This window comes from Monodon monoceros, unplaced genomic scaffold (assembly GCF_005190385.1).
Source record: "Monodon monoceros isolate NGI ecotype Baffin Bay Population unplaced genomic scaffold, NGI_Narwhal_1 Super_Scaffold_16, whole genome shotgun sequence".
Lineage (NCBI taxonomy): Eukaryota > Metazoa > Chordata > Mammalia > Artiodactyla > Monodontidae > Monodon > Monodon monoceros.
Genome location: NW_021703772.1, coordinates 61,314,193 through 61,386,281, shown reverse-complemented (window position 1 = coordinate 61,386,281; position 72,089 = coordinate 61,314,193). Strand labels below are relative to the sequence as shown.

Below are 72,089 nucleotides of genomic sequence, written 5' to 3'. Positions count from 1 at the left end.
CACCGTGGGGGCAAGGACACTGGCAGCAGAAGTTCTGGGAAGTACTCCCTGGCGTGAGCCTTCCCAGAGTCCGCCATTAGCCCCACCAAAGAGCTGGGTAGGATCCAGTGCTCTGTCGCCTCAGGCGAAACAATCAACAGGGAGGGAACCCAGCCCCACCCATCAGCAGACAAGCGGATTAAAGTCTTACTGAGCTCTGCCCATCAGAGCAACACCCAGCTCTACCCACCACCAGTCCCTCCCATCAGGAAGCTTACACAAGCCTCTTAGATAGCCTCATCCAGAGGGTAGACAACAGAAGCAAGAAGAACTACAATCCGGCAACCTGTGGAACAAAAATCACATTCACGGAAAGACAAGGTGAAAAGGCAGAGGGCAATGTACCAGATGAAGGAACAAGATAAAATGAAGTGGAGATAGGCAACCTTCCAGAAAAAGAATTCAGAATAATGATAGTGAAGATGATCCAGGACCTCGGAAAAGGAATGGAGGCAAAGATGGAGAAGATGCAAGAAATGTTATCAACAACCTAGAAGAATTAAAGAATGAACAACTAGAAGAATTAAAGAACAAACAAACAGATGAACAATACAATAACTGAAATGAAAAATACAGTAGAAGGAATCAATAGCAGAATAACTGAGGCAGAAGACCGGATAAGTGACCTGGAAGACAGAATGGTGGAATTCACCACCACAGAACAGAATAAAGAAAAAAGAATGAAAAGAAATGAAGACAGCCTAAGAGACCTCTGGGGCAACATTAAACGCAACAGCATTTGTATTATAGGGCTCCCAGAAGGAGAAGAGGGAGAGAAAGGACCCAAGAAAATATTTGAAGAGATTATAGTTGAAAACTTCCCTAACATGGGAAAGGAAATAGCCACCCAAGTCCAGGAAACGCAGAGAGTCCCAGGCAGGATAAACCCAAGGAGAAACACGCTGAGACACATAGTAATCAAATTGACAAAGTTAAAGACAAAGAAAAATTACTGAAAGCAACAAGGGAAAAATAACAAATAACATACAAGGGAACTCCCATAACATTAACAGCTGATTTCTCAGCAGAAACTCTACAAGCCAGAAGGGAGTGGCATGATATATTTAAAGTGATGAAAGGGAAGAACCTGCAACCAAGATGACTGTGGCTGGTAGGGATCTCATTCATATTCGATGGAGAAATCAAAAGCTTTACAGACAAGCAAAAGCTAAGAGAATTCAGCACCACCAAACCAGCTCTACAACAAATGCTAAAGGAACTTCTCTAAGTGGGAAACACAAGAAAAGAAAAGGACCTACAAAAACAAACCCAAAACAATTAAGAAAATGGTAATAGGAACATACATATCGATAATTACCTAAATGTCAATGGATTAAATGCTCCAACCAAAAGATACAGGATCACTGAATGGAAACAAAAACAAGACCCATATATATGCTGTCTACAAGAAACCCCTTCAGACCTAGGGACACATACAGACTGAAAGGGAGGGGGTGGAAAGAGATATTCCATGCAAATGGAAATCAAAAGAAAGCTGGAGTAGCAATACTCATATCAGATAAAATCGACTTTAAAATAAAGAATGTTACAAGAGACAAGGAAGGACACTACATAATGATCAAGGGATCAATCCAAGAAGAAGGTATAACAATTATAAATATATATGCACCCAACATAGGAGCACCTGAATACATAAGGCAACTGCTAACAGCTGTAAAAGAGGAAATCGACAGTAACACAATAATAGTGGGGGACTTTAACACCTCACTTACACCAATGGACAGATCATCCAGACAGAAAATTAATAGGGAGACAAAAGCTCTAAATGACACAATAGGCCAGATAGGTTTAGTTGATACTTATAGGACATTCTATCCGAAAACAGCAGATTATACTTTCTTCTCAAGTGCACACGGAACATTCTGCAGGACAGATCACATCTTGGGTCACAAATCAAGCCTCAGTAAATTTAAGAAAATTGAAATCATATCAAGCATCTTTTCCGACCACAGTGCTATGAGATTAGAAATCAATTACAGGGAAAAAACCGTAAAAAACACAAACACATGGAGGCTAAACAGTACGTTACTAAATAACCAAGAGATCACTGAAGAAATCAAAGAGGAAATCAAAAAATACCTAGAGACAAATGACAACGAAAACACAATGATCCAAAACCTATGGGATGTAGCAAAAGCAGTTCTAAGAGGGAAGTTTATAGCAATCCAGTCCTACCTCAAGAAACAAGAAAAATCTCAAATAAACAATCTAACCTTACACTTAAAGAAACTAGAGAAAGAACAAACAAAACCCAAAGTTAGTAGAAGAAAAGAAATCGTAAGATCAGAACAGAAATAAGTGAAAAAGAAATGAAGGAAACAATAGCAAAGATCAATAAAACTAAAAGCTAGTTCTTTGAGAACATAAAATTGATAAATCTTTAGCCAGACTCATCAAGAAAAAGAGGGAGAGGAATCAAATCAATAAAATTAGAAATGAAAAAGGAGAAGTTACAATGGACACCACAGAAATACAAAGCATCCTAAGAGACTACTACAAGCAACTCCATGCCAATAAAATGGACAGCCTGGAAGAAATGGACAAATTCTTAGAAAGGTATAACCTTCCAAGACTGAACCAGGAAGAAACAGAAAATATGAACAGACCAATCACAAGTAATGAAATAGAAACTGTGATTAAAAATCTTCCAACAGGGCTTCCCTGGTGGCGCAGTGGTTGAGAGTCCGCCTGCCGATGCAGGGGACACGGGTTTGTGCCCCGGTCCGGGAAGATCCCACATGCCACGGAGCGACTAGGCCCGTGAGACATGGCCACTGAGCCTGTGCGTCTGGAGCCTGTGCTCCGCGACGCGAGAGGCCACAGCAGTGAGAGGCCCGTGTACCGCAAACCATAATTCAAAAAGACACATGCACCCCAATGTTCATTGCAGCACTGTTTACAATAGCCAGGTCACGGGAGCAACCTAAATGCCCATCAACAGATGAATGGATAAAGAAGATGTGGTATATATATACAATGGAATATTACTCAGCCATAAATAGGAATGAAATTGGGTCATTTGTAGAGACGTGGATGGATCTAGAGACTGTCATACAGAGTGAAGTAAGTCAGAAAGAGAAAAACAAATATCGTATATTAACACATATGTGTGGAACCTAGAAAACTGGTACAGATGAACCAGTTTGCAGGGTAGAAATTGAGACACAGATGTAGAGAACAAACGTATGGACACCAAAGGGGGAAAGTGGCGGGGGGTGTGGTGGTGTGATGAACTGGGAGATTGGGATTGACATATACACACTAATATGTATAAAATAGGTAACTAATAAGAAGCTGCTGTATAAAAAATAAATAAAATAAAATTCTAAAATTCAAAAAGAAATAGATATAGGCAATTCCAAGATACAAGTAAACATGGAGAAATTTGGGACTGTCACTGCATTTCTCCCTTTCTTTCTGGATTAGAAAATATTCTTGTTTAGATTTAAAATCTAAATCTAGGTTTTAAGAAGGGCATCACTTGGAAAAAGGGAGGCTTTCAGCTAGGAAATATCTCCAGTTTATACTCTAGTCATGACATAGCTGACTGAGAGTTTCCCAGTGGGCCATGCCCCGTGAATGCATAAATTCCAGATTTGTTGACCGTAAGCAACCAAGCAGACCAAGTCCCTCCTGCTAATAACATTCTATAGGTGAAGACTCTCCATTATCTGCCATCAGGAGGTGTGCTTAGCACATTTACAAGGAATAGTTTCTGTCTTTGAATCCCCCCTACTACCTGTTGGTATCCCCAGGAGAAAGAGAATGGGTTGCAGGCCAGCTGCTAATCTTTTCCTTTCTGGTGATGAATCATGCTTTGACTCTTAAAAAGGTTTCCATCTGGATATTAAGCATATCAGTTCTGTTCACATTTCATTGACCAAAGCAGGTCACATGGCCAAGCCTGGAATCAAGAGGGTGGGAAGTATAATCCTTCCTTAGGGAAGGAAACCAGGTATTGCTAAACAGTGATATAGTCTACCACAGGCAGCCAATCCATAGTCAGGAAGGGGGACCCTGATGTACAGATTTGCACTGTGGTAGGGTAACGCTAACTGCTGTAACAGATAAACCTCTCAATTTCACTTGCTTAACCCAAAGAATGCTTATTTCTCTTCCTTTTTCTTTTTAAATTTTATTGTTGATTACAATTTTGTGTTAATTATTTCTCTTACATATTACAATTCTATGTGATATTTGGCAGGCAGCTTTCTACATGGTAACTCAGGATACCAGTCTCCTCCCATTTAATTACCCTCTCCGGTGGCCTGAGTTCTCTTCTGTCTGGTTCACAGGGGAAGAAAGGATGCAGAAGTGAGAACAGGTGCTTCCTAAGAGCTTTGGTTCATAAGTGACACACACAGCTTCACTTACATGCAAGGTAGACTAGGAAACGTAGTCCAGACTGTACAGCTCCTTCCCAACCACAACTCTACACAGTGGAAAGGGAACAAAATCTCTGGTGGAAGCCAGTCACCTCTGCTGCAAGCATTAAAAGAGGGGACTAGACAGATCTATCTTTCTCTAAGAAATTCCAACTGGCGAACACTAAATAATTTCCTAATTTGTGATAGAGCTGTAGCTAAAGGAATGTATCAGTTGGGATTGGGTTGAGTTGTGAATGGCGGGGAGGGGGGTGGGTAAATAGCAACTTAAAAAAAAAAGTTTATTTCTCATATGTAAAAGTCCCCAAATGAGCAGTCCAGGCTCTGCTCCATAAAGTCCTCGGGGATCCAGGCTCCTTCGATCTTGTTTTAGAAGGCATGGCCTCCATTCCCAAGGAATGGTTTCCTCCTGGTCCTCAATGACAATTTCCATGTCCAGCCAAAGTCTATAATCTAACTAATAAGAAGGAAGACAGGACAAAGAAGAGGGGAGAGGGCTCATACCTCCTGTCATTTTCCTTGCAAAGTTCCTGGAAGCTACCAGAGGACACTTCTGTTTATATTCCACTGGGCAGAGCATAGTTATATGGCCAAATCTAGGTGCAAAGAGAAGTCTTTATTCTGGTAGGCCAGAAGTTGACTGGTAGGAAGAGAACTACTCTTTTGTTTTACAAAAACAGCCTGATGGATGGAATTAGTTATGAACAAGTAGGCTCCTTGCAGATTAACCTAGATGGGAAAGAGTTAGTTAAAGAGAATTCAGTTGCTTTTCACAGTAAAATCAGAGAAAATTAGAATCTTCCTCTGTTGTGCAAAACAGCAAGATCGCAGGAATATGGGAGAGAAAGAGAACAGTCTTGGTAGAGGGTGGATCTGGGTACCATGGTGTATTGGTTTCCTAGGGCTGCCTTAACAAAGTACCATAAACTGAGTGGCTTAAACAACAGAAATTTATTGTCTCACAGCTCTAGAGGCTTGAAGTCCAAAATCAAGGCACTGGCAGTGTTGGTCCCTCCTGAGGGCTCTGAGGGAAGGATCCATTCAAGGCTTATCTCCTTAGCTTGTAGATGGTCATCTTCTGCCTGTGTCTCTTCTTATCATCTTCTCTCTATGTGCATCTGTCTCTGTGTCCAAATGTCCCCTTCTTATAAGCACCCAGACATATTGGATTAGGACCCAACCCAATGACCTCAACTTGATTTATTCTGTAAAGACATTATCTCCAAGTAAGGTTACATTCTGAGGTACTGGGGATTAGGACACCAACATGTCTTTTTTTTGGGGGGGACACAATTCAACATATAACAAATGGTAAGGAAAAGGATGGCTGGTGAGAAATTCTCTGGGGACGGATGACAAGGACCTTTAAGAATAGCAGTATTTAATATTCACTGTAATGTTCTGTGTATTTAGAATAAATATGTTCATTTAGATATAAATCCCCTCTGTTACCCCAAAATGTTAGTAAAAAGTCTGCTGCCTATGAACAGCATTCAGTTTAGGGGTGCTTTGGAGAATGGGATCCTCTGTCTGAGGAAGCGATCTCGCCAGCTTGTCCTCTTCTACACAAGGCAAGCCTGGAGAGTTAATGCCCTGGAAGCACCCCTTAGACACTTCCAGATAAGGTGTTAGTGAATAAATACCCCAACTTCCTTGCCCCCTGTTTAGGACAACTTTGAGGTTCCTTCCTTGTCATCTCCAGATGCCTCGGCGGCACCAACCCCCAATTGCCCACTTCCTTGCCCTCCTGACCTCATGCCCCTCACTGGTGTTTCCTGGAGTTGCCTCACAAGAAAACTACTTGTGATCGAACCTCAGTCTCGAGTTTGCTCAGATGATTCTAAAGCTAAACAATGACCGAAAATCTGAAAACTTAAACTGGAATTCAAGAGCTTTCTTACTTAGTAAGCTTAGGAAAAAATCCTGATATTCTTTTTTTTCTAATTTTTTTTATTGAAGTATAGTTGAGTTATAATATTGTGTTAATTTCTGCTGTACAGCAAAGTGATTCAGTTATACATATATATATTCTTTTTTATATTATTGATATTTTCCATTATGGTTTATCATTGGATACTGAATATACTTCTCTGTGCTATACAGTAGGACCTTGTTGTTTATCCATTCCATGTATAATCATTTGCATCTGCTAACCCCAACTTCTCACTCCACACCTTCCCCGACCCCCTCCCCGACCCCCTCCCCCTTGGCAACCACCAGTGTGTTCTCTATGTCTGTAAGGCTGTTTCTGTTTCAGAGATAAGTTCATTTGTGTCATATTTTAGATTCCACATGTAAGTGATATCATATGGTATTTGTCTTTCTCCTTCTGACTTCACTTAGTATGATAATCTCTAGTTGCATCCACGTTGCTGCAAATGGCATTATTTTGTTCTTTTTATGGTTGAGTAGTATTCCATTGCATACAGGTACCACATCTTCTTTATGCATTCATCTGTCGATGAGCATTTAGGTTTTTTCCATGTCTTGGCTATTGTGAATAGTGCTGCTGTGAACATAGGGGTGCATGTATCTTTTTGAATTATGTTTTGTCTGGGTATATGCCCAGGAGTAGAATTGCTGGATCATATGGTAATTCTATTTTTAGTTTTCTGAGGAACCTCCACACTGTTTTCCATAGTGGCTGCACCAGCTTACATTCCCACCAACAGTGTAGGAGGGTTGCCTTTTCTCCACACCCTCTCCAGCATTTGTTCTTTGTTGACTTTTTAATGATGGCCATTCTGACCAGTGTGAGGTGGTATCTCATCATAGTTTTGATTTTCATTTCTCTAATAATTAGTGATGTTGAGCATCTTTTCATGTGCCTACTGGCCATCTATATGTCTTCTTTGGAGAAATGTCTATTAAGGCCTTCTGCCCATTTTTCGATTGGGTTGTTTGCTTTTTTGTTGTCCTAATATTCTTAATGAATGCCTGTTGATGTCTTTGATAACCCCCTGCCCTGGAAAGTGATGCTGGATCAACATCTCTTGTTTCATTCATGAGCTTTCAGCATTAGATTTGAGAAGGTGGGAAACAACAAATAATTGTATTTTTGAAGTTCATTTTTATTTTGCTCTGTGCTAGTACCTTGAAACAGATGGTATCCATTCAAATGAAAATGAAGTTTAAAAGTGATTTTTATTAAAATTAACATTCAGTTTAAGCTTTGCTTTATTCATACCACAAATAACTATGTGAGTTCCCTGTAAATAGGTTGTATATATCACATAATTCATAATCATTTGCGCTCTACCAGTTACATTGAAATTATGACTGAAGTTACCACAGAACCGCAATAGTCATTACTATGTAATTTGCAGTTTTCCAGATTTGGGAGCTTTTTGGAAGCTGCAAGTAGCTAGCCAATTGTTTTTAGAGAGCACAGTAGTGAGTGTTATTACTGAGGAGTTGAATGAAGCTCCTTTTTATGCCCTGAAGATTACTTGATAATTATACTTGATACTATCATTTTTTAGAAAAAGTAACCAACACATAAATAGACAGCAAACTAACTATAATAATAGTCCACTAATGTGGGCCAATATTGTTGGCTGTGAAAATTAACACACTCTTCCATTGTTTTTTATTTCTCTAATGGCAACACCTGCCTATACAAGTACATTTACCTTTAGATGGATTGCCTTGACTCGTGAATGGCATTAGATGAACAATCAGTGGAATTAAAGGGAAGAGTTCTGAGATTGTGTTTATCGTGTGAAAGCACAAGAGGCCACAAAGATGACTCAAACTAAGTCAGCTCCCCTTACCTTACCCAAAACAAACCTGGCCCTGTCCTCCCTTCAAAGTTCCTTGACTATGGTGCCCACACCTACCACCACCGTTTTGTTTCAGCTATCTGACCCCAGACTAGAATGTATTACTACGGCCCATATCTCAGAAAATATTTTCTATAGATGAGGCCCATTAAAAGAGTTCTAACTTTTAAGTACTCAAAAACAATATTTCTTCTCTACTTTTTTCCCTTTTAAACTAGGCCGTAGTAGACTCTCCCCAGATATTTTTTATTTGCATATGTTTTTATTATGTATATATTTTCCATTTTTTATTGAAGTATAGTTGATTTACAATGTTTCAGGTATACAGCAAAGTGATTCAGTTATACATATACACATATATATTCTTTTTCAGATTCTTTTCCATTATAGGTTATTACAAGATATTGAATATAGTTCCCTGTGCTATACAGTAGGTTCCTGTTGTTTACCTGTTTTATCCCCAGACATTTTTTTATGCAAGGAAACACACTTCTCATTCAAAACTGACCCCAGGCCAAAGCGTTAGGAATTTAAAGTTTGCTTTCAGTCCCATTAAACTCCTTTTCTGCCTTCTCCTCCTCTCAACTTTATACGTTCAATGCACATCTGAGCAAGTCTTGCTTTTATGATAGTCTCTGGTGCCAGGCCCCGTGCTACCTTTATTCGTGGTAATTGCTCTGTACATTTACCTCTAGGGAGTGAATAAAAGATTCTTTCCCCATCTAAAAGTACTTCAACCAGGGGGAGGTCACATGAAATTCTGAAATCTGATGTCAAGTTACCTTCCTGCAACTATTAATATGTGTGTAGCCTGTGAAACTGCCCACCATCCTAACTTCCCTGCTGAAAGAATAGAAGTCCCTGCCTGAAAACAGCCCAGTGACGACGTTGAGATTGAGTCTTTGGTGCCCTCATTTTCTGCAGCAGCTATTCCAAAATAAAAGCTCTTGCCTTTCACTGGTAGGTTGCCCTGGGAACCACTTTAATATGTCTATTAAGATCTTTGTTCATGTGCTGTCTGGCTGCTGGTATTGGCTCCCATTTCTAATTTTAATAAGACTTACACTAGCTAACTCACTGAAACAGTCCTCTTATATTTTTATTCAACTGATTAACTCCAACTGTTTTATGACTAAACCATTTTATTTAACAGTCTCCAAAAGTACCCCATAAAATGCTCATGAGTCCTTTCTAGGGGCCTTTTAAACGAGCAGGACCTACTACACTTTCAAAATTCTTGTGATCAAACTCATCTACTTCTAGAAGGCTCCAACTGATGGAACTACCGCCTGTAGAAAATCCGCTGGCTGTGTGGGATGAAATGACAGACTGACAAGATGGATAGAAAGGCTGCGGTTAGACACTGCTGGGATGCCACCCAGCTCTCCCTCTCTCAGGAATCCCCTTCCACAGAGCTGGGCACTGGCAGCCATGTTTATACTACAAGTCCCCACTGCCTGGTCACAGCTGCTTGGACCTGAGGGAAACTTTTAACCAAAGTCGGGCTAATCCAGTTCTCTGGCCCAGGAATTTGGAATTCAGACTGAGAACTTAGTTGGTCTGTGTATGTTTTGCAATCTCAGGAGCAGGGGCTGGGGGTGGGAGGTGCATGTTACATGCCACCCTGTGGACAGGGGAAGCAAGAAAGCCAATCTGAAGAGAAAGGAGAATGAAGTGAACAGGAGAGAACTAGAGATAAAGGTGCAGTGTTTTGAGAGCGTTCCAGCCCCTGGGCTCAGCCCTGGCTGATGCTCAGCTTCATTTCTGCCTTCCCTAGGGTTCCATGAGCTCCCCCTGCAGCCTTATAGCAAAGCCCTAAGTTCTGCTTCAACTGGTCTCTTATCATGGCCTAGGTGATGCTTTTAAAATACATCCACAAATTCTTTGACATTCGTCCGTTCCCATGGTGAAGGATAAACTCCCTCCCCTGAAATGTGGGCTGCATTTAGTGACTCACTTCCAACAAAGAGAATGGGGTAGAATGGACAGTGTGTGACCTTCAAAACCAGGTTGTAAAGGGCATTGCCACCCACCTTGCTCTCTTGCGTCTTGCCCACTCTGGAAGACTCCAGTAGCTGTGTCTTGAGGGCACTCAAGCAGCCTATGGAGAGACTCAAGTTGAAAGGCACTGAGGCCCCCCAGCCATCAACCAGCTCTTCTTGCCCGCGATGTAAGTGAGCCACTTTGGAAGCAGATCTTCTAGCCCCAGTCAAGCCTTGGCCAACACTTTGACTAAAAACTCATTAAATTCCTAGCCAGAGCCATCCAGCTAAGCTTCTCCCAAATCCTTCACCCATAGAAACCATAAGGGTAACAAGTGTTTATTGTTTTAAGCCACTAAGTTTGGGTAACTTGTATGCGGCAGACTTCAAGGTCCCACACTGTCTGGGCTCCCTTTCAAACCTCATTTCTGACCCCTGCTCTCCTTGCTTTTTATGCTGTAACTACATATTTTCCTCCTTGCAGCCTTCACCCTAATATTTCCATTACCTGAAGTTCTCTTCCCACAAATAGCACTTTCTCATCTTTTAGGTCTTAGCTTAAAAGACAGTGCTTCCCAGAGACCTTACCAAGACTTTACCCAAACTATCCTTCTACCCCATTCTCTCACAGTATTCTGTTTTTTGTCTCCATAGATTTTTACTGTAACTTATATATTTATTTGATTTGGGGTTTTCTTATTGATATTTGTCTTCCCACTGTAAGTCCAGGGCCAAGCACACAGTAGACTGTCAGTAGTATTTGCGGAATAAATATTGTAAATGAAGTGGGTCCCATTAGCTATGACTAAGGAGTCCTCACTAATAGCCCAACAGATGAACACTGGGCCAGGGGACCCAGATTCTATTTCCTTGTTTTCAATAAACCAAATGCCCTTTTCAGGGTGTTTTTAGCTCTTCCAAGGTATCTGTAGGACAGGTCGATACTCACCTAATGAAGAGGGCCCCCAAGCCTAGGGGGTTAGCTGTAAGAGGCCAAACCGTTAAAAAGCCTTGGATGAGCTGGCTGGCCACTGACTGAGAATCAGCGCCAGCTCTGACAGCCCTCTGTCCTCCCACTGCTTCAGCGTACCTGGCTTTCCAGCCATTTTCAGAGCAGCAGGTCTGACCCTAATCCCAGAGTGCTGGAAAGATTTCATTGTCACTGCACCTGGTGTGGGGTTCCTGATGTCCTTTCTCTCTCCTCCCCCCTGGCCCTCAGCACTAGAAGCTTTTCCCTCTCCTGCTGTCCTCCCTGGGTCCACAGGAGTGCGCTCTTCCCTCGTCCCTCTCATTCCAGCCTCCCCCTGCCGGGTCACACAGTGCCTCCCCAAAGGGCCTCACCCTCCACCGTGCTCTCAGACTCAGTGGTGCCAGTAGAACTGCCCCAGTAACTCCCATCTCAAGTCTCTAATTTACCTCTTAGAATATTTATAGCTTCAGTGACCCCCATCCCGAGGATCACCCACAGGTAAGGTGATTTTTCCTCACAACGAGCCAGGATACAAAGCAGGGCCTAAACCTGAGGAGGACACAGGTGACCTCCTGAAGAGTAGCCATTTCTTGGGCAAAACCCATGGCTTATGTGGCTGAATAGGTAGCCACAGCTATCCCTCATCTTCTCTCTGTCTGTACCCCTGCTCCCCTTTCCCAAGACCCCTGGTCTCATCCTCCCTCTCTCACTCTTTCTCTCTGTGCATCTACTCTTCCTTTCTTTTTAGTCTCAACCAACTTCCTCTGTTGATTTATACAAAGCCCACCCTGTACTTCGTTCCTACTTCATCCCACAGGTCACTGTAGAGGAAGTGTACAACTGTATCCTCTGTATCCCTCTGTATCCTTCAGCTCTAATTTTCAAGACAGCTTGTGAGAATTCATATCATCTTTTCAGGCCAAGCTATGCCTATCCGAGGGCAGTGGCTAACCTCTGCACGGAGGCGTCAGAGGCCATCAGGGGCTGGCAGAAGGGTCCTCGGCAGACTGTGGGCAGGTACTCTCCCAGAAGGGTGCAGTGTGGGCAGACCTCCTTAAATGCCACTGCTCCACCAAGACCTGCCTCTTAGGAGGGAAAGTGTGATTTGAGGGTCACCCAACAGCCTAAATACCTACTCTATCAACCTTTGGAATTCAAGGAATTTTCTCCAGAAAAAATATACTGGAGGATGTTACACAAGCACAGCTTACGGTCTTACAAAATGGGACTTTAGAGACCAGGAATAGCAAACTTACCTCGTGCCAACTCAGCAGCATTGTATTACAAAGAATTGTGCCCTCATCATTCTGTGATGTTTAGGTGTGAGGATTTGCTGATATCTGCCTGAATGTATTGAGTCACTCAGCATCATTTCTTCGAGGAAACCACCCCTTTCCCAGTGTGCTGGACTGGAATGTCCCTTATGGTGTCCTGTCCCTTCCATCCTCAGTGGTGAGCACATGATCCAGGCTGAATCTGTTCTAACCTGGCCTCAGTGATTGGTACAGAGGTGGATATGGGACCCCCATAGGACCATTTAGTCTTTTCTCTGATAGATGTGTTTTGTTAAACTAACAAGCCCTGAGGCTGCCAGGTGCCCTCTTCCCCATGACGTGAGAAAGCCTGCAGGCAGGCTGAAGACAAGGAAAGTCCTGTAGAACACAGAGATGGAGAGAGAGAGAGGGAGGGAGAACCTTAATAATACAATTTGACCTACTGGATCCAACTGTGCCCAAAGAAGCCAATTCATTCCTTTTTTTCCCCCTTAAACTACAGTAGTCCCCCCTTATCTGCGGTTTTGCTTTCTGTGGTTTCAGTTACCTGTGGTCAACCTTGGTCTGAAAATATTAAATGGAAAATTCAGGAAATAATTCATAAGTTTTCAGTTGTGTGCCTTTCTGAGTAGCATGATGAAATCTTACACTGCCCTGCTCCGTCCTGCCTGGGGTGTGAATCCTCCCTTTGTCTAGTATATCCTGCCCTTTACTCACTTAGCCATCTCCCTTACCACTATGCTTGTATTCAGGTCACCCTTATTTTACTTACTAATGGCCCCAAGCACAGGAGTAGTGATGCTAGCATTTCGGATCTGCCAAAGAGATGCTACAAAGTGCTTCCTTTAAGTGAAAAGGTGCAAGTTCTCCACTTAATAAGAAAAATTACATGCTAAGGTTATTAAGATCTTAGGTAAAAATGAACCTTTATGAAATCATGAAGGAGAAAAAAAATTTGTGAAGTTTTGCCGTCACACCTCAGATTGCAAAAGTTACGGCCACAGTGTGTGATAAGTGTTAAGATGAAAAAGGCATTAAATTTATACAATAAGATATTTTGAGAGAGACCACATTCACATAACCTTTATTACAGTATGTTATAATTGTTCTATTTTTTATATAGTTATTCATTTCTGTGCCTAATTTATAAATTAAACTTTATCATAGGTATGTGTATATAGGGAAAACTATAGTATATATAGGATTCAGTACTATCTGTGGTTTCAGGCATCCATTGGGGTTCTTGGAATGTGTCCCTCACAGATAAGTGGGGGGGGGGGGACTACTGTAGTTTGAGCTGGATTTTCTGTCACATGCAACTAACAGAATTCGAACTAATAATCCCATTCATTTTACAGAGGAGACTGGGAGTCCAAGAGAGTAACTGATTTGCCTAAGACCACTCATCTAGTTAGTTATATGGCCAATCAGAAAGCAGGTTCTAAAAGACTGTGACATGAGCCATCTATCCTTCTGGGTCAGAGAAAAAAACCCTGTTGAAAGCTACCTGGATGCTGATTCTGTCACTAGCTCTCTCCTCCATTCCATGTCATTGGAAAATTTGATAAGCATCCTATAAATGTCTAAGCTACTATTAATATTCTTAAACAACACTAGATCCTAACCACAGAAACCTCCCCCCATTATGACAGTGACCCACTGACCAATCTTTTTTTTTTTTCCTTTTTCGGTGTTAGAGCTCTTTCTTGATTCTTCTAGCAAACCTGACACCTACATAGTAATCCAGACACAAGATTTTCCACTGTATTTCTAACCTTTGGGTTTACAAACACTGAATTAAGTTTGTTTTGTTCTTTTCTGCTCCCTTAAAAAATGACATTTTTCCCACTTTTTAATGAAATTCTTTTATCCTATTTTTTTAACATCTTTATTGGAGTATAATTGCTTTACAATGGTGTGTTAGTTTCTGCTGTACAACAAAGTGAATCAGCTATACATATACATATATCCCCATATCTCCTCCCTCTTGCGTCTCCCTCCCACCCTCCCTATCCCACCCCTCTAGGTGGTCACAAATCACCGAGCTGATCTCCCTGTGCTATGTGGCTGCTTCCCACTAGCTATCTATTTTACGTTTGGTAGTGTATATATGTCCGTGCCACTCTCTCACTTCATCCCAGCTTACCCTTCCCCCTCCGCATGTCCTCAACTCCATTCTGTACGTCTGCATCTTTATTCCTGTCCTGCCCCTACGTTCTTCATAACCATTTTTTTTTTAGATTCCATATATATGTGTTAGCATACAGTATTTGTTTTTCCCTTTCTGACTTACTTCACTCTGTATGACAGACTCTAGGTCCATCCACCTCACTACAAATAACTCAAATTTTGTTTCTTTTTATGGCTGAGTAATATTCCATTGTATATATGTGCCACATCTTCTTTATCCATTCATCTGTCAATGGACACTTAGATTGTTTCCATGTCCTGGCTATTGTAAATAGAGCTGCAGTGAACATTGTGGTACATGACTCTTTTTGAATTATGGTTTTCTCAGGGTATATGCCCAGGAGTGGGATTGCTGGGTCATATGGTGGTTCTATTTTTAGTTTTTTAAGGAACCTCCATACTGTTCTCCATAGTGGCTGTATCAATTTACATCCCCACCAACAGTGCAAGAGGGTTCCCTTTTCTCCACACCCTCTCCAACCAATCTTTTGGTACAGCTGTTTAATTGCTTACTAACCTACGAATTGTACTATTGTACAGTCTACACCCTTGCTATTCAAAGTGTGGAGTCTGGACTTGGGCAACAACCTGGAGCCTGTGAAAATGCAGACTCTCAGGCCCTACTCCAGACCTTCAGAATCTGCATTTTAACAAGATCCTCAGGGGATTCACTGCACAATAAAGCTTGAGAAGCATGGATCTTCCTTACCTAAGGATCCTTACCTTAACACAAACACACATACACACTTTTGCCATATGTCTTCTGAAATTTAATGAACTTATACACACACACCGTGTATCTAAAAATCAGGCAACTCTGTTGCAATAAGGAATATAGTTAGTTTGGTGCATCTTTTTCTTGCTGAACCTGTGCAAGTACATATGGGTCCCTGCTGTTAAACCATAATGTTAATAAAAAGAAATATTGCTGAGGCTTAATGCCAAAATGCCAGAACTACAGATTAGAGCACCTTCTTTTTTTTGACTTTTTGAAAATTGGGATCGTATTTGCCCATCTCAAGGCTTTCCAAAACCACTCCTACTATTCTTCCAACACATTCTTCACAGTTCCTTAAAGATGATCAATGGAGTTCAGTGATTTCATTAGCAAGTGTTTTCAATATTCTGGAACTCCTCTGAGTCAGGTCATTCAAGCTAATTTAGAGCATCGAGGTCAGTGGATTTCAACCCTGGCTGCACATAAGTGTCACCTGAGATAACTTTAAAACGACCGGCACTTGGACCTCTCAACAGGCCAATTGAATCAGCATCGCAGGGTGGAGCCCCAGCAGGGCATTGCTTTTTTAAGCACCCCCAGGTAATTCTAATGTGCCACCAGGGTTAAAAGCAATTGAACAGAGTGGTTTCTTTTAATCTAGCGCCCAGGGCCCATGGAATCAGAATCTCTGTGGCTGAGGCACAGGCATCCATAGTTTTAAGCCCCCCAGGTAGCGCTCAGATACAGCCAGGACGGAGAACCACTGATGAGAAACTGTTGTCAATTTAAGCCAGGTATGCGTATTCTTCTGTAAATGCAGCCTAACCTAACCCAAACTAATGCAAGTAGGGCTCACCATTTGGATAAGTTCCCCAGACATCCTTGAGCCCTCCTAGCCCAAGGTCCCCTGGAAAGCAAGGAGAAACGATCAATTCAAGGAAAAAGTACAAAAGACCAGTTCAGGAAAAATATATAGCTGCCAGGTCAACTCAGTAACTGAAGGTTTTATCGTTATTGAGCTGAAAATATTCCTCTAACCAGCGCAAAGATGTTAAGATGGCTCTTTGCCTGACCAGAGGACGATGATTTTAAATCTTACTGGATTTTTGGTCCAAGTCCCTGGAGGAAGCCTAAGGGGGCTGGGAGTAACAGGAAGGGGGAGGCTGGGTGGAGGGATGAGGGGAGGGTGCCCTGCCTAAGAGCCCCACCACATGTAGGCTAATTGCCCCCTACATAGGTGTAAAGATGCAGGGATCAATTCAAAGTGTCACCCAGATCCCAAAGCTGAATCAGTGAGGCCTCTCGATGTCACCTCAAGAACTAACCTTAAGGCAGGGGCGGCACACATCAGTAAGAATCTCTAATTACTTTTTTCTTTTATTGATCTTAGCTGATCTGTTCATGTGATCCAACCTGCACTGAATGGAGGCTGGTCCATTTAGTCTCCTGGCTGAGGGGCTTGCTTAATTATTCTTGCCATCCACTTTATCACCTTTGAGCCTTCCTTATGAAAGATGTCATTGACACCTCAGAGAAAGGAGTTCTTTATAATATAGCATTTTTCGGGAGAGGATTTCATCTGCCAAGTGGGAAAATACAGCTTGTCAGGCAGACTGGCGGAGCATTTTTCATGCTCTGAGAGTTTTCTTTCAGCTGTTCAGCAGCCTGTGGTCTGGGTCATTTTCAAGATCTACTGAGAGCCAGTGAGTGGCTGTGCCTACAGACACACAAGCCACACAAGCCCTCCTGGCAACACACGTGTGCTCGGGCCCCCTTCAGAGATACCATGTCGCTTTAGAAAGAGCAATGAGCTGCCACTGGGTTCAGATTCTGACTCTGCCCCTGTGTGGTTGTGATGTGTAGTAGAAATATGTATTGGTCTCTGCCCTGCCTCCCCCACCCCCACCCCGCAATGAGGCAGCTCTGGGTGGGCTCCTGGATGAGGGCTGGTTACCAGAGAGACCAAGCCCATGATTAGAAGCTTGGCATTATCAGCCCCACCTCCATTCTCTTGAGAAGAGAAAAGGGCTGAAAATGGAGTTAATGATTGATCATGCCTATGGGATGAGGCCACCATAAAATCCCCAAAGTATGGAGTTCGAAGGGCTTCCAAGTTGGCGAACACAACCACACAAGGAGGGTGACGTACTCCAACACCATGGGGATGGAAGCTCCTGTGTTCAGGACGCCCCCCCCCCCAGACTTTACCCTTATATATCTCTTCATCTGGCTGTTCTACTGTATCCTTTATCATCTCCTTTAATAAGCTGGTAAATGTGTTTCCCTGAGTTCTATGAGCACCTCTAGCAAATTAATCGAACCTGAGGAGAGGGTTGTGAGAACCTCTGTTTTGTAGCCAAATTGGACAGAAGTTGTGAATGATCTGGGGACCTACTACTTGCAATTGATATCTGAAGTGGGGTGGGAGCAGGCTTGGGGGACCGCGCCCTTAACCTGTGGGATCTGATGCTAGTGTCAGAATTTAGTTAAGTTGTAGGATACCCAGCTGGTGTCACAGAGAATTGCCTGGTGTGGAGAAAAACTTCCACATATTTGGTGACCAGAAGTAAGGTATTCTGGGTGAGAGTAAAGAAGGACACAAGAGTAGAGGAGAGACATATTTTTTTGAGGCAGGAACCCTCTTTGTCTCCCTTTGCCTGGCAAAGTAATAAAGCTATCCTTTTCTACTTAAAAAAAAAAAAAAAGTAGGGGAGAACTGGATTTTTCCCAGTTCCTAAGAGGGGAAAATTGGGTGGGTTTTTCCTTTTCAGCCCCTCACTCTGACTTGGCCTCTAGGTGACACTTTTGGGCAAGTCAGTTAATTTCCCAGGCCCTCGGTCCACTTATTTGTAAAATAAGAAAAAGTATTCTTTAAGAAAGCTTTCAGCTTTAAAATACTATAATTTTGTGGGTTTTCTTATTAGAAATAGAAAAATGAAAACATCTATATTTTTCACTACACATGAGCAGTTATTTTTTCTTACTCAAATAGCACACATATTTTGCCAGAAAGTAGAAATACATATTAGCAGAAAGATTAAACTGTAAATCTTCCATACTCTCACCACCCTTAATATTTTGTATATATCCTTCCAGACTTTTACCTAACCAAAACATGCTAGAAATCTTTCTGCAAAAATATGATTCCATCCAACCAACTGTTCTGTGGTCTGCTTTTTCACTGAGTACAATATATAAAACACCTTTCCATGTCAAAAAAATATATGTATTTATATGCTAAGGATTACATAGTATTCTAAGAATGTAGCAAAATTTATTTAACCAAATTCCCATTTTTGCTATTATAAATATTGTTGTATTGAACATCCATGGATATACACTTCATCTCACTTCTTTTTCCTTAGGAAAATTCCTAGAAGTGAAATTCCTGAATTTAACAGTAAACTTCTTTTAGGGATATTATACATAAAATTGTCCTTCAGTAAGTTGTATAAATTTACATTCCTCAAACATGATTTTGCATTTTCCCCATCCTCTCCCTCAATTGTTTTACTTTTTGTCTTTTTTTTTTTTTTTTGCATTCTTTGATAACCAGTGGAATCTGTTCCCTCTGTTTATTTTTCTTGGAGATTTGTGTATTTTCCCCTAGAAAACTGTCTGTGTCCTATGTCCATTTTTCCATTGGGGCTGTCTCTGGACGCTCTTGTATAGGCATAGCTGCTGCCACCTTAAAAGTGACAGATGGATGAGACGTGACAGGTGAAGGGGTGAAGAGGGAGGGAGCCACCATGGAAGGTTTCTAGGGTACCTGGGGCTAATGGATAGGCCCATGTGCCCCCCACAGCCCCACCCTGTACCCCTAGCACCTGGGTGACCCACAGCAGAACACAGAGGAGGAGATGCAGAGCTTAGGCTCCTGACGATGTGGGGGGAACTGAAGCAGCTCTCCAGGTGACTAATGGAACCTTGGCTGTCGTAGCAGGATCAGGGCACAGAAGGATCCAGAGCAGTCCAGGAGGCATCATTGAGAAAAAGTCACCAGAAGACAATGAGTGATGCCTTGGGCTTGCGGCATCTCCAAAATATGTAGCTGCATTGCTGATATCCACCACACATTTCTGCTTTGGTTATTTGATAAATATTTATTGAGTATTTACTATGAGCCAGGGACTGCACTTGCCAAAATAAATAAATACACAACAGAAATATTGTTATGTATATAACTATTTGGTTTTTGTTTCTTCAAAAAGATTTGATTTTCAGCATTCAGGAGACTAGGGCTATTTCATTTGAAATAGTTAGAAAACATAATCAGAACACTAAAGGGAATAGGATCTGAATGGATGGAAATGGACTCCTCTGATTGATACATTGTTTTTATAGAACCATGTGATTAGACAGGACCTGGAGATGACATGCCTTAAATGGTTTCCTTGGAGCGGGAAGAAGTGATATTACCTTATTCCCAGCCAACTCACCAGAGGGGAATATGCTTTCACAAAAGGCAAACTTATCAAGAGTTTGTGCTGGGTAGTGATGGAAATAGTACTAACAGTGGTAGTGGAACATCTATCCGTTTTTACAGTGATGTATGTTACAACTTTTTAATGTGAAAATCTCCAGACTGCTGACATGAGAGAAATGGAAACTTCCGGATGTTCCCTGTGGCAGCTGTCTAGTAATTCACTACGACTGACTCAGATTTCAAAATCAGTAGAGTTCAGCCCCTCTTCCTTGCCTGCCCCCAAATATCTGGCACAATACAAAATCAATAATTCAGTTATGTGGATTATCTCCAAGGTATGAAGTAGTACAATAAGTAAGTCCCTCATTTTGTGTGTCTCTGTATTTGTAAGGCAAGTTTCACGTTTCACCCCAGGCATATCACTTGCCTGACCAGATTTTCCTTTCTGTGTGTTTTGTTCCATAGGACCAGCGGCTAAATACCACAGCTTGCAGGAGGTGGGAGGAGGTGGGTGGAGGTGGGAAGCAGATTTTGCAGTATCTGTAGCAATCTTCCAAATAAATAATAGCTATTCAGGAGCATAGACCTTTGTTTCATCAGTTCAGGAGAATTCATTCTCAGTAGGGAAAACTCATTTGCTGGTGGCAGTGATTCAAGCTGCTAACTTCACAGAGAATATTGCAGGAGCCAAATTCTTTCTCAGTTATGGAGGTCAGAGGTGAGGCAACCGTGCTTACAGGGCAAAGCTCTTTTATGGATTCCCTTAAAAGAGGCTTTCTGCTTTCTTCTTTACAGCTGATTAACACCCAATGGCCATTTCTTTAAAAAAGAAAAATTCAATTCCTCAGTTTAATTAACTTTCCTAATGCAGTATTCACCACAGCCTGCCAGAATTCAGATGATAACTTGAGAGACTTCATAATACTTGATTTCAGTTCAAGGTATATGGTTGCTGTAGTTCGGTAAATTCCAAATATTGTCTCAAGGCTGTGTGGTCAAGATTAGGCCTGGACTTAACTTGTGGCTGGCCCATGTGAGGACTCCTGAGTAGTGCATCCATTGTAGGTGATTTCTGGAGAGCCTGAAACTTTTTGTCTTGGTTTGACATTTTACCTTGACTTCATGGTCAAAGCTTTTTTTTTAAAAAATATTTATTTGTTTGTTTGTATGGTGGGTCTTAGTTTTAGCACGTGGGATCTTCATTGCCATGTGCAGGATCTTTAGTTGCGGCACGTGGGGTCTTAGTTGCGGCATGCGGGATCTAGTTCCCTGACCAGAGATTGAACCCAGGCCCCCTGCATTGGGAGCTTGGAGCCTTAACCACTGGAAACCAGGGAAGTCCCCAAAGCTTTAAGATCAGTCTTCCAACCCTCTCCAACGCATTCGCTGCCAGCGTGGGTTTTGTTATTGTTCATTTTAAAACACTGTGGGGTACTTTTTTCTACCTCATTCTTTGAACTATCAATAAACAAATGTTTATTGAGAATCCAGGGAGCATGGTTTACTTTGTACATTTACTGAGTAGCTGTGTATTTAGACAATCATATGCATTTTTATTCTTTTAGTATAGCTCTTCAGTATTATATGGTAGAGGAAATAAAGTATAATGGTTAGGTGCATGAATGCAAAGTCGAATTGCCTGCGTTCAAATGTAGCTCTGACATTTCAAAGGTGTGTGATCCTGGGCAAGTTAATTGACGGCTCTGTGCCTCAGTTTCCTCATATGTAAAATAGGGATAATAACAGGATCTACCTTGGGGTTGTGAAGTAGTAAATTAGTTGATAAATGTAAAGCAGTTAGAACAGTGCTCTGGCTTATAGTATGTCTTCATAATGCTCACTCATAGTGGGCATTTGTTAAAGAATATCACTACTGAAAGATCATTATTTCATTGAGAAGGGAAATTGTAAATTGTCTACAACTAATTGTCCTGTCAACTATCATTCGTCTATTACCTGTTTTGTGCAAGGTATGAAGCCGGAGGTGAATCCTACATAAATTCTACCCTCAAGTTGGCTGGGAATCTTGCATGTACATCACAATTGTGTAATGAGTTGCTGTGTGAAGAAGTCGCTCCCTCGCACCAGCTGGGCTATGACTGAGTCAGGACCCTGTACATCACACGATAATATGAAGTGTCACAGGGCTCTGATATCTAACTCATTATTTCCTTTAAGGCTTTCTAAATTACCTTACCTTTGTTGGTGATCTCTGCTCTTGGGGAAAAAAAGCCTGGGGCACAAGAAAAGAAACAATTCCTAGTGACCTTTTAAAAGGTGTTATTGTATGTCACTGATTCTAAGGCACACATTTTTTTCACCTTTTTCACCTCTGAAATTGGATGCAGCTAGAAAGCTTTGCCATTGCCTTCTCATGAGCAACCGTGATCAAAGGAGCTCGGCTGTCACTTCAGTTCAGTTAGGTACGTTGTCAGTACCATAAGACTTGAAATTGATCATTGTTAAAATGTCTTCAAAAAGATTACACTATGATTTAGATCAAAAGTTACTGTACAGGGACTTCCCTGGTGGTCTAGTGGTTAAGAATCTGCCTTCCAATGCAGCAGATGCGGGTTCGATCCCTGATCAGGGAACTAAGATGCCACGGGGCTACTAAGCCCACGCTCGGCAACTACTGAGCCTGCGCTCTAGAACCCACACGCCATAACTAGAGAGCCTGCGTGCCGCAACAAAGATGTGACGGAGCCAAGTAAATAAATATATATATATTTAAAGTTACTATACAAACGGGAAGGCACAGAAACAGAGTACTGCAGTATATGATAAAAAAAAAAAATTGTACCTAGTGAGAATAAAAGAGAGCTTTCACTGAATACAAAACAAAATTCTAAGTGCTAAGAAAGAATGGGCCATAGTTTAGTTAGCAGCATTCTCTGTTTCTTCATGATATATTATATAACGGTTCATTGTACAATTAAAAGCTTCTTAGATTTGATGAAATGTAGTACATTTCAAAGCCCTGGAAATAATTAGAAGCTCCTAAAATAGTTACCTTGAAATTTTCCCCAACATTCCAAATTTTCAATTTGGGACAGAACCGAAATTCCGCCTATATTACTATTTAATTTTTAAACTCATCTCATTTTTTAAACCTGAATACATTATTTTGAAAAAAAATATTATTCTTATAAATATGAAGTGAAGGTTTTGATGTGCTAGTCAAATGGTTTAAATATGAATTACAATAAATCCATAAACATGAAAATGAAAAAGACACATTTGACTTTTTACCACCTAAAATCATCTTAAAATAGAATGCAGGATCCCTTGGGGGAAACCCCACATTTAGATGAGATTCCACCTGCTCAGATTCGTCACTTCCTCCCAGCCACTGAGCCATTGCCAGACTTCATTTGCATTTGTTTCCAAGAACTCCACACTGAAAAATCATGCCCAGTCTGAACTCACAGAGAGCGGCTGCCAATTTAGTGTTTGACTCCTCAGTACCCATAATTCCCATGTTTATTTTTGTTACCAAGGGACGGAAAGTCGATGCCCTACTTTGGGCCGTCAACTGTAATGACCGACTCTCTAAGGTTGCCTGAGACTTTGCCATGAATTGTCACCAACGTTTTGACACATTAATTTTGCTACTTTGGGGGAGGAGTCTGATTTTAGCCTAGGGATATCATTTTCAAGGTTGGTACTTGTTCTTCAACTAAACCCAGTCATACATCTTCTTTGACTCAATAGAGCATCTCTTTCACATATGGGCAGAATTCTTGTATCTACAAGATGAGGAAACTCTATTTATCAGCAAGTGACACTTTCCCCACTTTGCACTTCCTACTAATTATGGCTGTTAAGTTTTCAGCATCCTATCACAAAGAGCAGCTCATTAACTTTAATTATTTTTGAAATCCGTTGGCTCCAGTACAGTGAAGCTAGCAGGTGCCAGAGGGTTAGAGTTGCACAAATTAATTAACAAAGAATGAAAGATCTTATTAGCTGATGTTTTTTGCTATCTTCCTTTTTCTCATTTAACCAGTTTAGAGTGGATCTAAGACCCTTCAATCTGGAGGTAGATAAAAGTTAAGAACTGAATGTTCAAGACCCAAGAAACCCAAGTCTCAGGCCTCAGCCAGGAACAGAGTAGAGTACTTGGCTTGTCTTTTCACCATTTTCCAACTAGTGTATCACTATCTAGTCTGGATTTAGAAAATACACAGGTCAGTTGGGTTCAAATCACCTCTAGCTGGTGTCAATGTTTAGTTGATTCCAGATAGAAGTTAACCCTTGAAAGCATGACTGGAATCCCTCTGCATGGCAGCCTGTTAAAACTAGATTTCAGTGGCCCATGGAAGTCCTCTTCTCTGTGAAGATGTGGTACTTTGCTGTTATTCTTTAAACAGCAAACTAGTTAGAATCGATTGTGGTAGATTTCACTATTAAGTTCATGTCTGTTCTAATTTCTCTTTTTAAAAGTAATTTCCTGATGTGGCAAAGTAGTACTCTCCAACACTGCTAAAGGCAGTGTAAATTGGTACAATCTTCCTTTCTTTCTTTTTGTACAATCTTTCTTGAAAGCAAGATAGCCAAAGGCATAAGATGCCATCAAATGCACATGCAACTTGACCAAGATTCCGACAAGTACTTTGTCCAAGGAAATAATAAGAAATGTGAGCAAAGACTTATCAACAAGGAAGTTCATCGCAGCGTTAATTATAGAGTGAAATATATAAAGTGAAAGAACTATGTCACAGAACTATATAGTGTTATTCTAATTTTTAAGATTTGTATACATTTGTAGCACTTATGAGGGGTAGAATTACCATATATTTAAATTTTCATCTCCATATGTTTCTATATTTTTCAAACTTTCTACGTTGAACAACTACCACTCTTGTAATCAGAAAAGAAACATTAAAGGCTTTAAAAAAGAAAGCAAACAACTCCTCGAGGCAGAGCACAATTATTGTAATTCAAAGCTTATCAAAGTCAAGTCCTTATTCTTCCTGAAAGTTCAGGAGGGAGGAAACTATGATTGGCCATGTTCTTGGCACTGTGCTAGGACATTTTGCATATTATCCCACTTAATCATCACGATAGTCTTGAAAGGTAGACACTGTTATCTTTATCCTTATGGGTGAGGATGCAAAGTCTGAGAGAACTTAAGTAGCTTAACTTAACTCAGTTGGCTCTCAGTTGGCTGAGAGCCAATAGCACAAGGGCACCATATTGTTTACATTTTAAAAACTTTGTATAGATAGTGTCATCCTATACATTTCCTTGCTTTTTTGTTTAACTTTATACTTTTGAGATCTAACTGACAGTCAGAATTCAGAGTCAGGTCTCATTCATATTCATTCATTGATGTATTCATATATATGTGTGTGTATATATATGTATATATATATACACACACATATATATAAACACACATATGTAATTATGAGGATGGCTAAAATAGTTCTGGCATATGAAAAAATAGATAATCATATAACAAACATAGAGAATAATTTAAAATATCCATATATTCACTTCCCAGCTTAAGAAGTTAAATATTTTAGATACAGAAGATGATGCCTATGTACTTATCCCTAATTCCATTCTGTTCTTTTCTATCCAGAGGGAACCATTATCCTGAACATGGACTTTATCATTCCCATGCAAGTTATTGTTCCTTTGCTACATATGTGTATATCCATAAACTATACTGAATCAGTCACTGTCCAGTCAGGAAAACAGAAACTATGTAGTAGACACAAGGGAGGTTTAATACTGAGAATTGGTTATAGAAGTATAGAAAGGGCTGGAGATGTAAACGGAATGAGGAGGCTATGATCAGTTTCATCCACTTGCCCCTCCAGGTCAATTCCGCACCTTTCTTTGAACTCAGAAAGCTGAGCTGTACAGACTGCCCCACTGGACTCTTAACCGGATTTCCAGTCAGTTTTGGACAGTGGAAAGTGCTGGCCAGAAGTAGAGGTAAAGAGGAAAACGAGATCAGAGTATCTACTTACCTGCCTTCTTCCCTGTTGGGGTGCTACAGGTTGGCACTGCCACTGCTAAAATAGCCACCGATACTACTGAAATGCTCATTTTCTGTCACCCCCTGCTATTGCTGCTGCCACGTGTGCTGGAAGCACTGCCAGGAATGGAAAGGAAAATGGCATCTCCCTTTCTTTGGTTTTGCCTGGCACTGGCAAAACCTAACTAGAAGCCAGGTGACAAGGGAACCTGCAACACGGAGTTCACAGGTTTCCAGCCCTTTGCAATACAGAAGGGTGCACAGAAAGGGCTGGAGTGGGGTTGAGAGCCAACAGCGCAAGTGCACAATATTGTTTACGTTTTAAAAACTTTATGTAGAGAGTGTTATGCTATTCATATACTTGCTTTTTTTTTTTTTTTTTGGTACGAGGGCCTCTCACTGTTGTGGCCTCTCCGTTGCGGAGCACAGGCTCCGGACGCGCAGGCTCAGCGGCTATGGCTCACGGGCCCAGCCGCTCCGCGGCATGTGGGATCTTCCCAGACCAGGACACGAACCCGTGACCCCTGCATCAGCAGGCGGACTCTCAACCACTGCGCCAGCAGGGAAGCCCCCATATATTTGCTTTTTTGTTTAACCTTATACTTTTGAGATCTATCCATGTTGATATATGTGGCTCTAGTTTATTCATTTCAACTGCAATATTGCATTCAATAATGGTATTTCTGCAAGGGAACAAGTGAAGATAGAAACACGGCATTGTCCAAAACTCCTAATTTATCTCCCCCACTGTAATTTATTTCCCCTTTGGTAACCATAAATTTCTTTTCTATGTCTGTGAGTCTATTTCTGTTTTGTAAATAAGTTCATTTGTATCATTTTTTAGATTCCACATAGAAGTGATAACATATGATGTTTGTTTGATTTACTTCACTTAGTATGATAATCTCTAGGTCCATCCACGTTGCTGCAAATGGCATTATTTTATTCTTTTTTATGGCTGAGTAGTATTCCATTGCATGTATATATACGACATCTTTTTTTTTAAGTTCTTTTTTCTTTTACATATTTATTGGATTATAATTGCTTTACAATGGTGTGCTAGTTTCTGCTTCATAACAAAGTGAATCAGTCATACATATGTTCCCATATCCCTTCCCCCTCGCGTCTCCCTCCCTCCCACCCTCCCTATCCCACCCCTCTAGATGGTCACAAAGCACCAAGCTCATCTCCCTGTGCTATGCGGCTGCTTCCCACTAGCTATCTATTTTACGTTTGGTAGTGTATATATGTCCATGCCACTCTCTCACTGTGTCACAGCTTACCCTTCCCCCTCCCCATATCCTCAAGTCCATTCTCTAGTAGGTCTGTGTCTTCATTCCCGTCTTACCCCTAGGTTCTTCATGACATTTTTTTTCTTAGATTCCATATATATGTGTTAGCATATGGTATTTGTCTTTCTCTTTCTGACTTACTTCACTCTGTATGACAGATTCTAGGTCCATCCGCCTCACTACAAATAACTCAATTTCGTTTCTTTTTATGGCTTAGTAATATTCCATTGTATATATGTGCCACATCTTCTTTATCCATTCATCTGTTGATGGCCATTTAGGTTGCTTCCATGTTTTGGCTGTTGTAAATAGTGCTGCTGTGAACATTGGGGTGCATAGATCTTTTCAAATTAGAGTTTTCTCCAGATATATGCCCAGAAGTGTGATTGCTGGATCATATGGCAACTCTATTTTTAGTTTTTTAAGGAACATCCGTACTGTTCTCTATAGTGGGTGTACCAACTTACATTCCCACAAACAGTGTAGGAAGGTCCCCTTTTCTCCATACCCTCTCTAGCATTTATTATTTGTAGACTTTTTAATGATGGCCATTCTGACCGGTGTGAGGTGATACCTCATTGTAGTTTTGATTTGCATTTCTGTAATAATTAGCGATATTGAGCATCTTTTCATGAGCCTATTGGCCATCTGTATGTCTTCTTTGGAGAAATGTCTACTTAGGTCTTCTGCCTATTTTTTTGACTGGGTTGTTTGTTTTTTTGTTATTGAGTTGTATGAGCTGTTTGTATATTTTGGAAATTAAGCCCTTGTTGGTCACATCGTTTGCAAATATTTTCTCCCAGTCCATAGGTTGTCTTTTCATTTTGTTTATGGTTTCCTTTGCTGTGCAAAAGCTTTTAAGTTTAATTAGGTTTCATATGTTTATTTTTGTTTTTATTTCCATTATTCTAGGAGACAGATCCAAAAAACATGTTGCTGTGATTTATGTCAAAGAGTGTTCTGCCTATGTTTTCCTCTAGGAGTTTTATAGAAAATAAAAATTATACATTGTCACAGACATCTAATTGGGAACTATGATATTGCTATTAAAATAGAAGTATGTTCATCACATATTAAATGAAAGGAAGAGGGAAAGCAAAATGCAAAATCTGGTGTATAATGTAACCCTTTTGTGTGTGAGAGAGAAGAAAAGAACAATGCATGTGTATGTACATAGGTTTGTATGAGTTTGTATTTGTCTAGAGAAAGAAATGGTACTATACATACCCAAATCTTAACACTGGTTATCTCAGAGGGGTAGAGTTAGAGTATGAGAGTTAGTGAACTTTTTATTACTTTAATTATACACCTTTGTAGTATTTTTAAATGAGCATGTATCACTTTTATCATCTGGTAAAGTAAACAAAACGTTTCATCAGGTGGGAGGTAGTCAAGGGAGGCTTCCTGTAGCGAGGCTTGAGCTCAGTTTAAAAGATGAGCAGTAGTTCACTGAAGATAGAAATAGTAAGAAGGGCTTTCTCAGCAGGAAACAGCAAAAGCAAAGGCAAGGAATATATTAGCATGAGAACTCATTGATTTTCTCTACCTGGACTGAACTTTCTCATTGAAAGAAATTTTCCTCCAGGATAGGGCTGGAGAAGCACTTTCTGGCTGACCAGCAGAGACATACCCACAAAGAGAGAGTCTAGGCCAATGGTGGGGGTGGCCTAAGGAACATGGCATCCTTGGCTCATGCTGGAGGGGGTTGACTGAGGACATAAGCTCTCTGGGGGCATGGACCCTCCTGTCCCTGCTTGGACAACTCCATCCCTCAGAGTCTGCTTAATGGCTGTGTAAGGTGGCACTCAAAGTCAGAGGGAGACCCTTTGGGGTCCTCTGCCCTGAGGGTCCTTAACTCTTCCCCCTCCACCCATGCAAATGTCCACCATGCTAGTGCCACTCTCTTCTCTCCTCCTGGTCCCCACCCCTCCCCAATATTCTAATCCTTTGCCTATATTACACAGAGCAGTTCACCTTTCCCAAGCCCTTCCCCCAGTCTGCACATCCAAACCCATCCTGATTTGGGTTATCATTGAGACTTTTTCTTTCTTTTTTTTTCTTGCGGTACGCGGGCCTCTCACTGCGGTGGCCTCCCCCGTTGCGGAGCACAGGCTCCGGACGCGCAGGCTCAGCGGCCATGGCTCACGAGCGTAGCCTCTCCGCGGCATGTGGGATCTTCCCGGACCAGGGCACGAACCTGTGTCCCCTGCATTGGCAGGCAGACCCTCAACCACTGCGCCACCAGGGAAGCCCTGAGACTTTTTCTTTAGCATAAGCCAACCTCTTACAAAGACTCATTTGAAATTATATGTAGCAAAACATTTAGTTTGTTTTGAATCACAACTCTGGTTATTTTCTCTATGAAGAGTTTTCTGATTTTTTTCTATCCACATTCCATCTTTTCACTCACTGTTGGCCTCTCAATATTTTTTAAAAATCATATATTTCATGGAAGAATTCGAATTTTCTAATAAAACAATGTCTCACTCAAGAAGTCCAACTGATATCTTATACAATACCCTCCTATGCAGTTAGATTCATATGAGATGGAGAAAAGTATGCCTGTAGCCAAGCCAACACTTTAAGCAGGAATTGTAATCAATTTTCTTCCTTTATCCCCACTCCCTGGCAAGGACAAATCTGTTTTCTGACCCTGTAAAATCATCTTATCCAGAATGACGTATAAATAGAATCTACAGCTTGTAGCCTTTTACATCTGGCTTCTTTCACTTAATGCTTTTGAGATTCAACCAGGTTGTATCAGTAGTTTGTTCCTTTTTATTTCTGAGTAATATTCCACTGTTTGGATGCACCACAATTTGTTTATCCATTCACCAGTTGATGAACATTGGGTTGTTTCCAGTCTTGATGATTATAAACAAAGCTTTTGTAAACATTTATATATAGGTTATTTTATACCCATTTTGTCTAGACATTTATCTTCTGTAATTATCTAGGACTGAGATCACTGTATCATAAGGTGTTTGTTTAACTTCAAACGAAACTGTCAAACTGTTCTCCAATGTGGCTGTACCACTTTACATTTCCACCAGCAATGTTTGAGCATTGCAGTTACTCCACATCCTTGCTAGTGCTTGGTATTGTTAGCTCTTTTTATTTTAGCTACTCTGATAAGTATGTAGTGGTATCTCATTGTGGTTTTAGTTTTCATTTCCATAAAGCTAATGATGTTAAGCATCTTCTCATATTCTCATTTGTCATCTGTACATTTGTGTGTGTGTGTGTGTGTGTGTGTGTGTAATATCTGTTCAAGCCTTTTGGTCTTTTAAAAAATTGGTTTGTTTTCTTATTACTGAGTTACTACAGTCCTTTATATATTGTGTGTATATTTATTAGGTATGTGTTTTGCAATATTTTCTTCCATTATGTGGCTTATCTTTTCTTTTTCTTATTAAGTGTCTTTGAAAAGCCAAAATTTTAAACTTCGATGAAGTGTTATGTACCATTTTTTTAACGGTTTACATTTTTTGTGTCCTATGTAAAAAATCTTTACTTATGTTTTCTTCTAGAAGTTTGAATTTTTAAAGTTTTGCACTTAGGTATATTATCTATTTTGAGTTAAGTTTGGCACATAATGTAAAGTATAGGTTGAGATTCTTTTTTCTTTCTTTCTTTTTTGGATGTCCAATATGGAAGTGCAATTGTTCCAGTACCATTTTGTGAAAAGACTATCCTTCCTCCATTGAATTTCCTGAGTACCTTTATCAAAAGTCAATTAACCTTATATGTAGGTCTCTCTATTCTATACCACTGATATGTGTGTCTATACTGAAGCCAACATCACTGTGACTTGATTGCCAAAGATTTATAGTAAGTGCTTCATGGGCCCTTCCCTAGTCCCAAGGGTAAGTACCAATTTGTCTAAATCAAGTCTGGTATTTCTATTCTCTTTGTCAGAGTCTGGTTCAGGCGTGATACAACCTTGGGTGATAAAACATGTGTTCTGGATGGCTTCTAAGAAAGTGTTCCTTGGTCTTAAAAAAGATACAAAGCCAAAATATGTTCTCTTCTCATATGCTGTCACATGACAATGTAAGGTGTGGAGCTGCCACCACCGTCTTGTTTTCACGTGTGAAAAACTAAGAGAAGCAGAGAGAAGCTCACCTTCCCTGTGCCCTGACATCACTGAGACCATGTGTTAACCAACTCTGGAATTTCTCTGTCTCCAAACTTCTTATTATATGAAATAAAATTTCCTCAACTTATAAGCCACTTTTAGTTGGCTTATGTTACTTGCAACTGAAAGCATTCCAACACAGCCCACACTGAGGGCAACACAAAGGAGAAATACTTTACTGGAAACATTGTAAGAAACATGAGGACAGGATTAAGAAAAGCAAGAAAAATGAAACAGAGATGAACAATGATAAAGAGGATTCAAGAGAAAATTATAGATATAGAAAATAGCCAAGGAATATCTAAACACGTAGACATTTAATGTTCTAATAATGAGAACTAAAATATTAAATCTGAATGTATATTTGAATAGATAGGAAAAATTAAATATTACTGAAGGATACCAAATGAGCATTAACCAAATAGTCATTTCCACTCTATGATAGAAAGACTCAACATCATAAAGGTATAGATTAATTCTCTCTAATTGATCTACATATTTAACAAGATCCCAGTAAAAATACTAAGATTTTTTTTAACTAGGCAAATGAGTTTGTCTGCTTCAGGGGCCAGCAAACTATAGCCTATGGGCCAAGTCTAATGCGTCCTGGTTTTGTAAATAAAGTTTTGTTGGAACACAGGCACATCCACTGACTTACTTATTGCTGATTGCTGCTTTCACTATACAATGGCAGAGATGACTAATCGCTATAGAGATGTAGTGGCTGCAAAGCCTAAAATATTTGCTCTCTGGGCTTCTATGGAAAAAGTTTGCCACTCCTTGATCTGGTTCATATGGAAAAATAAACAAGCAAGGATAGAAGGAAAATTCTGAAAAGAAAGAATAATAAAGTGACCACTCTACCAGCTATTGAAATATATTGGAAAACTATAGTAATTTATGCAATGTGACACTGGTTCATGAAAAGACAATGGGACAAAATAGAAAGATTATATACAAAATAGAATGAAATATATATTGGGAATTTAGTATTTGGTAAAGGTTGTATTTCAAGTTATATTTCTTCTGGGAAAATGTGAATAATGCACTAAATAGTTTTAAAACAACTGAGTAACTATGTGGGGAAAAATTAGGTTGGATCTGTTACTACTTTCATCAAAATAAATTACATCGAGTGATTCCAACAGGATACACATTGGTTGCCTCCAGGGAAAGGAACTTCCTGGGTGACTTGGCCACAGTTGTCAAAGGGAGACTTAGTTTTCACTGTTCATTCTTTTTATCTGTTGAATCTTGTTACAAATGAGCGTATTACCTATTCAAAAATTAATAAGTAAAAGTTATTTTTTTAAGTAATAAGATCTAAAAATATCACAAATGACACAGGGAAGTTGGAAAGCCCAAAGCCCTCACAATTTTGTATTTCTAAAAGAATAATTCCTAAAAAATTTACAATAATTCTTTTTTTTTTTTTTTTTTACGCGGGCCTCTCACTGTTGTGGCCTCTCCCGTTGCGGAGCACAGGCTCCGGATGCGCAGGCTCAGCGGCCATGGCTCACGGGCCCAGCCACTCCGCGGCATGTGGGATCTTCGCGGACCGGGGCACGAACCCATGTCCCCTGCATCGGCAGGCGGACTCCCAACCACTACACCACCAGGGAAGCCCGACAATAATTCTTTAATATTATCAAATATCTAGTCAGTGTTCAAATTTCCCAGGTTGTCTTATAAATGTCTTTCCAGTTAGTTTGTTCAAATAAGGAGCCAAACAAGAGCCACGCATTGTGTTTTGTTTATATACCTCTTAAGTCTTTTTTTTTTTTTTAATCTATAGGTTTTCCCTCCCCTATCTTTTTTTTTTTCCTTGCATTTTATTTGCTGAAGAAACTAGGTTGTTGTCCTGTAGTTGCCCACAGTCTGGAGTTTGCTTGCTTAACATGTTCCTCAGTGTGCTGTATTTACTGAAAATGTGTGGTTAGTTTCCAGAAGCTTGATCAGAGTGGAGGGTTTTTTTCTCACAACATCTTAGAAACATCAATGTAGCAATATTGCCAGTAACATGTTCTGACCAAAACCTAAATGTAGTCTCTGAACTTTTCTAAAATGTATTCTATGGGAATTCCCTGGCTGTCCAGTGGTTAGGACTCCATGCTTTCACTGACGAGAGCCCGGGTTCAATCCCTGGTCAGGGAACTAAGATCCCCACTAGCCACGTGGCCAAAAAAATAAAATAAAATGTATTCTTCAATAACAGGGCTTCTCCAGCTAGCTCTGAGGTTTTGAAAATGTTAATAGTGAGGTCCCTAGTTTAACTTCCCTATCCTGCTGCACACAGGACTATGAAACAGGACAAACCCTGCAGCTACCTTCAGTGTTCTTCTATGTAGCCCTGGGCTGAATTCTCCCTCCTCCAGCTTGGAAAGAGAGGTAAGCATGTAAACTCAGCTACAACCCTTTAGTTCCACTTCCATTCCAGGAAGAGGCAGCATGGTGTAGCTAAAGGGCATGAACTTTGAAATCGATAGGTCTGGATTTGAACTCTGATTTACCATTTACTAGCTGTGGAATCTTGGGCAAATCACTTAACTTCTCTGCATCCCAGTTTCTAAAAAAATGAAGTTACCACCTTTCATTAACAAAGTTATTTTGATGATTAAACATAATGCTTATAAACTGTTAAGGGTGTAAGATATATACGGCTGTCATTCAATAAATGAGGGCTACTATTAGTGCTCTAATTGTTAGTGCTCTAATTATTAGTGCAATGGAAGGATTTCTGAACATATGGTCAAAGACTTTGGTACCACATCTGGTTCTGACACACCAGCTGCTTCAATTTAGGCAAGTTACTTAGCCTCTCTCTTCCTCCACCTGTATCCAGCCCAACTCATTCCCTCCATAAACAAATGAGTTTGTGGCCCCTGGTTACATCAGTAATATGTTACTGTTCCTAAAGTATCAATATTTGCAAATGACATTTTATATGTACTAAAGTAAGATCAAAGTTTTCCTGGAATAATATTACTCCCAGCCACTTAGATTTCAATACACTTTTTAAAAAAAGGACTTGAGAGGTGTGGCCAAGATGGAAGAGTAGGAAGACCCTGGGCTCACCTCCTCCCACAGGCACACCAAGATTACAACTGTTTACAGAGTGGCAATCTATGAGAATCACTTGAAGACCAGCAGGAAAGATTTTCTACCACTAAAGATATAAAGGAGAAACCATAATGAGACAGATAGGAGGGGCAGAGACACAGTATAGGTGAGACCCACACCCCCAGGTAGGCAACCCACAAATGGGAGGATAATCACAATTGCTGAGTTTCTCCCCAAAGAGTGAGGGGTCCAAGCCCCACATCAGACTACCCAGCCTGGGGGTCCTGCATTGGGAAGAGAAGCCCCCAGAATGTCTTGCTTTGGAGACCAGTGGGGCTTGAGTATGGGAGAGCCAGAGGCCTGTAGGAAACAGAGACTCCACTCTTAAAGGGCACATGAAAAACCTCACACACTCCAACTCCTAGCACAGAGGTGTTAATTTGAAAGGTGCCTGGGTCAGAACCATCTACTGATCTTGGAGGACCTCCAGAGAGGTAGGGGGCAACTGAGGCTCCCCTAGGAACAGAGATACTGGTGGCAGCCATTTGGGGAACTCATTCTACCATGAGGACACTGGTGCTGCAAGGCTATCATTCAGATTTGAGGAGAGATAAAGAGCTTTACAGACAAGCAAAAGCTGAAAGAGTTCAGCACTACTAAACCAGATTTACAAGAAATGTTAAAGGGACCTCTATAAGTGGAAAAGAAAAGGGTACTACTAGAAATATCAACATTACAAAAGCAAAAGTCTCATTGGTAAAGGCAAACATACAGTAAAGGCAGTAGATCAACCAACTATAAAGCAAGTAGGAAGGTTAAAGGTAAAAGAAGTAAATCATCTATATCCACAATAAGTAGTTAAAGAATACACAAAACAAAAAGATGTAAAATGTGATCTCAAAAACATTAAACATGGGGGGGAGGTGTAAAAACACACACCTATTAGAATATATACAGATAACATTTTATCCAAAAGCAGCAGAATACACATTGCTTTCAAGTCAACATGTAACATTCTGCTCGGTAGATCATGTGCTAGGCCACAAAACAAGGCTCAATAAATTTAAGGAGAATAAAGTTATATGAAGCATTTTTTCCAACCACAATGTTAGGGGACTAGAAATCAACTACAAGAGAAAAACAGCAAAAGACACAAACACCTGGAGGCTAGACAATATGCTACTAAACAACCAATGGGTCACTGAAGAAATCAGAGACAAATGAAAATGGAAACACAACAACCCAAAATCTATGGGACTCAGCAAAAACAGTTCTAAGAGGGAAGCTTATAGGGATAAAAGACTGTCTCAAGAAACAAGAAAAATCTCAAAACAACAATCCAACCTTACACCTAAGGGAACTAGAGAAAGAAGAACAAACAAACTCAAAGTTTGTAAAAGGAAAGAAATAATGAAGATCAGAGCAGAAATAAATGAAATAGAGACTAAAAAACAATAGGAAAGATCAGTGAAACTAAGAGTTGGTTCTCTGAAAAGATAAATAAAATTGATAAACCAGACTCATAAAAAAAAAGACCCAAATAAATGAAATAAAAAATGAAAGAGGAGAAGTTACAACCAACCCCACAGAAATAAAAAGACTCATAAAAGATTACTGTGAATAATTATATGCCAATAAAATAGACTACCTAAAAGAAATGAATAAATTCTTAGAAACATATAACCTCCCAAGACTGAATCAGGAAGAAATAGAAAATATGAACAGGCCAATTACCACTTATGAAATTGAATTGGTAATTTTAAAAACTCCCAAAAAACAAAAGTCAAGGATCAGATGGCTTCACGGGTGAATTCTACAAAATATTTAAAGAAGAGTTAACATCTATCCTTCTCAAACTATTACAAAAAATTAAAAAGGAAGAAATGCTTTCAAACTCATTCTGTGAGGCCAGCACCAGCCTGATACCAAAACGAGACAAAGACACCACAAAAAAAGAAAATCAAAGGCCAGTATCACTGATAAACATAGATGAAAAAATTCTCAACAAAATATTAGCAAACCGAATTTAACAGTAAATTAAAAGGCTCCTATACCATAATCAAGTGGGATTTATCCCAGGGATGCAAGAATGGTTCAATATCCACAAATTAATGAACATGATAACAGCACATTAACAAATTCAAGAATAAATATCGTATGATCATCTCAATAGATGCAGAAAAAGCTTTTGATAAAATTCAACATCCGTTTATGATAAAAACTCTCCAGAAAGTGGGTTTGGAGGGAACATACTTCAACATAATAAAGGCCATATATGACAGACCTACAGCCAATATACCCAGCAGTGAAAAGCTGAAAGCATTTCCTCTAAGGTCAGGAACAAGACCAGGATGCCCATTCTTGCCACTTTTATTCACATAGTATTGGAAGTCCTAGCCACAGCAATCAGACAAAAAAATAAAAGGAATCTGAATTGGAAAGGAAGTAAAATTGTCACTGTTTGCAGACGACATGACACTATATATAGAAAATCCTAAAGACACCACCAAAAAAGTATTAGAACTAATAAGTGAAATCAGTAAAATTGCATGATACAAAATTAAACACAGAAATCTGTTGCATTTCTACACACCAACAATAAACTATCAGAAAGAGAAATTAAGAAACCAACCCCATTTACAATTGAATCAAAAAAAAAAAACAAACCTAGGATCTAACCAAGGTCAAAGACCTGTACTTGGAAAACTGTAAGACATTGATGAAAGAAACTGAAGATGACACAAACAAATGGAAAAAGATACTGTGCTTATGGATTGGAAAAATTAATATTGTTAAAACAAGCATACTACCCTAAGCAATCTGCAGATTTAATGCAATCCCTATCAAAATACCAAAGGCATTTTTCACAGGATTGGAACAAATAATTCAAAAATTTGTATAGAAACACAAAAGGCCCTGCATAGCCAAAAGAATCTGGAGGATTAATGAAACCCAGAATAGACACACAAAATTGCGTATCAGATGCTTCTTCTTCCAGAAAAATTTCATCTCATTTGACTTTTTTAAGTCTGTAGATACTTGCTTTTGCTGGGCTTCATTTTTCTGCTGCCTGTGATATTTCAAAATACCAACTTGCCTGCAGCAGATTCCAACTTCAGCTGAGACTAACTTGGACAATAATTTCCCATGTGTTCCCCTCCATCATGTTATATTAATTTATATTAGCTTTGGCAACATCGTTGGTTGTTCTTTTATTTATTCTATTCTCTTCCCTCTGAGCATATTTCCCAAGTAAAAGAGGAAAATGAGTGGCACCAGGAAAAACAGGAGCAATGGTTATCACATAGTCTCAATCCCAAATCAGGTGAGCCTTGCACCTCACCCCCCCCTACCAATTGCTGATAAAGAAGTAACACAGGTTTTGATGAGGCACAAATAGGAACAGCAGAGGTAACTTATTAACTGATCCTGAAAAAGAAAAGGTTTGGAAACTCTTCAATCACACACATTCAATTCAAATCAACAAACAATACTACCATGTTCCCAACTCTCAACGAGGAACTGGGAATATAAAGGTGAAAAATATGGTCCCCACCCGGAACGAATGGACTATAAATGGTGGAAGACAGGCCTGTGATAATGATGATGCTACCAGAAATGAAAGAATTAACTATTCCAGGAACTCAGAGTAAGGAGAGAGTCGTTCTGAATTTAAGGATAAATAAGTAACATTTGAGATAGGCCTTAAGGGATTAGTTAGAATTTTCTGAAGTAGAAAAGGCAGGAAAGAGCATCCCAAGATGTATGGATGAGCTTGAATAAAATCAAGAAGGTAAGAAAGCAAATGGCTGAGACACATTATAGCTCTAAGGAAGGGCTGGAGTTGCTCATGGGCTACTTCAGGTCCACAGCCAGGGTTCTGCAAACCATGGCTCGTGTTAGACGTCTGGGAAACAAAAATTTTGACCACTCAACATAGCAACAGCTTATGACCCCACCATGAAGAGGATTATAATTGCCAAGCAGAACAAGAATATTATCATCAAACCTAGCTCTTACACGTATTCCTTTGTGTCAAATTCATTAATTTGCATCAAATTCATTAAATTAGCCGGCAGGCACTCTGCTGGGTATTAGAAACACAGAGCTGACTCCACTGCATTCTCTGTCCTTGACGAGCCTAATAACTGGAGAATTCATTTATGTATGTACTAGGTCTCCTAAAAACCTTGTATTGGTTTATTGACAGCAAAAAAAGAAAAATGATTTTTTATTTTTAAATACTCTTTTATTGTTACAAAAGCAGTCCATGAGCATTTTAGAATGTAGAACCAGCAGAAACAAAACACCTCTGTCACCACCCAGGGATCACCACTGTAACCCTAACCACATCTTCATATACATACTATGTATTAACACATATTTTATTTACAAAAACGTTTTCATATTGTTTACAGACATATCCTGTCTTATAACCTTTTTTTTTTAGCCAATACTTTCCACTTTTCCATGACAGTAAATGCTTTTCTTCAAACGCTCAGTATTCATATTTTCCCAATTGAGCCCAGAATGTCCTTTACAGCTAATATCTCCAAATCAGCCCCCAACTCAAGACCTTTCATTTCATCTCCTGGTTATGTCCTTCATATCTCTTTTAATCCAGTACAGACCCTTTTTTTTTTTTTTTTTCTGCGGTACGCGGGCCTCTCACTGTTGTGGCCTCTCCCGTTGCGGAGCACAGGCTCCGGACGCGCATGCTCAGCGGCCATGGCTCACTGGCCCAGCAGCTCCGCGGCATGTGGGATCTTCCCAGACCGGGGTACGAACCCGTGTCCCCTGCATCAGCAGGCGGACTCTCAACCACTGCACCACCAGGGAAGCCCAGACCCTTTCTTATTATTCTTACTTGATGAAAAGAACTGGCCAGCTGTTCTAAAGAACAGCCCATTTCTTTTATTTTTGTCTGGTTGTTTCCTTATGAAGTCATTTTACTTGTTCTTCACTCCTTTGTATTCCTGTAAACTGGAAGATCTAAATAAAGGTGTGAGAAGAGCAATTAAACATTTTGGTCTGGCATACTTCATGGGTGATAATAGTTACTTCACGTTGCTTCACATCAGAATACACATGTTCTGATATCTGGTTGATCCACCGTTAGTGATGGCCAAATTGACCCCTGGGCAATAACTGGGAATTTTGGAGGGAAGGGACCAAAGGAGCAACCGAGTAGGAAAAGTGTGAATACAACTTGGCTACCTAAAGGAAGTGGAATGGGGAACCCAGCAGCAGGCGGTGCAACGCCAAGGTCATCCAACTGTGTTTCCCACTAGGGCATCGCTCAGGTTGTGATAGACTGATCTTGTTCTCACAATTAGGGAAACAAAAAGAGAACTTTGGCGGGTCCTCCATAACTCTTTAGGATATTTTCCTTTATAAAACTGAGCTAAGCGGAGCGGACACGGTACTCCGCCCACGGAGAGCCACTACCACGATCCTCTGCGCAACCTGGGGACAAGACCTAGAGGTTCAGAAACCCAGAGATTAGGGAGCTCGCTGTGTTTGCATCCGCCCCTATTCTTTTCAGCAGGAGCCCCTTCCCAGCTTCTGGACACCAGGGGGAGCTACAGTCAAGCGACCGTTCTTTCGGTAGAGCGGGAACGCGTCTAAATGAATCTTGTCAAGCCCAGGGACCCGTAGTAAGGTGTAGAGACTGGATGAACCGTATTTCAGCTCTCTCGCGAGCACGAATAGGCCTCTCCCCGCCCTCCACTCCAGCCCTGCCTCCCGGGCTCAGACCCCTCCCGGTGGCTCGCGGCAGGTGGCGCTGTCTGCGGCGTCGCAGCGGCCCTGGCTGCCGCGGCGACGATCTCCCAGCGGGCAGTGCGGCCCGGCTCTCCTGAGGCTGCGAGTGCCACGTCCCAAGTGCTACGCGGAGGAGCGGAGAGGGCGGTGCGCGGGGGGGGGCGGGGAGAAGCGCGGAGCCCGGCCTGGCCGCCCTGATCGCCCGCCGCCATGGGCTCCTCGCAGAGCGTCGAGATCCCAGGCGGGGGCACGGAAGGCTACCACGTCCTGCGGGTAAGGGCTTCGACGGCGGCCTGGGGGCGGCGGGCTGGAGGCGGGGCCCGGCCGCGGGGAGGCGGAGGCCCCGACGGGCTTCCTCCCGGGGCAGCCAGGCCTCTCCCGAAGGAGAGGCGACGGCGGGCGCTGCTTTGGCCGAGGCCGGCTCAGGAGGCCGCTCACAACCCGCCTCCCCGGAGCGCCCCGGGCCCGGGTGCGCCGCTCCGGGAGGACGGGCTGGGACCAGAAGAGGCAGCCGGCGACTTGGCCAGGAGCGGCCCAGGCGAGAGGGCAACCTTGACTCCTTTCCTCTTCACGGCCTTCTCTGCCCCCACCCCTTCATTCTTAGCTCCCAAAGTTAGGGAAGGCTCAGGCGCAGTCTGCAAAAGAGGTGATGGTGAAGGTAGCATTTGAGTTTTCCGAGAAAAGGAAGCCTGGAACCCGCAGACTAGAGGCGGTGGATGCGACGGCAGGTGTTGATTCTCCTCCGCGCTGTCCGGGTGTCCGAAAAGGCCAATTAAGCAAACAAAACGAAATGGCCTAGAAGTAGGTTTGACGGACTTAAATCTACTTGATTTTGACTGTGGTTTTCTCTCTCCTGTGTCGCTCCTGACCTTCCCAACCCTCCTCTTCCACCTTTCCTGGCGGTGGGAACTTCCGTTCTCTTTTTTCTAAGGCTGCTCAGGGTGTGGTGGAGATTAAGGTTTAGATCCACAGTGTAAAAGAGGTAATGGAGAGGAACGTTTTTTTTAAAAAAAAAAATCCAGGTAAATAAAGGAAAGCAACTTCGGTCACCAGGATGCAGAGAAACATAGTATCTCGAAAGGTTTTAGCTAAGCCCCAGTTATGAACAGCCTGGGTTTTACGGAGCGTGTGGTCCTTTCCTCAAGGAACTGGGAGTCTTTAAAAGAGGCAATGTTGGTTGTGTGTTGTGACACCTGCGTTGAGTGATAACATGATGGACTGTCAACAAAGTGGCCCCAATCTGTAGCACCGTTTCAGGACATAATATAGTGTAAATAGATAGCTCCTCACAGGCAAGAGCATTTTCACTGAAAGTGGGAAAGTGCACTTCCTGGTGCTAGTCATCTTCTTCCTTAGGTCCCATGTTTTAGGTGAGACAGCATTCTTAGGGCCGTTATCAATCACCTTTCTGATCTTCAGGATTATCACGTCTAATTGTCTCTCCACTCTGCTAAAAATCCCTCTTGAATTCATACACTTGGTGGGAAAGGATGATTTTCCCAGAAAATAAAGGGAATCTATAAATAAACCATAATACCTTCCTGTTCTCTTTAGCTAAACCAACCCCCAAGTGCCACACTGATAGGGGAAATGGAAGGAGAATTGTCAGATCCCAGATATGAAGTTAAAGTTAGTGGCGGTACTTTCTCTATTCTCTGGTTAGATTCTGAGTGCTTTGCAGTATGTTATCCAGTATTACTAGCTGATTCTCACAGTTGCTGATTGTGGCCATGAATCCTTGGGGATTCGTGATATTTTTATAATTACGCGCTAGGTAAAGCACAGTATTAATGAGTGTTAAAAGTCTGTAAGAAAGGTGTACATATCAAAAGGATTCCAGTTCAGTGACTTCTGTTGACTTTTGTTAATGACTACGTTCGTCGTTAAACAAGTTGAAGTGTATTTCTTTACATAGGTGCACCTCCGAAAATCAGCACTCATACATATTCAGTAGTGCAGATGCTGTTATTCTATAAATATGATTTTTAGAAGCACTAGGGGCAACCTTAGTTTCCAGTCTGCATCTGGAGCATAAATGTTGCAAAAGATGAAATAATTCTTTTTTCATTTGAATTTTATTAGAGGGAGCTTTAAAATAGTAATGATCATCTAGTTTAGGAGAATTTTTTAAAATGTTTCTGAGTTCCTAACCCACTCTGCCCTGATTCTGTAATTGGTTTCTTTATCTTTGTTTTTAGAGGGGAAAAGTACTCTGTTAAATCTCAACATACAAAAATTTTCTTTTCATTTGTTATTGCCTAAATTATGGTTGTATATTTCATCTCTGGATTATTGAGCTTGTAAACCTGAGTAAATATGGCAGGATAATCATGGAATAAAATCACCCATGTTTAACAAGTTCTAGAATGATTTAATTAGAAGTTAGTTTTCTTTAACAATTCCCTGGCCATTTCCTTGCTAGTGATAAAAACTTGTATGATTGTTTTGAAATACCAGTTTATAGTGACACCCATATACACTGCTATTTTATTACTGTTATTTTTAAATTGTATTCCTACAATTCAGAGATTGACCTTTATGTTTCCTCTGTTATTTTTTCGTATCCATTGTTAGATTCTGCTTTAAAAAATATTTAGGGGACAACCTTGAAATGTTTCCAGATTTTATGCTATGAACAGTGTACTTACCTTTTTATCTATTATGTATTAATGCACATTTTCATTTTGTGATCATATTATATACCCAACTCCCCATACTCACCCTAGAAGTAACCAACATAGTTTATGTATCATAGTTTATGTATCCTTTCAAAAATGTTTTATGAGTGTAAAAGAATCCACCACCACCCCCAACCTTTCACTGTTTCTTTTTGTTTCCTTTTGTAACTGTTAGAATAACATGCTACATATGGTTAAACACCCTGGTCATCTTTTTTGGCAGTGTCTTGTCTGTCTTTCCATAGCAGCGCACAGAGATTTGCCTCTTGCCTTCACCTAGCTCCATAGTAAGTCTTTTATACCGTAGTTTGGTTAAGTACCACCTCCTGGTGTTACACATTTAGTTTTTCTAGTCTTTTGCTGTTACAAATACATATCTACAACCTTAAATCCTACCTTTCGTTTTCACTTAAAATGTATTTTCCCATATTATTGAATTGTAATGTCTTTGGTCTTCATTTTAGTAAATTACTACATTGTTTTCTGATTATTGGCACGTGTTCATTAGAGAGCATTTGGATAAGTTCAGAAAGTATAACAAAAAACCTAAATTACCTGTAATCCTGCCATCTAAAGGTAAATACTGTTGAAGTATTTTTCCTCGTCTTTTTTTTCCCTGTGCCTACCATTGCCCTTTAGCCATGTTTCACAAAGATTTTGAGTAATATGATATAATCAAGTACAATATGGCCAAAAGTTATCATAGGATGTTGGCTTTACAACCTAAATATCCAACAAATGAGGAATTGTTAAATAAATCAAGGCCTAACTACAGATTGGAATTCTGTGCATTCAGTGAAAATTATGTTTCAAAACACTCTGTGGTCACAGGTATGCTTCTGTGTGTGTGCATGTACATTTGAGTGCCTAGGGAAATAAAATGGAAAGGTAATAAGCCAGGATATTAAAATGATTATTGGTGGATGGTGACATTTTTATTCCTTTTAAATTTTAATATATTACCCCAAATTTTCACAGTGACTATGAAATATTTGTATATTTACAAAAAATATAGTTATAAAAATTATTTTTTGAAAGTGGACTCCTAGTGAAAGATTTTAAAATTTGTTCAGAAGCTTTCTTTTGAAAATAACATTATAGGGAATTCCCTGGCCGTCCAGTGGTTGGGATTCCTTGCTTCCTCTGCAGGGGGCACAGGTTGGATCCATGGTTGGGGAACTAGGATTCCGCAAGCCGCAGGGCATGGCCAAAAAAAAAAAAAAGAAAAGAAAAAGAACGTTGTATTTCTGATTCCCTTATGCATTGGGTCGGGTTCCGCATTCACCATGCATACCACTTTTATTCCCATTCTCTAATCCTAACATAAGGCAGGAGAAATGTTAGCCAGGACTTCTCAGTTTTGTTAGAAGTTACTACAGTTGCAGTATGTTGAATACAGAATTCTTGTCTAGATTTTCTATTAATTATCAAGTAGACCCAACAAGACCATTTTCAAAATTACGTTTTTGGAGTTGCCTCATGGATGCCCATTATAAGATGTTTCTAAATTAAAATATTCAAATTAATTCCACTCTACACTTAATATTCTTTGAAATGGAGGGTATCTGAGGACATTCTGGAACCAGTGTTCACACCAGTATGGGGATATGGAAAATGTCATGTTCACTGTTCCTTATAATTTCCTCTGAGAGAGATTTTGAGATGATGGATGTTTTGAAGGAAAGGCCATTGAGATGAATTGTGTCTCCAGTGTAATAACAGGCTTTTATCTTCTGAGCCATTTGCTGCAGACTGGGCAGCATTAGGTACTCTCCTTAGATGAGAAAGTGAGAGTAAGTGGAATTATTTCTGTAGAAAACAGAATACCTAGACCGTATCTACTATTATATAGATGTGCTCTTTTTCTTTTTTTTTAAGAGTTGCCTATACTTTTTTAAAAAATTAATTGATTAGTTAATTTTATTTTTGGCTGTGTTTGGGTCTTTGCTGCTGCGCACAGGCTTTCTCTAGTTGCGGTGAGTGGGGACTACTGTTTGTTGCGGTGTGCGGGCTTCTCATTGCGGTGCTTCTCTTGTGTGTCTCTAAGCGTGTGGGCTTCAGTAGTTGTGGCACGTGGGCTCAGTAGTTGTGGCTCACGGGCTCTAGAGCACAGACTCAGTAGTTGTGGTGCACGGGCTTAGTTGCTCTGCGGCATGTGGGATCTTCCCAGACTAGGGCTCGAACCCATGTCCCCTGCATTGGCAGGTGGATTCTTAACCACTGTGCCACCAGGGAAGTCCCTAGATGTGCTCTTTTTTTAATGGAACCTAAGTAATCTACATGAAATCCTGCAAGATTTCAACTTGGTACTTGTTCTGAGAAAGTGAAATCCCATTATTTGATAGTCATAATTTTTTTTTATTCTAACCCAGTGTTTCTCTAACTTTTTAAACTCATGCCCCCATTTGAAAAACATAAAAATCTCACTATTATCCCTTATCTTCTCGCTCATTCTGAAACAGTGGGTATAAAAAGAAAACAGTTGGGTTATTTGATGTTTTCCAAATATAAAGTTATAATTGAAAAAGCTTTATAAACACCATTTGAAGATTCTAACCTGCTCCCAAAATTGATCTCTTCTAATAAAAGGCTGTGAAATTGTTTAATACACATTCTTTGATATTGCTTTCAAATGTAGGAATCAGAATACTTCATTTTATTATGAATGAATGTTTTATTAATGCCATGAAATACAATGTTTGTGAACCTTAGGACACTTTTAGGAATTGTCAGTATAATTAGACATAAACTTTTAACTGATATTAATAAGCCTCGAACAAATTAATAGTGTCATGTTGTTTGTATACCCTTATATATTTTTGTGATAAAGTGTGCTTTAATGTATGGATCTTCAGGATCCTCATTTGGGGAGACCTGCTCTTGGTGGGTAATTATGGTTTCTGTCTCTGGTCAGTAAGTAGTAGAGCGCACAGAACTGGCTTCAGTGCCTTTCTGGGTCAGATACTGACAGGGCTTTTTAATAATTCCCCTGAAATTTTCAGAAGAATTGAACTTAGAATAACCACTAATATCAGTACATTCATTTAATATTCTACCAAAAGGATTATATTGATTGATTTACTAATAAAAAAGCAGTTAACAATCTAAACTAGAAAATATCCATAAAGATTTGATATGTGCTTTAGAATCTGACTGTAGATTGCCTTGGGAGTTGTGATTATCAAGTAAGATGACTTTTTTCCAAACAACATATGCAAAAACAGAGTAGTTACTTTGAGAGACTGTATAGGTCCTCTTGGCATCGCATATCAATTTACTACAGCATGAAGAGAATAATGCTGGGGTTTTTTGGGTTTTGCTTGTGTGTTTGTTTTTTTAAGCATCAGTGAGGGATCATGTAAGCACATTATCCGTAGTAAGGAACCTTGTCATCTTGTGGACATGGGTACATTGAGAGACTATCATAGTAGACCACTGGAGACCACCCTTGTGAATCACTAGATTCTAGTGTCACTCCATCACTTCATTGTCTTCCCTTGGGCAAACCTTTGAACTTCTTTGAGCTTCATTCTTTTTATCTGAAAAGTGGGGATAAGAGTAGTGCCTCCTCCACCTTTTGTTTTTGATTTTGTTTTTTTACTAAAAACCACATTAGATAGTATACATGAAAATATTTTGAAAAAAAATTGAGCACATTAAATTTCTTTATTAAAAAAATGCTGTCTACTTCATTGGTTATTCTGAGGATTAAATGGCATATTCCATGTAAAGCACTTAACATAGCATCTGGAATATGATAAAAACTCAATAAATGTTAGCTGTTACCTTTATTATTAGCATTTATGTTATTGTGTCACCTGTTGAGAACAACTATTATAGTGCCAATACTGCTTAAAATATACTTGTTGTAAACATTTTAATTAATATTTCCATTTAATTAGTCATTCAGCAGCTACTTTTTGTCCATGTACCTAACCCTGTACGTCACTGCTGTTTAAGTTTTGGATCAAATCTGACCCATTAATTTTATAAATGTCCCTGTTAATTTTTTAAAATCCTCATTTTTGAGGAAACTTTACATCTGTATTTTAAAAGATAGGTGAGTGCCAGTGTCCTTTTCATTGCTTTGCCACAGTGTTACTAAACACCTGAACTAAAATGACCTACAGTCTGTATAATTAAAAATGATCTTGTTGGGTTTGATCTACACTGTAAAATCTATAGATAGCTTAACAACAGACTTCTTTCATGGTGAGTCATTCAATCTTAGAGACTATCTAGTCAGCCTCCTCACTTTACAGCTAAGGAAAAGGAGCACAGAAAGATTATTGCCTGAGATCACACAGCAAGTTTTCTTTCCCTAAGAAACAAATACCCGAGTTGGTATTTGAAGAGTATAAAATGAGATGGCATGTTGTCAGAGTTTTAGTTTCTTTTGAAGCAGACCAGTTTCTTTCAGCATCATTTTTCTAACATGCAGATCTTTTCTAGGAAGCTATGATGTAGTGATGGGTTTTTATTTCATTTAATTAGCATTAGAATTTTATTTCAAATTTCTTCATATGTCACAAGTTACAGCATTGGGTCAGAATCAGGAGAACATGCTCTTTGATTTATTTTGATAAAACATGTGAAGAGAATGTTTCAACAGGTGAGCCTTGAACTCCTCCAGTCTAGCTTGGGGCTGTTACAGATAGTGCTGCTGTGAATGTTACATTGTGTATGCCTTTGGAGAACATATGTATTCCCATTCCTACTGGGTATACTAAATAGTGGAATATTTGCAACGATGTGTATATTTTAGTATAGATATTGCCAAATAGCTTACTAACGTACATTCCCACTAGCAGCAATTAAGGTTTCTGATTGTTCCATATCCTCATAACACTTAGTATTTTCCCTTTTTCATCTTGGCCATTCTGATAGGTGTGTAGTGGTATCCCATTGTGGTTTTAATTTGCATTTCCTGATGACTGTTGAAGTCGACCGTATTTTCATATTTATTGACCACTTCAGCATCCTCTTTTGTTTAGTGTCTGCTACAATCTTTTCTCCATTTCGTTAAGTTGTCTGTCTTCTTTTTTAAACAGCTTTATTGAAATGTAATTTACATACTATTAAATTCAGTCTTTTAAAGTTTACAGTTCATTGGTTGTTTAGTATATTCACCGAGTTGTGCAGCCATCATCAGTATCTAATTCCAGGACCTTTTTATCACCCTAGAAATAAACTCCCTACCCATTAGCAGTTGCTCCCTTTTCCTCCTTCTCCCAGCCCCTGGTCACCACTAATCTACTTTCTATGGATTTGCCTATTCTGGACATTTCATATAAATGGAATCATACAATATATGGTCTTTGTGACTGGCTTCTTTCACTTAGCGTAATGTTTTCAAGGTTCACTCATGTTGTAGCATATATCAATACTTAATTCCTTTTTATTGCCAAATAATATTCCATTCTATAAGTGTACCACATTTTGTTTATCCATTCATCAGTTGAAGGACATTTCCACTTTCCAGCAGCTATGAAATTTGTGTACAAGTTTTTACATGGACATGTTTTCATTTCTTCTGGTTATATACCTAGGAGTGGAATTGCTAGGTCATACAATAACTCTCTGTTTGACATTTTGAGGATCTGCAAAACTGTTTTCCACAGAGGCTGCACCATTTTAGTATGAGGGTTCCAGTTTCTCCACATCCTTGCCAATCCTTGTTGTCGTCTTTTTTACTTTAGCAGGTTTTGTGAATGTGAAGTGGTATCTCATTGTGGTTTCACTCTCCTTAATGATTTGCAGTAATTCTGAATTTGTTCTGAATACAGTTCCTTTGTTGGATATTATGTTGTATCATTTCACTCTCTTAATCGTGTCTTTTGATGAGCAGAAGTTCATAGTTTTAGTAAAGTTTATCAGTTTTTAAAAAATTTATGGTTAGCTTTTTGTGTTCAGTTTAAGAAGTCTTGGGACTTCCTGGCGGTCCAGTGGTTAAGGCTCTTCCAGTGCAGGAGGCACGGATTTGATCCCTGGTCAGGGAACTAAGATCCCATCCCTCATGCCATGCAGCGTGGCCAAAAAAAAGAAAAGTGTTCATACTTGATGATCTCAAAGATATTCTATGTTTTTCTCTAAAAGCTTTATTGTTTTACATTTGACCTTTAGATCTGACGTCCATATAGAATTGATTTTTGAGAGACAACATTTTTTAAAATGATTTATCTCCTCTTCCTAGCTGACTGACGTTCTGTGTCTTTTTCTCTTTTTTTGTTTAAGAGGTGAGAGATAATTAATACATGGTTAGAAAAATAATGTAGTGTCCAGGAATTAATTGGTTATAAAGTTTTGCCCTCAGGTGGTGATTGTGGAGTTAGGAAGAGGAGTTTAAGATTTGTAGGACTCCTATCATATGTCAGAGATTTCACTAGGCATTTTATGAACTTAAATTCATTCAGTCTCTACAATATTCTCGTAAAGTAGCTGGCATTTTCTCTTCCTTGCAGATGAGAAGATTGAGGCCCAGGAAGATAAACTTTCCCAAGCTCAAAAAGCTAATAAGTAGGCAAACCATGACTCAAAATCAAGTCAGTTTGGCTCTAAAATTCTATTATCTTTTCACTGTACATTTTTTTTTTTTTTTGCGGTACATGGGCCTCTCACTGTTGTGGCCTCTCCCGTTGCGGAGCACAGGCTCCGGACGCGCAGGCTCAACGGCCATGGCTCACGGGCCCAGCCGCTCCGCGGCATGTGGGATCTTCCCAGACCGGGGCACGAACCCATGTCCCCTGCATCGGCAGGCGGACTCTCAACCACTGCGCCACCAGGGAAGCCCCATGTAAAATCTTAATTATTAAACTTTCAAAGTTAATCTATTCATCTTAAATTGCTGTGATATTTGGCCCAATAATAAATTAAATAGCCCATGGAGCCGGGTATATATGTTTTTTCTTTTTTTAAATTAAGATGGTTTGAAGCAAACAGACGAATCAACAATCATGAGACCTCATAGGGAACAAAGTATTGAAGTGGTAATCTGATGCTTGAGAGATTAGGTGCCTAAGAGATTCTTGTCAGTGGGTAATACTGCCAGAGGAACTTACCTTTGTGGATGTTTAATTTGTGGTGTAGTAGAATTTATTTTCCATGCTATTAAATACAGGAAATTTTCTTTAAATGAATTAGGGTCAAAGAGAGCATTTTCTAGGGCTCCCTCTGCTGGCTTCCTAGTAGTAATTAAGATACCTAGATGCCAGAATTGTGCTGGTACTAATGATGTAAATAAATTTAGGAAAGAAATTAATTTCAGGGTCCATTAGAAACAGAGATATCGATGTTTCTAGCAAATGAAAATAGAAAATAGAGAAAGGATTATTTACATTTATTTATTTATTTTAGAATCCAAATTTAGCTATTAAATCTTTTTAGAGTTATGGGGAAGAACAATTCTAATGGTATTGGAAACTTTCCATTTCAAACAAATAGTGGTAAAACTTGATACTTGGAGGGTGGCATGATAAGAATCAGTGTGTGGGATCACCTTCCTTGGTTGGTGGTGATATTACAAAAGTATTGCCTTTAGCCCTTTTTAACTAAAAGGTGAAGTGTTGGCAGCCTCAATGGAGAAGTCTGAAATTGATCAATGGACTAGTTGGTTTCTAGATAAAATGGTCATTTGGAAACATTTCCAGTCAGAGAATTAGATGATTAGATGTGGACCCCGTTAAATGAGAAGTTCCCTTCTGAGGGGGCTCCTAGGGTCTGTGCTAATTATTCTCTTTTCACACCTCAGGCATTTCGAACCTAATTGATAGGAACCTAATAGGCAGGCATCTTACACCTAGAGTATTATGACTTTTCTTGCCAGCTAGCTGTGACTTGACGTCTCTTTTCTTCTCATAATAGCTCCAGGCAGCCACCATTTTCCTTTCAGAGTTGCCATTTGAGGAGAAATCTATCTGCCATTTTGGAATATAAAATAGCCCCCATTTAAGAAAACTGAGTATAAAGAAAATAAACAGTATATACTGATTATTTTTATTAGCGAGCCAACACCTTTAAATAATAAGTCCCTTTGATATTTAACTCGTTTAATTTACAAAAATGATTTAATCCCACATTTGCAGGAAATTTTACATAAAACAAGGTCAAACAGTTTTAGCAAGTTAAACACTGAGCCATCTTTGTAATGGACAACTAACTATTCCTTACTGTGACAAATGAAGAAAATCTAGTGTTACTTCTTCAGAGGCAATGATAGTATAATTTGGCTTTAAATGAATAAAAGGTAACATTAATCCAAATAGTAATGAATGTATCATTAATCCAAGATCAAGTCTCATTAATCCAAGAAGTCTGGTATAAGAGGGACATATTCTGGGAACAATTTGGGTTCCATTTTGAAAGCATTAAAATGATTTGTTACTGTGTGAATAGCTACAGATTGATGTATGGATGGATGTGGATCTGTTACTTGCATTAGCCTCAGAATTGACTATTAGAACTGTTTAGACTATTATATAAGTTCAGCCTACAAATATCAGTGCAAACTCTTTTCATGGGATAGTTTGGACAGTATTTAGTAACATCAAGCAGAATAAAAATTCCTTAAAACGTTATGAAAATATTTTAGAGGAAATGCAAAATGTTCTGTATTAACTTTTTGCTCTTTTGTCATATTACTACCATAACTAGCTACCAATATTTATATTACTGCAAATTTAGGAAATTTAATAGTTTATTTTAATCCATTTCAAATTGGGGGTGCTAAACATTTGAGTTGTTGAGAAACTAGGTAATCTTAATCTTCCGTGTAAAATCCTCTGTAAGTCTTGCTCCATTCTTTCCTTCCAGCCTTCTTACTGGACTAATAGTTATATACTTTTGAGTTTCACCTCTACCACTACCCAGCTGTAAGACCATAGGCAAGTTATAAGATGGTTTCTTCACCTGTAAAATAAAAGAATTCCACAAAATCCATGGTTTTAACACTTTATTTGGGTTGAGGAGAAACCCTTTGAGAATCTGAGGAAAGCCATGGATCTTTACACCCTGAAAACTGCTGATTCATACAAAATGTTGCATATAATTCATTTCTATCCCATACCACCCTGTTGGCTCTAGGTATACTATATTATGATCCTCATTTTTCAGGCTCCCCCTGGGTTTTTACTCATATTATGTCTTTAACTTTCAAATGTTTTTTCTCATCCCCTTATCCATCTGCACCTTTGAAAGTTCTACCCCCTTTTAAAGCACAATTCAAATGTCATTTTTTTTTTCTGTGAGACTTCTTCAGTCAGATTTAATCTTCCCCTTAGAACTTTGTACCTCCATTATAACCATTAACATCTTTGGGCTTGTATTACAGCTATTAGAGGTCTGTGTCCTCCATCTCTCCTTCTTCTTGCCTGTTCCTCAACAGATTATAAATGTCTTGATAACAGTGGCTATGTTCCTACATTAGTTTTGTAATTGAATAGTGCCTTGCTAGCAGTAGTCATGTAATAAGTAGAATAAATTAATTTGAATTTGCCACTCAGTTGTAATGATTAACTGTCTGCTATGCCATGCGCTAAATGCTGGGAGGATTGTCCCCCACGCCCCAAAAAGCAGAAAGTGGTGTGAAATAGAACCATAGAGGAAAAACCTCATGTACGAGATAAATTTAAAGAATGAGTAGAATTTAGGGAGCTGCAGGGACATTATCTGGGAGATAAAGAGAAATAAGAGAACTAGTGGGTACCTGTATCAATGAAATTAATCTATTTTTACTGAAAAGTGATGGGTATTAAAATTTAGCTTTTGATTCATAATTAAGCTTTGCATTTTTCATTTTTGGCATTTTTGTTTTTACAGGTACAAGAAAATTCCCCAGGACATAGAGCTGGACTGGAGCCATTCTTTGACTTTATTGTTTCTATTAATGGTTCGAGATTAGTAAGTTCAGCTTTTTATAGTTACGCCTATGGTATTTTGTAATCTTTTGAAAATGGAATTTTTCAGATTATCTGGGATGGATAGTTATTCATTGGTTACAAACATTATTTAGAGTATGATACCAATAAAATAACCCTGTGCTAGTAAACATGAGAATGTCAAATATAGAATACTATACCTCACACTCCAGTGATAATCTTAGGAGAAGAAAATCACTGGAGACTTTTACTTTATATGTTAAATATTTAATTTTTTTAAGCAGAAAGATGTGGTTTTGTTGCTCTTTTGCTTTTTCAAAGATGTCAGACTTTTGTAGGTTATTGGCAAATGGATTAGTAAAGACTCATTCTCAAGTAACTTGTCAGTTTTCTTGTTGCTCAATTCCCTGATATATCAATAGAAATAATGTTACAAAACTATACAGAGATGTGTTCCAGAAGTGCACAATTAAGACCACTTTCTATGGGCTTCCCTGGTGGCGCAGTGGTTGAGAGTCTGCCTGCCGATGCAGGGGACACGGGTTCGTGCCCTGGTCTGGGAAGATCCCACATGCCGCGGAGCGGCTAGGCCTGTGAGCCATGGCCGCTGAGCCTGCGCGTCTGGAGCCTGTGCTCCACAGCGGGAGAGGCCACAACAGTGAGAGGCCCGCGTACCGCAAAAACAACAACAACAACAAAAACCCACTTTTTATAAGTTGCTTTCAGTTTACATGTAGTAAAGTCCAATAGGAAGGAAACTATAATTTCAGTAAAGGAAATTCTTATGACAGTGGCTGCTTCGTTGGTTTATTTTTTCACAACAGTCTTAAGTTTTTGTTCATTACTACCAACATCACCTACGTAATGGCCTTTATTCATTTATGTAATGAAATATTTAACATACTGTTTCCGTTTTCTTTTCCTGCCAGTTTGTAGTAAATAAAGTGTATATGTAGGAGTAGAGTCTAAAGTTAAACTTCAACTCTAGCAGATGTTTTAGATTTTTAAAATCAAAGTCATACCAACTCTGTTAGTAATATGTCTTCTTGTGGAGTATTTTGGTTTTTTATCATTGAAGCCCTGGATCATTTCAAATAATGTTGGCTTGCAAATTCTGTAATTCCATAGTCAGCTATGGAGTTGTTCCTAATGTTATTTGAACGCAAGTTCATGTGCCTGACGCACAGTGGGGCCAGACAGTACCGAAATGTCAGAGTCTGGAGCAGAGAAAGGTTTATTGCAGGGCCAAGCAAGGAGAATGAGTGGCTCATGTTCAGAAAAACCTGAACTCCCCGAAGGGTTTCAACAAAGCATTTTTAAAGGCAAGGGGAGGGGAGGGGTGTCCCACGGTATGTGATCAGCTCATGCACAATTCTCTGGTTAATGGTGATCAATCCTTAGCCACCAGTAGGTCTGGAGGCTACCTGCTCATGATCTTCAGGTAGTTAATTTCTTCCTTTTGGTGGTGGTTTTTAGTATTTGAAAAACTCAGGAAATATGCATGAGATACTATTATGTGGGTACTTCAGAGAGGTACTACAGCAGAGGATAGGGGGAAAGGCCTGTCCCAGGAAGGCCCCATAGGGTCCTGCTCTGTTACACTAACATAAGTTCTTAATTTCTTGACATTCTTTTACTTTGAGGAGTATTTGAATGTTAATGAAACCTCCACCTATTGAATGTTTTATTTATGTTAATAATATTATTCCAGTAGGGCCATGGGATGCTTAAGGTAAGATAATTAACATTAGATTCTTACTGTTAAGTAAATGTTTTTTATTAAGAAAAATTTCTATGTGTTTACAGAATAAAGACAATGATACTCTTAAGGATCTACTGAAAGCAAATGTTGAAAAGCCTGTAAAAATGCTTATCTACAGTAGTAAAACACTGGAGCTGCGAGAGACCTCAGTCACACCAAGTAACATGTGGGGTGGCCAGGGCTTGTTGGGAGTGAGCATTCGTTTCTGCAGCTTTGATGGGGCAAATGAAAACGTTTGGCATGTGTTGGTAGGTATCAACTGTGAATTGTTACTTGCAGTTTAAGAAACAGTATAGAAAGGTGTTTTAATAGTGGTTTTCTCCAATTTGGTGAGATTGTAGGGGTATTATTAGGCTATATTTAGTTTCTGAAAATCAGAATTGGTTGCTTTTAAAATATGGATTAGTGAAAAAGAAAAACAACTTGAGGAAGAGAAGCAAATATGATGCCTAAGAACTACTTTTCTTTTTTTCTTTTTTCTTTTTTTGCGGTACGCGGGCCTCTCACTGTTGTAGCCTCTCCCGTTGTGGAACAGAGGCTCCAGATGCACAGGCTCAGCGGCCATGGCTCACGGGCCCAGCCGCTCCGCGGCATGTGTGGTCTTCCCAGACCGGGGCATGAACCCGTGTCCCCTGCATCGGCAGGCAGACTCTCAACCACTGCACCACCAGGGAAGCCCAAGAACTATTTTTTAATGATTTATCCATTAGGAGAAGGTATTTTAAAGCAAATAGCTACAGGAACTTCCCTGGTGGTCCAGTGGTTAAGACTCCGCATTCCCAATGCAGGGGGCCCGGGTTCGATCCCTGGTCAGGGAGCTAGATCCCACGTGCCGCAACTAAAGATCCCGCATGCCGCAACGAAAATCCCAATTGCTGCAACTAAGACCTGGCGCAGCCAAATAAATAAATAAATATTAAAAAATAAAATAAAGCAAATAGCTACAGAAATGTTTTAAATATTTGTTAAATATTGTGGGTTGTTTAATGCTTGGGAGATTAAATATATATATATCCTATAGTTTCTGATCTGACATCTCTAACAAGAAAAATATAGGGGGGGTTAAATTACTATAATTAAGGACTGAACTATACAATTTGGAAGATTATTTTATATGCAATAATTTGATGGGGGGGGTTGTTTTTGTGTCATCCTAGGAAGTGGAATCAAATTCTCCTGCAGCACTGGCAGGTCTTAGACCTCATAGTGATTATATCATTGGAGCAGATATGGTCATGAATGAGGTAATTCGTTTGTTTATTAATACTAACAGTTATTTAACATTTTCTCATTAATGGTTAAATTCAGAAGTATATTTGCACACTTCACATTTAAAGTTGAAATTTAGGTCTTTGCTGATCAGGATAGCTTACGCTCCAGGGTGTTAAACAGAAATCTGGGAGGTGTCTTACTAGGTACAGCTGTGAGGAAAAACATACACTGTGGCAACTGCACAGATTTTGTGTATGGTATATATTAGAAATCTCTTGTACCTTAAGATTAAATCGAATCCTCGTCTTGATTATTGATTTCGTTTTCTCTTCTCCTTTCTAAGGTAACAAAATTGGCTTAGCTGTATTAGCTGGATCCTTTTCCTTGTCTGTTAGCTAGTGGAAGTATATATTGCTAAATCACAAATGAGAGAAAAAATAAGGTGCCCAGAGAACCAGGTCTTAATAATGGATAGTAAGCAGAATATGTAGAATTTGGGTATAGAAGACTTTTACTAAAATTGCTGACTAGGTCTTACAGAACTGGACATGAGGCCTTGCATTGTGTAGATAGGTAATATATTGAATTAAACCTCGTTTGGAGTATTGGTTTTAAGAAATGATTTTTATGTCCAGCAGCAGGGCCCAGAATCTGGTTTTTGTGTATGTCGTTTTTTTCATTCTTGTTGTTTTAGGTGTGTTTTTTGTTTGTTTGTTTTAGGTTTTTGTTGTTTTAGATATTAGTCAGTTTCGAGACCTACTATTCTAAAGTTCAGTAACAAAAACATTTTTCTACTGTAATGCTTTTGCAGTCTGAAGATCTGTTCAGCCTTATTGAAACACATGAAGCAAAACCATTGAAACTTTATGTGTATAATACAGACACTGATAACTGTCGAGAAGTGATTATTACACCAAATTCTGCATGGGGTGGAGAAGGCAGGTAAGGTCATTTTTTAGACTAAGTTATGACTACTTAAATTTACCAGTCAGATGTGTTGTAAACATTGTTTTTATTTTGAAACAAGTTATTGGTTTATTGTAAGACTTCTCTTGAGAAAAGGAAAGAGCTGACCTAGAATATTGAATCCAATAATTCATATTTTTAAAGCACATATTTATTGAGCATGGTACACATACCCAGTCCTTTTCTTTCTGATCTAACAAACTTTTTTGTTTTGTTATTTTATTAAAATAGTTTTCAGTTTTATTTTATTTTCCCAAAATTCCCTCCTCAGCAGTGGGACAATACAGTATAACTTTCTGTAGCTGCTGGGGAAATTTCTTAGCACTTTGTGGAAACTGTTACCTTTTAGAAATGGACAGGCTGATTTTAACCAAAAGTTAGACAAAATTGCAACAACAATAAAAAGCCATTTAGAAAGAGGATCAAGCCAAGCAGAAAAGCAAACTTTATAAAATCAGTTTTCTGGGACTGTTCATCAAGTCAGTTCCCTAATTTCAAAAGGCCAGACCAAAGCAAAGCATGCTGACTTAACATGGTATCTTTAGGTCTTCTATCTACTGTTTAAATTGAAATTTTTCATTGTTTTGAAAGTTCTAAGAACCTTTTTTAATTTGAGGAATTGTTGAGTGTAAACCAGAATTATAGGAAAGCCTAGAGTTTGGAAACTTCTACCAGTGTTTTATAAAAGTTCCAGCACTTGCTGGGAAAAGGATGACTTAGCTGATGCAGACGGAGAAAGCCTGTTTGCTCACAGTACCTTTACCCACACTACCTGAGGTTCTACAGCTAAATGTATATTGCCACCAGAATGCTAACTTGTTGCAATTTGAGAAAATGAGATAGAAAATGTGGCCTGTCTGGGGGCCATACTTGACCAAGTTATCGTTGTCCTTTGTCCAGGTTTGTAAACACACAGAAAGATGATCTTCTTAAGGTATTCAAAGTTGATTTCATTTCAGAGGGACTGCCTCATATAAACTAAATTTGCAAAGAAGCTTCTGTCATCATTAGAGAGGCAAATTTTCAGTTTACAATAGAAAAATAACCCCTCTCCAGTTAGAATAATACTTAGATCCTATTACTACCACAAGATTGCTTGGTGAGCATGAAATCAAAGTCTTACGGAAGAGATTCTAGATGGTGAAGTTCAGCAGCAAATTACTAGTTCATTAATTTTTAATTATGCTGACTAAATACTGCTACATTCTTGTTCTTAGAGCCCTTCTTTTCTAGACTTTAGCAGTTATCCCTTTTCTATGGAAGACATTTTTCCTATTGACGTGGCTTAGTACCACTGATCAGCCGTTGCTTTAGACAGGCCCATACAGACCACTTTCCTGAGTCTGCCCCCATTTGGCATATGTGTGCCTCTGGTTTTCATTCCTTCCTCAGAGGCTGGCCACATTACTTTCATTACAGCACATTTTTCTTAGCTTCATTCTTGGGCTGTCTTTAAATTTATGGAGGTCTCCCTCTTGCCTCAAGTGCCTCCTCTACCACCACTTAGTTCTTTTGATTAATAAGCACCTTGTTTTTAAATGTAGCTACCTCTGAAAGGCTTGTATTTGATCAGTATAAATTACTTAATCTTTCTTTCTTCCTCTAAATCTATCTGAGATCCAGTTCAGCAAAATTTGCAGCTTGATGGTATAGGGAGGAAAAGTGAGAGAAGAGGGAACAAGTAATTTTTTAATATGAAGCATTGTTATGAAATCACATTTGGATAAGGAAGAGCCGAAGTTGGCCACTGCCTGCTCTCCCCGCTTTTGGTGGTAGTAGTACCCATGGAAATAACAGATGCCCTGGCAGGAGAGAGGCACAGTGATACCTGTGCACGTCCTACTCAGAAAGTGCAAGTAGTTTGGAAAATAAAGGCAATTGTGACGGAAACATAAGTTGGAACCTGATTGTGAAAAGCCTTAAATACCGTGGGCAGGAATTTGGATATACTTCGGGCAGTGTTAGTTCTATAATATTGTAACAGTGAGGGTTCTTTGGTTCCAAATAGTAGAAACCAGCTGCAGCAGACATGAATTTATAGCTACGGAGTCCCTCATATAATCAAAGACTCAGAATGGGAAAGGACAGGACTCAGACACCCTTAGGGATTTAGAAAGGAAGAACTAATTGGCAATTTCGTCACTTTCTACTGAAGGGATAAAGCCATTTTGGTTTTTTCTGTCGCTTCCGAGATTTGCAGCCCTGGGCAAGAGAGGTAAATTGGCCTGTCTCTGTTCATGAGCCACTCCTTGTTTTGGGCAGGACAGGCCCCCTGATTGACAGTCCCACCCGTGCTGCACAGAACGGCAGAGGAGTAGTTCTCCAAAGGGAAGAAGGAAAAGGGAATGTTGGGAAGACAACAGACTCTGGAAAGAAGACAACAGACTATGGGAAGATCACTCTGGAAAGTGATTGTATCTTATTAGAATAGTACCTCTGGTGTCATTGGGAGGATGAATTAGAAGGAATCTGGATTAATTTGGATTGATAATGTGTCAGGTTCTGAAATAGACCTATAGGTTGTGTAAATGACATCAACATGCAAAAGTGCTTGGAGCTCTTCAGTGGAAAGGCTATATGTCATTCATTGAGCAAATAATTATTTAGTGTCTGCCATATGCCAGGAACTGTTAAGGCAGTAAACATAACAAGGTCTCTGCCTTCAAGGACCTTACCATTTTATTGTGGGAGACAAAATAAACAAATAAATAGGCAATGTGTTGGATGGTGATAAATACTTGAAGAAAAATAAAGGAGAGTACGGTTAGTGTCTGTGGTGGAAAGAAGGGTGCTATTTAATAAAGGGTTGTCAGAAGAGACTTCTGATAAGATGACAGTATTTAAAAGAATGGAGATTTGTTTTTCTGTTTCAAAACCTCAAAAATGCAAGCTGTGATTGATAACAATAACTTTAAGAAAAAAATATCTTCATAGCCTAGGATGTGGCATTGGATATGGTTATTTGCATCGAATACCTACACGCCCATTTGAAGAAGGGAAGAAAATTTCTCTTCCAGGACAGATGACTGGTACACCTATTACTCCTCTTAAAGATGGATTTATGGAGGTAAGGTAACTTCCCACCCAGATGAGTAGATGTGTGGGGCGGTAGCACTTATTTGAGACTGGGCAGATGATGGGTTAAATATTGACATGTTGGATTTGAAGTTCCTATAGGATATCCAAATGAACATTTTCTGGTTCTAGGTTTCAGGAAAGAGGGCAAGGCTAGAGATACAGATTTGGGAATCAGCAGAGAGAGGGTAATTTAATCCAATGATCAAAATGAATAAAAATCATCAAGGGACTGGGCCTGGGTGGGTCAGAGGACCGAGGCCAGAATCTTGAACATCCCTAGTGTTTAAATGGATGGGCACAGAAAGGGCATTCAGCAAAGGAAGCTCAGGAGAAGGCCAAAGGGAGAGAACAGAGCTTCAGGAAAGGGGGCATAGGCAGCTATGTGAGGTAGAGAAGTCAGGTGAGAGAAGGAGTGAAAAAACATGTCCTGGGCTAGAGCAACTTAAGGCTTGATGGGATGCAGATACCAACTTACAGGAGATAAAGGGTGAGTGGTGAGTGATAAGGTGATGATAGCTGCTGCTTCCTATTTCAAGAAACTTGACTGGGAAAGCAAAGAGAGCTAGGGGTGTGGGAAGTATTACAGGATCAAAGTGAGGCTTTTTAAGGAATAAGAGGTATTTGTGCAGGCTTATAGGCTTTTAAAATGTTTCCTGTGCAGGCCTTACAGGACAGTTAACTCTTATGCATGACTAAATAAAAACCAAACATTCAAAAAGAAAATGCTACAGTTGTAAAGAAAGGGCTGCTGCCACTGTCATTTTATGGTGCATGGTTGGGCCATCCCCAATTCTAGAGGAAGTGAAGGGGAGCTATGGGGAAGTGTAACCTCTCCTCACCCCCATCCACCATTGGCTCATAACCAGAACCAGTGTTGTTGTATGTTCAGACTCCTGCTATCATATCTGCTGCCTCAATCAGTGCTCTCTGCCCCAGATGAGGCGCTATGGGCAGTCTGAGAAGACCAGAGGGTGAAATGGCAGCTAGGGAGAAGGGCCAGAATACAAGTTATGTTGGAATGTGCCAGAGGGCACTGGAGCTGGCATAAGTTGGAGGATTCAGAGGTGAAATCACCCATCCACCCATCTGTAAAGTCCATATAGATTCATTCCCACCCCCACCCCATGCTCCCAGAAGGTAGAGATCTGGCTGCTACATTCATTCATTGATGAGAAAAGGTAAGGAGGACTCATGAGGTTAGACATCTTAAGAAATTTTTAAGGAATCTATCATGGTATTAAGACTTCAGCTGACTTCTTCCATGAGCAGTGAAAATTAAAAACACAAAACTGGCTGAGAATTCAAAGAAGAAGAAAGCAGTGGTGCTTTAAGGGTTGAGTATAATCTTTTTGGGCTGGCTAGGAAGGAGGAGAGAGAATCTCCTCCTGGTGTCGAAGTGGCTATAACAGTGTGTATGATGGGCTAGATGCCATGTGTTAAAAGACTGGAAGTGACAGGAGGGGGAGATGTTTACAGTGCGTGGTCCTTGGCACGTATGAAAATTAGGAAGGAGTGTCTGAAAGCCAAAGTGCTAGGTGAAAACTTTTGACAGTTAATACATGATTGAAAAAGGTATCTGTAGGACCGGTGAGAGCCAATATTTATATTTTCTTTTAAGTAAATTTGAGTAATTTTCCTTTTTTCTTTCTTTTTTTTGGAAGGTCCAGCTGTCCTCAGTTAATCCCCCGTCTTTGTCGTCACCAGGAACTACAGAAATTGAACAGAGTCTGTCTGGACTTTCTATTAGCTCAACTCCACCAGCTGTCAGTAATGTTCTCAGTACAGGTGTGCAGAAAAATAGATTCTGTTTTCAGTCTACTTTGTTTTACACGATACTGTTTTCTGTCCCAAGCTGTAGAATTTTAAAAGTTGATGCCAGTGTACTTTGAAAACTGTAAATGTGCTCTGCATTGACAGGCCCTGTCTGAAAGCTGGTACTGAATCATCACAGGCATTTGAACCTCTTTTCAGACAGTTTTAGATCTTGGGCTTATCTTGTTGTAGAGTCAGGATTCTACCTTTAATTTCTGTTTAATAGCCCTATTTACTCAACAAATGTTTGCATGTCCCCTAAGTAGTAGACACTGGGGATACAAAAGTGAGCAGTTTACCATTCCTTTCCTAGGGACTCAGTCTTGCTCAGGGGACATACGCCTATCTCCTCTTTTTCTGTACTCCTTGTTCTACCTAATATACTCTTTTTTTGTTTGTTTTGGTTTTTTTCAACAGCTTTCTGGAGATGTAATTCACATAGCATTCAATTTACCCATTTAAAATATACAATTTAGTGGGTTTTGCAACCATCACCTCAATCACTTTAGAACATTTCATTACCCGCCAAAAACACCCTGTACCCCGTCACTCCCTGTTTTCCCCCAATCCCACAGGCCTAGGCAATTACTAATCTACTTTCTCTTTCTAATCTAGACATTTCATATAATATGTGTGGTCTTCTGTGACCTTCCTCTCTGGCTTCTTTCCCTTAGAATAGTGTTATCCAGGTTCATTCATGTCATAGTATATATTAATATTTCATCTTTTTTATGGCTAAATAATGTTCCATTGCATGGATATGCCACATTTTGTTTATCCATTCATCGGTTGAGGGACATTTGGATTGTTTCTACTTTTTGGCTATTATGAATAATGCTGCTGTGAACATTTGTGTACAAGTTTTTGCATGGACATATGTTTTCATTTTTCTTGGTTATATACCCAGAAATTAGAATTGCTTGGTCACATGATACAGTTCTAAACTTCGTATGTTGATAGAGTTTATTTTTCCCTTTCCTTTCCTTTATTTATTTATTTATTTATTTATTTTTAACATCTTTATTAGAGTATAATTGCTTTACAAGTGGTGTGTTAGTTTCTGTTTTATAACAAAGTGAATCAGCTATACATATACATACATCCCCGTATCTCCCCCGTCTTGCGTCTCCCTCCCACCCTCCCTATCCCACCCCTCTAGGTGGTCACAAAGCACCGAGCTGATCTCCCTGTGCTATGCGGCTGCTTCCCACTAGCTGTCTGTTTTACATTTGGTAGTGTATATATGTCCATGCCACTCTCTCACTTTGCCCCGTGTCCTCAAGTCCATTCTCTACATCTGCATCTTTATTCCTGTCCTGCCCCCAGGTTCTTCAGAACCATTTTTTTTTTATTCCATCTATATGTGTTAGCATACAGTATTTGTTTTTCTCTTTCTGACTTATTTCACTCTGTATGACAGATTCTAGGTCCATCCACCTCACTACAAATAACTCAATTTCGTTTCTTTTTATGGCTGAGTAATATTCCATTGTATATATGTGCCACATCTTCTTTATCCATTCATCTGTCAGTGGACACTTAGGTTGCTTCCATGTCCTGGCTATTGTAAATAGTGCTGCAATGCACATTGTGGTACATGACTCTTTCTGAATTATCCTTTCCTTTTTTTAAATCTCCTGTTTCCTGGTTTTCTTTCTTTATACCAAGAGTATATTATATACTCAACTAATGTTGAATAAGTGGATGAAATACTGTGACATGGTTTAGTTTTATTTCATTAATAGCCTTTTATTCTTGAGCTCTTTTTTAAATATTTATATCCCAAATTTGATCATATTCCACTTTGTTCTCGAATGGATTTAAAACAGCCCATCAAGATGCAGTTAAGGTCAAGAGTATGATCCCTGGAGCTTGTCCCCTAGGTTCAAATCTCAGATCTTTTCAGAGCCTTTGTTTTATTTCCCAAAGATATGTATGAAATTTAAATTTTTTACAATTAAAAACTTGAAACATATTCAAAATTAGATGACTATTAATAAAGATTCATTTGCGTAACAAGTAGAACAACCAGCCCCCACCGCCCAGCATCGCCAGTTATCAGTATGATAACGTACCTCCCTACCCCCTGCTCTTTGCTGGGTTTTTTTCCCAGCTTTATTGAGGTATAATTTGCATACCATAAAATTAACTCACTGCAAGTATAGAATTCATGATTTTTAGTAAATTTATGGAGTTGTGCAGTCATCACCACAGTCCAGTTTTAGAGTATTTCTTGGATGACATTAAATATTAATGTCATCAGTATCAAGTCATGGATACATTTGGAAGAGATTTTAAAGTTTATTTCATTCAAGCAGTGTTTGAGTTCTTTTTATGATATTAAGATTTTTTTCTTACATCCCATCAGATGTAAGAAATGGTTTTTTAGTTTATTCCTGGATAGACTTCCCAAGACAGCAATCCAGTCTGTGTCTGATAACTCTCACCTGGCTTTACAGTGAGTGTTCCAGTGCAAAGTGTTCTGGCTTTAGGAGATAGCTGACATCTCTCTTCAAGTTCCAGTTTCTTTTGAGAGGCATTTTAAATCTTCCCTAATTACATTACAGTTATACTTATATTGTCATATATGCACATGCACTGAGATCCCTGGTCTTATTACACTGTAGAGAAATGGTTTCTTGAGTATTAAAAGACAGAGACATAAATAAAGCAGAAATTGCTCAAAGGAGACTGAAAGAAATCAGTATTTTCACTTTGAGTAAATAAATTTAAAAACACTCAGATGTTCTAGCATTATAACATGTGAGAACCCACTTTTTGTTAGGCATTTATTTTTCTGTCTTTGCTTTAATTATATTGCTGCAAAGTAGCCCAAACAGTAACTGTAGAAACATTAAAGTATGTGCTTTAAAAAAACACCTCTGTGGATTTGAAAATTTTGGATTAAGAAATTTTCAGAAAATGAATATATCATTTTGAAATGACATTAATCGATGTGATCCTCTCACACTTCCTGTCTCCCTTTCTTTTTCTGCCCCTTATCAGAATGTAAATTTCCAGAAGGTAGTGATTTCTATTTTCTTTATGCAAAGTTCCTCAGTGCCTAGAACAATGTCTGACATATAGTAGGTGCCCCCCCCCACCCAAACTTTAAAGACTGAACACACCAACCAACCGTCCAGCCCCTTTGAGAATCTGATAAAACAAAGAATCCTCCCCTATTTTTTCATGGCTCCAATTTCTGCAAAAAAGTAAACACATGACTAACTAAATTTTAAAAGCTATCTGAAAATGGTTGCTTCATACTTTCAGGCACAATTCATTCTTGCTACCATATTTAAGCAGATCTCTGTAAGACAAAATCTAGAATCCATGTGCAGTATTACTATTGTTTGGACATCAGCGAAACCTCCCACATGAGTAGGTGGTAAACATTAATAGGTAATCTTCATTAGGTGGTATCGTAAGAGTTACTTGAATGTAAAGAACATGACCACTTCAAGCTAACAGCAGTAAAAGTGGGAATGTACTAGACTTCAAAGGAGTGTCACAGAACCTAAGGTCAAAAGGAAATGAAGATTCAGGAAGCCAGGTCATTCTCCCCATCTCTGGAGGTCCACATGCTCTTCTGTCTCTTTCAGGCCATCTACATCATTCTCTTTCACAGACCAGAATTCACTGTTTCATGGGGCATATAGCCCCCCAGCAGCCCCAGGTGTACGTGGCCTTTTAGGTCAGGAGCCCAATAGAGACTGATTAGGATCCTTGTATCCCATTTCCAAATTTCCAAAACAGTTTTCTAATCCAGCCCCGCTTAGGTCAGGAGTAAAACTCTTACCCGGTTTTACTTAGCTGCAGAGGGCTTGCAGAGCCCCCCGCCCTCTTGGCTCACGGTCTGCTAACAGCCATTGCGAAGGGCCAAGGGCAGAGCAGGTGGATGAGCTGTGGCAGTGATGCAGCTAGAGACCAACTGACTAAAGTCACACTGAGTGAAGACCTGACCATGGCAGGAGGGAAGGGACGGAAGACTGTCTGAGATAGTCTGCTCACTCCTTATCAACTGAAATTTTTTAAAGGTTGTGCATTTATTTTAGGTGTACCAACAGTACCATTATTGCCACCACAAGTAAACCAGTCCCTCACTTCTGTGCCGCCAATGAACCCAGCTACTACATTACCAGGTAAGTAGCAGGAGACATATATGTAATAACAATAGCTTTACTGATATTTTGCATCTTAGAAAACAATGAAAAAAATTTCTACCTATGCGGTGACTATTTATGTCTTTTACTCTCATTCTGTCTCTGCTGTAACTTTGTGTTAGGTGAGACCAAGTGGCAATGAACTGCTGTCACCAGCTAGTCAGCTGCTGAGCCTTGGGCTCCTTAACCCCAGCCAACCATCCTCCCTGCCCCCAGTGCAGCCTGAGGCAGGAATAAGGAGTATATAGACTGTCCGTCCTTCAGCACAGGGCTTCTGGTTGTTGTTTAGTGAATAAGACACTGTGTCCTGGAGGAGAGCACTCCTTACTTGAGTCTTCAGTAGCTCTAATGTTAGGTTAGATTTTTGTTTATTTCACTTACTGTTCCCAGTGAAGACCAAGTCCCTTTATCCAGCAGATAACGATCAGATATTATTTCAGTGATCAAATATACTTGCATTGTGAGAGCCTTTAATTGTATGGCTAAAGATGTCATTACACAGACATATTAAGCCATTAACCAAATGTGTGCACACAGCAAGTTTGGTAAAATGTTAACATTTGAGAAGTTAGAGTGAAAGATATACATGGGGATTCTTCATATAAATTAGCAACTGTAAGTCTGAAATTAAAAAGGAAAAAAAAAAGCCTGAGAGACTGTAAACCTCAACCATCAAAGAAAATCAGTTCCATATTTGCTGAGATAAATCAGCCCCTTCTCCAAGACATAGGGCAGCATCATTCTTGCTTTTGGGTTCAGAAGTGTGTGTTTGTTTTAACCCTTACCCACTTAGTCTTCTAATCACTTAGGTATAGAAGGATGCTTCACTTGGGAGAGATTTTGTTATTGTTACTGTTGTTATGATATAAAACTGCCACACGGTAAGTGGACTTCTGGTATTCTCACTTTGAAGTGGGTAGTATTTTTTTCAATATGCAAGGATTGGATGGTTTATCTTTTGTTCTCTGCCTTCTTTTCAGGTCTGATGCCTTTACCAGCAGGACTACCAAACCTCCCTGCCCTCCCCAATCTCAACCTCCCTGCCCCGCACGTCGTGCCAGGTGTCAGCTTACCGGAACTCATGAACCCGGGTATGTTGCCCATCTTGCCTTCCTAGGACTCTGTCTAATAAAAAGCTTTATCCAGGAAAGGCAGTCCTCTATTTCAGTCTTTTCCTGGCAAGGGCAGATCAGCTTAACAAATTGCAGCTGCTTCAAATAAAAATCAATCTTTTTTATTTAAAAAGCTTGAAAAAGAAGAGGAGGAGGAATGTCTTTGTGCTGCTCCCCTGCCTGGCTGCCTCTCCTCCCCCTTTCTCCCCTCCTGCACCTGACAGCTCAAGCACCACAAAGGCCAGCTGTAGAAATAAAGAGCAGTGGCGTGGCCTTGCTGGGCTGAGTTGGATGGGAGGTGTGCGCAGTTCACTCAGTGGGGGCAGATGAACTCCCTGTGATTCTCCTCATGTTTTGGGCAGCTGCCACCTGGGGAGTAGTGACACCTGTTTTGTGTGGCTGAGGCTAGCTGGGCTTGCTACTTGATAAATATTCTTCGTTATTAACAAATTTTTTATAACAAAAACTGTGAGAGATTTTAGCTACAAATAGTTAAGTTCACAGATACTCAGAGTGTTTACACTCATATTCTGTGCACTGATGAAAATGAAGCAGCAGAATGTCCCCACAAGTCTGCTCCTCTGGTTAATGATTGCCCGGATTATCTTTAGCTTTGAGATGGCCACAAGTCAGGTCTGACTTTTAATTGCTAATCTCAGGAATTGGGCCCATCAGTGATGTCAACGAGTGATCTTATTACACCGTGGCATTGTCACATTTCTGACGGCCCCTGTGGTCACGCTCATCATCTACATGTATTCGTTACCCATCCTCGTTAACCCATTTGCTTTGCGGTGCAATGGGTTAGAAACAAATGAAGTCAGTAAGTTCAAACTAATGTTTACTGTCTCAGTGCTCCCTTTGTCTTTTCTTTTGTGCCCTGTATTCTTGGCTTCTGGCTCTGCCCTTTCCCCAGATTGACAGACTCTAAGAGTATTAAGGGTTTCACCAGTCCCCAGGTTTCCCCAAACCTGTTTTACAACCTGCTTTTCCTTTGTTTCTTAAAGAATTAATACTCTTTCCCTTCATCTGCATTTTAAAATCATTACAGTAAACCCGCCAAGTGTACTATAAATAGTTATACTATAAATATAGTTATAAAGGCTGAGTACTTCTGGTGAGGCTAATGCCAGGGACTACACAGCAGGCCCTTCCCTTGCGAAACCTTCACAGGAGGCCTGGCCCCTGTGTCTCCTCTTCCTCTTGTCTGCCCAGAGGGCAGCTTAAATCCACCTGCAGCTTGCCCCCGAGAGTGGAGTCCTCCTGCTGGGCACTCGGTGTAGCTGCATCGCAGGCTGGGTGGGCTCCTGTCCATCCTGGCTGGGAGAATCATTTCCTCCCTGAGCTCTGGGCTGAGTCACGTGAGGGAACCTTTCCTCCTGGCCAGCTGGTCCTGCAGTGAATATTTAACTCTGTCCTGGCCTCCAACTGAGGATAATCAGAAGTTGTGATTTGTATTGTCTCTCCTCAGCTTCTGTTTCCTTAACGAATGCAAATTAATAGCCGTGTGATGCTGACTGCTGCTCTTCTAGTGCTGGGAGGATGTGTGATCTATGCCATTTTTGTCCTAGGTTTGCCACCTCTTCCTTCCCTGCCTCCCCAAAACTTACCTGGCATTGCACCTCTCCCCATGCCATCCGAGTTCCTCCCGTCATTTCCTTTGGTTCCAGAGGTCTCCTCCACGGCAGGCTCCACAGAGCTGCTGTCCTCTCTCCCACCCACCGGCAGCCCACCCTCCGACCCTGTCCCGACCACTGCAAGGGCAGATGCTGCGTCCACACTCACCGTGGGTGTGACGCCCCCCACTCCCAAGGCCCCGGCCACTGTTGAGGACAGAGTCGGCGAATCCATCCCAGCCAGCAAGAAGCCTGTCTCTGCGGTTACGGATGCAAATGCCTCTGAGTCACCTTAGCTTTGGACCGGCCTTCGGAATTGGCGTGGTGTGCTTATTTCACCACAGGAGTGTGTCTGGAAATGCAAACTATCGTTAATTTCATACTAGTTTGTACCGTATCTGTAAGCATCTTGTAAATAATTCTGAGGGGAAAACTAAGCAAGAGGACGTGGGTTTGTATCCTGCCAAGTGGGGGTGGGGCTCATGGGCCGGGGAGGGAAATGTCAGGAAGTGCTTGTATTTTAAAACAACCAAAAAGAATTGTAAGGGTGGCTTGCTGCCAGGTTTCCACTGCCATTCTTGAGGGCGTGCGTCCTTGGGAAAGGTGGCGACAGGGTGGTCCTCCTGCTGCCCCTTCTGTAAGAAAATGAAATACTTCACGCCTAATACCCACATGCGGCATTTCTTGTATTTTGTAAATCATTTGCGAGAATGCAGAGCACCTCAGTAAACCGTGAAAGGAAAAGATATTTTACTTTTTGGTCTCTGTGAGTCACATCTCTATTAAGGTTTACATGAAAATTCCAATGAAAGATGTTGTTAAAGTTACACTATGTGCACTATTAATTGAACATCTTTTTATTCAGCCTATACACAGGTCTTTGTTTTGAGCTCTCAAAAGTACTCAGACAACATTTTGTAACTGCTGCCGTTGTTATACGTCCACCAAAAAATGGCATTTAAAAAGAAATAAAGATGATGTTCCACAGTTTTAAACCAGAAGGTGGCACTTTGTAGCTACTTATAATATTATAGCTATACTGGGAAGCATAGATACAGCAATAAATTACGGTAGTTTTGCTTTTCTTCTTGTGGTACATTTAAATTACAACTCCTGATTGCCATGGTGCATTCGTTCCTCTCCAGTGCATCACACTGCGCTCATGTAATTTTTCATGTCTGATGTTTGCTGTCTCCTGAATTTTCTAAGAGATGGTAAGTTATGTGGAATTGATTTATTGAATGAAATTAAATGCATATTATATCTCTTTTTTAAATAAGATGAAAGATTGATCGGTTATTGACTTGGCACTAGCGTGAATGTTGCCAGGGGAGCAGCGTGTGGAACTGGTCTGTGATCACTAGCTGGGAACTAGAGTTATCAGCGCCCACCCAGTGCCAGCCAGTTTTCAGGATAAGTCCATTTCTGGAGCCAGGTTCATACTTAAAGCTAAATGATAAAAGAAGGCTCCACCTCTAATCATAGCTCCTTCTGTTTGCATTATAAATATTTCTAGAATATTTCTCGCAGTTAACAATCCTGTTTTTTGAAATGGAGCTTATAACAGGTAAGGAAAATATTCACAAGCATACTTAAATGTTACAACTTTTTACTTTCCAGGATAGGAAAAGTTGAGCAAGTTGTTATTACTTTCTAAAAGATGTTCGTATTTTTTTAAAGTGTTAAGGAGGTACTTCATGGAAAGCAAGTAAGTAATTTTTAAGCTTTAAAGACAGTTTCTTTAACAGTAGTTTTTCCAGTGCAGTGATTCTTAACTCTTGTGAGGTCACAGTTCGCATCTGAGGATGACAGCAGCCCTGATATCTTCCCAGTAAAATGTCTATAAGCATATAAAAAATACTAAGCTCTGGGGAGAGAGAGGGATTCTTAGTACTCACTTGGAAGATGGGCACAGACTTGGCCTAGACTGGCTCATTGGATCTTGCTGAGGTGGAAAACACTTTAGATATTCTCTGCTTCCTTCAGAAAAACCAGTTTCGGTGTTTATAGAGAGTAGCATATCCTGTACCAGGGGCCAGAAACACGGATGTAAAAGATAGTGTCCCTACCAGTGGACCACTCACTGTGGCCTTGTAGAGGGACAGCTCGGGTGGTCAGTGCTCAGGGCACCCGAGGATAGCGCTCTAACCATGGAGATGTGCCCCGCAGTGAGGATGGCAGTCAGAATTAGCTTCGAACCCCTGGGTCACTCAGTGTGCCTATGTTCATGTGAGAGGCATGAGGCAGTGACAGGGAGGGCGCTGGTCTGAATAGGCCCAGTTATCAGAACAATTCTCAAAATAACAGTGGTTTAAACAAGCAAGTTTATTTTCTCTCCCGTGTTCAGAGTTGGAGGTGGTCTGGCTGAGGCAGGACCAGCCCTTGGCAATGTCAGAGACCACAGCTCCTGCCTTGTAGTTCTGCCTGGTGTGGTTTCCATTGCCAAGGCCGTCACATGGGCCCAGATGGCAGCCAGAGGCCCTGCCATGCCCTCCTCGTTCCAGCCAGAAGAGAAGGGCCAGCCCCCCTCTTTGGGGGACATTTCAGGGAAGTTTCACGCAGCACCTTGGCTTACATTCTTCTGGCCAGTGTGAAGTTATATGGCCACTTCTAGCTGAACGGGAGGCTGAGGAATGAAGCCTACGCTGTCATGTACTGAGGAGGAAGAAGAGTGACTAGTGAGGCACCGTGAGCAGCCCCCACCGAGCCCTCACGTGGCCCCCGCACAGCACCTCCGTTTGCCCAAGATTCGATGGAGCCAGAGGAGGCAGCTTGGCCAGGGTGCTGGGGTGGGAGCAGGGAGATTTCTGAGAGATGACATTTGACATGAAGAATTATTTAGGCAAAGGAGGGGCAGAGACCATTTGAGGGTAGAGGAATGGTGAGGAGTAGAGCGCACAGGGCCAGATCTTGAGTGCCGGGCTGGGGAGTTGGGACTTTGTCTTAAAAACAGGAGCCACTGGAGGATTTCCGTGCGGACAAGCTCATCTGCATTTGAGGAAGTCTGTCTAGCAGTGGAAGCTGGAGGGGCAGTCAGCCCTGAAAAGAGCGGAAAGGAGGGAGGAGCTTCAGAGCAGACGGGGGAGACTCGGGAGGCAGCTGTCACCTGAAGGCCACTTTGCTAGCTGATAGTCTGTGAGGATGATTTTGTCTTTACACTTTGTGTTCCTGTTTTATGCTTAGTCCCATACTAAACGCGCTTACCTTAGAACAGCTGGCTTTAGCTCAATTCCTGAAAATTGAAAAAGAAAGTGAATTGAAAAAGACCTTCCCCGTTTGTGAGGCAGCAACTAATGTTCAGGAATGGCTCGGCCGGGGCCTGTGGGTGACGGCCTCCCCTTTAATTATCTGACCACCCAGCAAGGGGGGTCAAATTAGAACCACTTCTATGAGAATATGGATTCCTGGGTTCCTGAGTTCTGGAAAGCTTTTCAGAGAATGAGAGACACTAAACACATTTGTCTCCTTCATTATACCTGCCCCTCCCCAGGTCCAGTTAGTAGAGGCCCTGCACCACCTCCTGGGTGATAATTGAGACAGGCTGGTCTATAACTTGAAGTAATAAGGCAACAGAAAGTCCATTGTCTGCGGACACTTTCACCACTTAGCAAAGTGCACACGTTAGAGAAGGGATCCTTTTATCAATGATACTGTTTGTAGTAGATCTAGGAAGAACAGTTTCCAGTCTTGCTAACCAACACGTTCCTTTGTCAGCTTCTTACATGTGAGCCAATTTGATTAACTACAAGAATGGGGAAATAACACCAGAACCACAGGCCAGCGGAA

At 40.2% G+C, this 72,089-nt stretch overlaps 1 protein-coding gene across 2 annotated transcripts; it reads left to right on the top strand.

Moving 5' to 3' along the window:
• The first annotated feature begins 40,074 nt into the window (after nt 1-40,074).
• Nucleotides 40,075-69,584, top strand: GORASP2 (golgi reassembly stacking protein 2). Of its 2 annotated transcripts, none has more exons than XM_029225593.1 (10): nt 40,075-40,305; nt 52,524-52,604; nt 54,389-54,592; nt 55,502-55,588; nt 56,368-56,498; nt 59,457-59,589; nt 61,262-61,385; nt 65,468-65,554; nt 66,556-66,666; nt 68,259-69,584. In XM_029225593.1, exons 1-10 carry the CDS (start codon nt 40,243-40,245, stop codon nt 68,597-68,599), a joined length of 1,362 nt encoding a protein of 453 aa, XP_029081426.1. In that variant the 5' UTR covers nt 40,075-40,242; the 3' UTR covers nt 68,600-69,584. The 2 variants fall into 2 exon arrangements, with proteins under 2 accessions (XP_029081426.1, XP_029081427.1); XM_029225594.1 differs by having other exon boundaries at nt 40,119-40,305; nt 68,358-69,298.
• Nucleotides 69,585-72,089: the final 2,505 nt, after the last annotated feature.

Bases quoted from the DNA above. Each gene is read 5' to 3' on its own strand.
- GORASP2 (XM_029225593.1), top strand. From the start codon at position 40,243: ATGGGCTCCTCGCAGAGCGTCGAGATCCCAGGCGGGGGCACGGAAGGC. The intron at 54,593-55,501 runs GTAGGTATCAAC...GTGTCATCCTAG, and splicing joins AAAACGTTTGGCATGTGTTG to GAAGTGGAATCAAATTCTCC. The intron at 56,499-59,456 runs GTAAGGTCATTT...ATATCTTCATAG, and splicing joins GCATGGGGTGGAGAAGGCAG to CCTAGGATGTGGCATTGGAT.